This window comes from Homo sapiens, chromosome 3 (assembly GCF_000001405.40).
Source record: "Homo sapiens chromosome 3, GRCh38.p14 Primary Assembly".
NCBI classification, from domain to species: domain Eukaryota; kingdom Metazoa; phylum Chordata; class Mammalia; order Primates; family Hominidae; genus Homo; species Homo sapiens.
Window position 1 is genome coordinate 138,597,763 of NC_000003.12, and position 53,732 is coordinate 138,651,494.

A 53,732-nucleotide genomic window follows, 5' to 3' on the forward strand; every position below is an offset into this window, starting at 1 on the left:
AGGCCCAGGCCTGGTTTCGGGCCAGGCGCCGGGCTGCCTGTCTTTGGTTTTACTTCCTTGTTGTTTTTTCTTAAAACAGGTACTGAGTATAAAACAATATAAAATAATATGAGAGGGTCTTTCTCTTCTTTCAGAACTACATTGTTAAATTTGAGTCAAATTTATTCAGAGCATTCACCTTCAGTAGTCATTTTCCAATGTGAAGGACAATATGCAAACAGCTGAGGCAAATATATTAATGACAAATGCTCAATAATCCATACAGAATAACAATAGTTATGTTAATTGGGCACTTAAAATGTGCTAGGCTCCGAGCTAAGCACTTTCATTTTCTAACTTGTTGAATCTTCGCAACAACCTTAATATAAGTACTGTTATTATCTGTTTTACAAATGAGCAAGTTAGGAAATAGAAGCCAAAAAAATTTTGAAATGATTTGCCACGGTCACACACTAGTATATGGCAAAGCCAGGATCTGAACCTAGGCATTCAGGCTCCAAAGCCTATGTCATTAACCACTTGACCATACCACTTCTTGTGACAGACATCTGCTTTACCATCAGATTGGTATATGCATTTATTACAATTTGCAATTATTTACTGTGTATTAGTTATTGCTAATGTCTGTGTATTAGTTATCTATTGGTACATAAAAATTACCCTAAAACATAGCAGCTTAAAATAAACATTTATCATCACAATGTTTCTGTGGGTCAGGAATACAGTAGGGCTTAGCTGGATGGTCTGGACAAGATCTTTCATGGGGTTTCAGTCAACCTTTTGGTCTGGGCTACTGTCATCTCAAGGTTCAGGTGGGGCTAAAGGATTCACATTCAAACTCACTCATGCGGCTATTGGCAAGCCTCAGTTCATTCCTCCTCAAGTGGGCCTTTCCCCAGGCTGCCTTAGTGTCCTCATAACATGGCAGCTTCCCACAGAGTACACAGCCCAAAGACAGCATGTGAGCAACTAAAACAGAAACCGCAGTCTTTTTTATAACCTAATCTCAGAAGTTACATATCACTACTTCTGCCATATGCTATTGGTCACATAGACCAACCGTGGTAAAATGTGAGAGGACTACACAAGGAGATGAATACCATGAAGTGGGGATCCCTGGGGCCCATCTTGAAGAATGGCTACCACAATTTATTTGTACATATTTTTGTGACTACCTCCTCCACTAGAATGTAAGTGTCATGAGTGGGAGAAATGATCAGTGTTGTTCACTGTTGTATTCCCTGCCACAGCACCTGCCAGGTAACAGATGACCAATAAGTACTGAGTAAATATAATGATGAAAGTGATATGAATTCCAGAGGATGAGCTCCCTATAATCCTCTCTTAATGTCAAACAAATTCCCAGTTGCCATTAATGGTACCATTTAAAGCTATATATTTCTTTCAGAGACATGGTCTCACTGTGTTGCCCAGCCTGGTCTCAAACTCCCGGCCTCAAGTAGTCCTCCCATCTCAGCCTCCCAAAGCACTGGGATTACAGGCATGAGCCCCTGTGTCCAACCCATTTAAATAATTTTTAAAAGCAGGAGAATATCATGCCCAAGAACATTTATTCATGTATATAAAATTATAGACTGTGGACTTGGAAGGAACACACAGATTAAAAGATCTGTTTTAACAGCTAATGAAGGCTATAATTTATACTAGGAAGTCTAACACAGTCTACACACCAAACTCAAGGGAATGTTGGCCTTTTGGAAGGAGAAAAGAGTAATAGTATTGGGATTTTCTTCTATTAAAATTTTAATACTAAGTCAATATTTAATGATGGTCAATTCTGGGAGGCAGGAATATGTGTATTATTCTCTGTATTTTTCTATAGCTTTAAAATTTCTCAAACAAGATAAAAAATGTTAAAAGTCTTGACCAGACCCAGTGCAGTGGCTCACACCTGTAATCCCAGCACTTGGGAGGCCAAGGCAGGCAGATCACTTGAGGTCAGGAGTTCAAGACTAGCCTGGCCAACATGGTGAAACCTCATTTCTACTAAAAATACAAAAATTATGGCCGGGTGCGGTGGCTCATGCCTGTAATCCCAGCACTTTGGGAGGCTGAGGCGGGAAGATCACGAGGTCAGGAGATCGAGACCATCCTGGCTAACATGGTGAAACCCCGTCTCTACTAAAAATACAAAAAATTAGCCAGGCGAGGTGGTGGGCGCCTGTAGTCCCAGCTACTTGGGAGCCTGAGGCAGGAGAATGGCGTGAACCCAGGGGGCGGAGCCTGCAGTGAGCCGAGATCGCGCCATAGCACTCCAGCTTGGGCGACAGCGAGACTCCGTCTCAAAAAAAAAAAAAAAAAAGAAAATTAGCCTGGCGTGGTGGTGCATGCCTGTAATCCCAGCTACTCGGGAGACTGAGACAGGAGAATCACTTTAACCTGGGAGGCTGAGGTTGCAATGAGCCGAGATCACACCACTGCACTCCAGCCTGGGTGATAGAATGAGACTCTGTCTCAAAAAAAAAAAGGTCTTGACCAATTGGAACACGTGTCTGTACTGCCTTCCTTTGCCTCTTGCTCTAATTAAGGCTGTACTATAAATTCCAGTCTCCAGATAACTCAGACCAGTACCTATTTTCTCCTGAAATTGTCCAAGCTTTTCTGGTCTGAAGTTCTACACAATCACCTTACTTGGCTGCTTGTTCCCTTTCCGTATTTTTGTAGAGACAGCCACAGCCTCCTTGTGCTGAGAAAGAAGTGCCTAAGCAGCGGCAGCCTGGCCAGCACTGGGAGACTGTGGTTACTGGCACTGGTTCTGTCACACAACCCTCTAAGGCGGGCGCAGAAGCCAGAATCCTGGGCCCTGGGGCTTGTTTCTAAAGTGCTAATGCCTCTTCCTTGAACACATAGCCAACAGTCATGCTAGACCAATGCTGGAAGGGAACATGGAAAATGTTAAAATTTGTAGATATCAGATTAACTTTTCCTTTTTATTTTGGTCTCCATGCTATTTAAAAAGTAAGCTCAGAAAATCAACCAAGCTAAGGGAGGTGGTGCATGCCTACAGTCCCACTACTCGGGAGGCAGAGGCAGAAGGATTGCTTGAGCCCAGGAATTCAAGACTAGCCTGAGCAATATAGCCTGTGAAGAAGAGGAAGAAAAGAAGAAGAAAGGAAAAAGAAGGAGGAGAAGGAGGGAGGAGGGGGAGGAGGAGAAGGAGGGAGGAGGGGGAGGAGGAAAAGAAAAAGAAGGAAAGGGGAAGAAGAAAGGAAGCAGAAAGAAGAAAGAAAAAGAAGAAGAGAAGGAGGAGGTTGGGAGAAAGGGAGAGAGAGAGAAAGAAAGAAAATCAGTCAATCCATTAACAATTCCCTTTTCAAAAGAAGGACCAATGAAAACATGGACTATTGTGAATGAAAGTGCTTTTAGCTGCTCTCTTTTTTTATTTTTATTTTTTGATACGGAGTTTTGCTCTTGTTGCCCAGGCTAGAGTGCAATGGTGCAATCTCGGCTCACCACAACCTCCGCCTCCCCGGGTTCAAGCGATTCTCCTGCCTCAGCCTCCTGAGTAGCTGGGATTACAGGCATGTGCCACCACGCCCGGCTAATTTTGTATTTTTAGTAGAGATGGGGTTTCTCCATGTTGGCCAGGCTGTTCTCGAACTCCTGACCTCAGGTGATCCACCCACCTCGGCCTCCCAAAGTGCTGGGATTACAGGCGTGAGCCACCGCACCCAGCCTTAGCTGCTCTCTTAAAATAAATCAGTGATGTCTATGGGGATGTTGCTGATAGGCAGTTTATGAAGTCAGAACAGCATCTAGGTACTTCCTGGGAAACAAGGTAACAATGTGAGAGTGAGATCACCTTCAAAAGCAGGATCAGCCTGAACAGGTATATTTTATATTGATGTTCAATACCTTCAACAATGTTCTGTTCAGACTTTGTTTCTCTCCATTAACAGTCCTGCCTGTCAGGTAATAAGTTACTATTCCTACCTGATATGGTTTGGCTGTGTCTCCATTCAAATCTCAACTGAAGTATATCTCCCAGAATTTCCACACGTTGTGGGAGGGACCTAGTGGGAGGTAATTGAATCATGGAGACCAGTCTTTGCTGTGCTATTCTCATGATGGTGAATAAGTCTCACAAGATCTGATGGGTTTATCAGGGGTTTCTGCTTTTGCTTCTTCCTCATTTTCTCTTGCTGTTGCCATGTAAGAAGTACTTTTTGCCTCCCCCCATGATTCTGAGGCCTCCCCTGCCATGTGGAACTGTAAGTCCAGTTAAACCTCTTTTTGTTCCCAGTTTTGGGTATGTCTTTATCAGCGGCATGAAAATGAACTAATACAGTAAACTGGTACCAGTAGAGTGGGATGTTGCTGAAAAGATACCCGAAAATGTGGAAGCGACTTTGGAACTGGGTAACAGGCAGAGGTTGGAACACTTTGGATGTGGGAAAGTTTGGAACCTCCTAGAAATTTGTTGAATGGCTTCAACAAAAATGCTGATAGTGATATGAACAATAGGGTCCACGCTGAGGTGGTCTCAGATGGAGATGAGGAACTTGTTGGGAACTGGAGCAAAGGTGACTCTTGTTATGTTTTAGCAAAGAGACTGGTGGCATTTTGCCCCTGCCCTAGAAATTTGTGGAACTTTGAACTTGAAAGAGATGATTTAGGGTATCTGGTGGGAGAAATTTCTAAGCAGCAAAGCATTCAAAATGTCACTTGGGTGCTGTTAAAAGCATTCCACTTTAAAAGGGAAACAGAGCATAAAATTTCAGAAAATTTGCAGCCTGCTGATGCAGCAGAAAAGAAAAGCCCATTTGCTGAGAAGAAATTCAAGCCAGCTGCGGAAATTTGCGTAAGTAGCAAGGAGCCTAATGTTAATCCCCAAGACCATGGGGAAAATGTCTCCAGGCCATGTCAGAGACCTTCACAACAGTCCCTCCCATCACAGGCCCAGAGGCCCAGGAGGAAAAAGTGGTTTCATGGGCTGGGCCCAAGGTCCCCATGCTGTGTGCAGCCTAGGGACTTGGTACACTGTGTCCCAGCTGCTCCAGCCATGGCTGAAAGAGGCCAACATAGAGCTTGGGCTGTGGCTTCAGAGGGTGGAAGCCTCAAGCCTTAGCAGCTTCCACATGGTGTTGCACCTGTGGGTGCACAGAAGTCGAGAAGTGAGGTTTGGGAACCCCCGCCTAGATTTCAGAAGATGTATGGAAATGCCTGGATGTCCAGGCAAAAGTTTGCTGCAGGGACGGGGCCCTCATGGAGAACCTCTGCTAGGGCAGTGCAGAAGGGAAATGTGGGGTGGGAGCCCCCACACAGGGTCCCTACTGGGGCACTGCCTAGTGGAGCTGTGAGAAAAGGGCCACTGTCCTCCAGACCCCAGAATGGTAGATCCATTGACAGCTTGCACCATGAGCCTGGAAAGTCGCACTCAATGCCAGCCATGAAAGCAGCTGGGAGGTAGGCCGTACCTGCAAAGCCACAGGGGTGGAGCTACCCAAGACCATGGGAACCTACCTTTTGCATCAGCCTGACCTGGATGTGAGACCTGGAGTCAAAGGAGATCATTTTGGAGCTTTAAAATTTGATGGCCCAGGCCGAGTGCAGTGGCTCACACCAGTAATCCCAGCACTTTCGGAGGCCGAGGTGGGCGGATCACCTGGGGTCAGGAGTTCGAGACCAGCCTGGCCAACATGGCGAAACCCTGTCTCTACTAAAAATACAAAAATTAGCTGGGCGTGGTGGTGGGTGCCTGTAGTCCCAGCTACTCAGGAGGCTGGGGCGGGAGAATCGCTTGAACCCAGGAGGTGGAAATTACAGTGAGCCGAGATCATGCCATTGCACTCCAGCCTGGGTGACAGGGCAAGACTCCATCTCAAAAAAAAAAAAAAAAAAAGTCAAAAGCAAGCTAGTTACTTCCTAGATACAATGATGGCGGTACAGGTATTGGGTAAGTACAGCCATTCCAAATGGGAGAAATTGGCCAAAACAAAGGCGTTACAGGGCCCATACAAGTCTGAAATCTAGTAGGGCAGTCAATTTGTTTTTTTTTTTTTTTGAGATGGAGTCTCGCTCTGTTGCCCAGGCTGGAGTGCAGTGATGTGATCTCAGCTCACTACAACCTCCACCTCCCAGGTTCAAGTGATTTTCCTGCCTCAGCTTCCAGAGTAGCTGGGACTATGGGCGCCCACCACGCCTGGCTGATTTTTGTATTTTTAGTAGAGACAGGGTTTCGCCATGTTGGCCAGGCTGGTCTCGAACTCCTGACCTCAGGTGATCCACCCACCTTGGCCTCCCAAACTGCTGGGATTACAGGTGTGAGTCACCATGCTTGGCTGCTTGCTTTTGATTTTACAGGCTCATAGGCGGAAGGGACTGCCTTGTCTCAGATGAGACTTTGGACTAGACTTTTGGGTTAATGCTGAAATTAATTAAGACTTTGGGGAACTGTTGGGAAGGCATAATTGACTTTGAAATGTGAGGACATAAGATTTGGAGGTGCCAGGGGTGGAATGATATGGTTTATCTGTGTCCCCGTTCACCTCTCAACTGAATCGTGTCTCCCAGAATTTTGATGTGTTGTGGGAAGGACCTAAGGGGAGGTAATTGAATCATGGAGGCTGGTCTTTCCCATGCTATTCTCATGATAGTGAATAAGTCTCACAAGATCTGATGGGTTTATCAGGGGTTTCTGCTTTTGCTTCTTCCTCATTTTCTCTTGTTGCCACCATGTAAGTGCCCTTTCACCTCTCGCCATGATTCTGAGGCCTCCCCAGCCATATGGAACTGTAAGTGCAATTAAACCTCTTTTTGTTCCCAGTTTCGAGTATGTCTTTATCAGCAGCGTGAAAATGAACTAATATACTACCTCAGATGTCCTGGGCTTGTAGGATAGGTAGGTGGAAAATGCAGCCCAAACTGGTATGTTCCTCAATTCCAGGTACCCCAGAAACTATGCCCAGAGAGGAGACAGTGGCACAGAACAAGCCAATGGAGGAATCGTGGACTGCTTTCCCTATTCTGGGCAGAGTTGGGTGTACCTCATGGGCAGGCCAGACTCTGCTGTACTCTGAAACCCCTGGGCAGAGGGGTTCCCAAGGCCTCTAAGAGTAGGCCCGGATTTTTCTTCAAGCACAATCAATACTTTTCTAGTAACAGGCTCTGTTAACATAAACTTTTCCAATCCCACAGGCCTGGCTCCCCATCTTGGCCCTGCAACTTCTGAAGGGCTTTGGGTCTTTTTGTAAAAGGAGGTAAACAGAATCATTGGGCTGTTGTGAGAACTAGAGGTAATGGCATATAAGTCACATAACAAGCATTTAATAAATTACACCTTATTGGTCTTGTAAAAGATATCCAGATTCTTCAAGTTTTTAAGAAAATATCCTTCATTCAATAATGTCTTTGAGCTGCTCCCCAACCAGGGTTTCCTGGTTCTAGCCCAGCAACTCAGGATTGTTTCTCAGAAGAAATAAAGACTGAGAAATCAGCTAGCTGTTTCTCGTCTCTGGGAATTTCCACTCTGGAGCCTTTTACCTTTACCCCCAATTCATTATTTCAACAATCATTTATTGCAAACTCTCTGTTCAAAACACTGCTGCAGCAGCTGGGGTTGGTGGTTCATGTCTATAATCCCAGCAACTTGGGAGGCTGAAGCAGGAGGATTGCTTGAGACCAGAAGTTTGAGGCTGCAGTGAGTTATGATCATGCCACTGCACTCCAGCCTGGGTGACAGAATGAAACTCTGTCTTAAAAAAAAAGACAAAAAACAAACAAACAACACTGCTGTAGAAGAAAATATAAATATGAAGTCTTTGTCTTCAGGAAGCTTTCAGTAAAGGGTAGCAAACAAGAAAGCAGTGCTCACTAGGTAGAATCCTTGTATCATAATTCGCTTGGTAATCAGCCTTTATCACTTTGCAGACTGGTTAACCTCATCAGTAGGTTGTTCCCTACTGTCTCTTAACTACTTTCTCTCACATATTTGCTTAGCACCTAAAAACTGCATCTATCCTACAAACCCCAAAGATGAAACAGTCCTTCTTTACATTAACATAAAGATGCAGAAAGAAATTACACAATAGGACCTAGATGTCCCTATCTTAAGTCCATTTTGGCTGCTGTAACAAAATGCTGTAACAAAATACTTGAAAAGGCCAGGTGTGGTGGCTCACGCCTGTAATCCCAGCACTTTGAGAGGCCAAGGTGGGTGCATCGCCTGAGGTCAGGAGTTCGAGACCAGCCTGGCCAACATGGCAAAACCCCATCTCTATTAAAAATATAAAAATAAGCTGGGTGTGGTGGCGTGCGCCTGTAGTCCCAGCTACTCAGGAGGCTGAGGCAGAAGAATTGCTTGAACCTGGGAGGCGGAGGTTGCAGTGAGCCAAGATCATGCCAGTGCACTCCAGCTTGGGCGACAGAGTGAGACTCTGTCTCAAACAACAACAACAACGATAAAAATACTCAAAAAAGAAGAAGAAGAAAGGAAGAGGAAGAAGAAGAAGAAAGAAGCAAGAAGGAGGAAGGAGGAGGAGCAGGAGAAAGGCTAGGTTCAGTTGCTCATGCCTGTAATCCCAGCACTTTGGAAGGCCAAGGTTGGAGAATTGCTTGAGCCCAGGAATTTGAGACCAGCCTGGGCAACATAGTGGGACCCTGTGTCTATAAAAAAATTTTAAAATATTAGCCGGGTGTGGTGGCATGTAGCCATAGTCCCAGCTCCTTTAGAGGCTGAGGTAGCAGGATCGCTTGAGCCCAGGACATGGATCATGGCTGCAGTGAGCTGTGATCATGCCACTGCACTCCAGCCTGGAATAAAACCCTGTCTCAAAAAAAAAAAAAAAAAAAAACAACAAAAATACAACAACTTAGACTGGGTAATTTATAAACAGTAGAATTGTATTGCTCACAGTTCTGGAGGCTGGGATATCCAAGATCAAGGCTCCAGCAGAGTCACAGTCTGCTAAGGGCTTGTTCTCTGCTTCAAACATGGTGCCTTCTCAGAGCATCCACACATGGCAGAAGGATCAAACAGGCTCCCTCAAGCCTCTTTCACAAGGGCACCAATTTCCCCCACAAAGGATCCATCCTGTTAATATGAATGTGTTGGGTCTTAGGTTTCAACATATGAATTTTGGGGAGATACCAGCATCCAAACCATAGCAGCCCCCAAATATGCTGGGCCCTCAAAACCCTCCAAAATCCCTTCACTTATCTCTATTCTATGACTGGGCCTACTCTCCACAGGGACCATTCACTGCTCCTCACATGGCCCACTCAACAACTTTTCTCGCTCTCTGTAGGCAACACTGTCTCCTCCTTAAATTGAAAATCAAGGCCACCTAAGACACTACCCAGGCCTGCTCTTCATTCATTCATTCATTTAATAAATATTTACCAGAGCTAACATGGGCCTGCACGGTACAGATGTGAGACATACAAGAATGAGAGCCAAGCGGCCATGGTCTCTGCCTTCATGGATCTCAGTCTACTGTTAAGTTACACATTAAGCAAAAATTACACAAATTATTGCACACCCTGAAAGGGGCTAGGAAGAAGAATCCCTGGTGCTGCAATTTTTGTGTTTTTTTTGTTTTTGTTTTTGAGACGAAGTATCACTCTGTGGCTCAGGCTGCAGTACAGTGAGGCGATCTCAGTTCGCTGCAACTGCCACCTCCCAAGGTCAAGTGATTCTCCTGCCTCAGCCTCCTGAGTAGCTGGGATTACAGACGCATGCCACCACGCCCGGCTAATTTTTGTATTTTTAGTAGAGCTAGGGTTTCACCACGTTGGCCAGGCTGGTCTCAAACTTCTGACCTCAGGCAATCCGCACCTGGCCTCCCAGAGTGCTGGGATTACAGGTGTAAGCCACTGTGCCCGGCTGTTTTTTTTTTTTTTTTTTTTTGAGACAGAGTCTTGCTCTTCGCCCAGGCTGGAGTGCAGTGGCTCAATCTCAGCTCACTCCAACCTCCACCTCCCAGGTTGAAGCGATTCTCCTGCCTCAGCCTCCCAAGTAGTTGGGACTACAGGCATGCACCACCACGCCCCTCTAAGTTTTATATTTTCAGTAGTGACGGGGTTTTGCCATGCCTGCCTCAGCATCCCAAAGTGCTGGGATTACAGGCGTGAGCCACTGAGCCCGGCTGTTTCTTTTTGTGTGTGTTTTTTTTAATGAAACAGGGTCTCGCTCTGTTGCCCAGGCTGGAGTGTAGTGGTGCAATCACAGCTCTCTGCAGCCTCTACCTCCCTTCAGGGCCCAAGCAATTCTCCCACCTCAGCGTCCCAAGTAGCTAGGATTACAGGCCTGAGCCGCTAATTATTTTCTTTTCTTCTTTCTCATTCTCTCTCTCTCTTTTTTTTTTTTTTTACCATGTTGCCCAGGCTGGTCTTGAACTCCTGGACTCAAGAGATCCGCCACTCTGCCTCCCAAAATGCCGTGATTACAGGTATGAGCCACCACACCCAGCAATGCTGCAAGTCTTATGGGCCAGGATAGTGTAATCTAAGAAATGATATATGAAGAACTCTCACAATAGGGAAGAGGTGAGGAGTGTCCAGGCAGAGAGAAGAGCATTTGCAGAGGCCCTGGGCGAGAAGAAACCTGCATCCTTTAAGGACCTAAATGAAGCCAAGCAGGCAGAGGCTAGATCACACATGGGGGCTTCATGCCCACCTTAAGTAGTTTGGGTCTTTAAAAAAGGAATGAGACTCATAAAGAGGTTTTAAGGAGCGAATGCTATTGCTGCCATGAACAGATATTCCTTCCCCATAGCTGCAGAGCAGGCACAGGGCTGTTTTTGCCCGCCAGTATGTCCCCACCGTCTAGCCCAGAGCGGGGCCAGCGGCCGGCTCCTACCCACACTTGCTGGCAGGAAGACTGGACGCACTGCGGGACATGGTGATGTCCTGGGTTGGGGCTGAGGAAGGCCTATGCGCGGAGGGTGCGGCCTTCGGCTAAGGCAGAGGACCAGGGTTGGGTCCGTGGCGGCGGGAGGGGTGGCCTCCTGCGCTGGTCGCCCCAGGGGACCTGAGAGGCGCGACAAACAGTCGGCGCGTTTGGTACTCGCGCCTGCAGAGCTTTCAACCTCCGCGCCGGCTGCGCCTGTTTCTCGGCCAGGGGAGCAAGGCCACGCGGCCTACGCAGCCGAGTCGGAACCAACCGGTTGTTTGGTGAAACCTACCCCAGAGCCTCCCGCGGCCCACAGAGCACAGGTGAGGCAGCAGACCGGGTGGGGTCGGTGTCGCGCCTGCGCCCGCCCGGACGCCTCGGGCCCGCCCGCTCCGCACCCTGGAAACCCCTGCACTCAGCCCCCCGGCGTCCCCACGCTCTCGGCCCTGCTGCGCCGGCGGCGGCCATCTCTGGGCGGCGGCGGCGGGCGGTGTTTGCGCGGTCGGTGAGACCCGCGCGGGTGAGACGCTGGGTGAGTTCCGGACGCTTCCAGCCGGCCCGCCGGTGATCCCAGACCTCGGGGCGGGACGCGGCTCCCGCTCACCGCCGGCAAAGGTGGAGGTGCGGCGGGGCGCGGGGCGCGGGGCCAGCCCGGGGCGGTGCGGGGGCGTCCCTGCCTAGCGAGGCCCTGCCCCGCGACCTGCCGCACCCTCCTCCGGCCTGTTCGCGACCTCTAAAGATAATACTTCTCACTGTCGAAAACGTGGAACAGAAAGCAAGGAAGCAAGCAAAGCAGCCGTGCCGCTGCTCCCCAGAGACAAGCTGCGTTAACATGAGGGTGTATATTCTTCCAGATGGTTTTTCCTTGTAACATGAGCGGGGCTTGTTTTTGCAGAACCTGCATCATAAAGTGCTGAAACTCTCTCTCTCTCTCTCTCTCTCTCTCTCTCTCTCTCTCTCTCGACTCTCTCTCTCTCGACTCTCTCTCTCTCTCTCTCGACTCTCTCTCTCTCTCTCTCTCTCTCTCGACTGTACATTCCTGTGTGTCAGGTTGACTACCTCATCCATCCCTGACTCTTGGCATGGCTTTGGACTGTGATTTACTAAATGTAGTTTCTCCCTGATGGTGAGCGTACAAGTGGTTTTCAGTTTTTAGTTATTGCAAAAAGTAATTCATTGAGCATCGTTGTATCTGGGTTTTTGAGCGTGATCATTTCTGTAGAAAGAATCGCACAAGATTCGTTCTAAAACAAGATAGAATCCACGGTCTATACCACAAGGCTTCTGGTATAGATTGTGAAATGGCCCTCAGAAAAGTTATTCTCCTTTTTGTACCTCCAGTAAGTAGCATTTGGGAATACTTGGCTCGAGGAGCTTCCTGAGTGATTTTACTGGAGACCCCCCTCACTTCATAAGGGGCCGGCCCGGAGATGAAGATGTCAACACTTGAGTGTGACTTGCATTATTGGCTGGCCCTACCTGGGGGCCTTTGCTGAAAAGGGAACCATGAGCATCTTAGTAACTACTATCATCTAGTAATTTTTAAACTGACTTCGGTTTATCTTGAACGAACCATTTCAGTCCCCAGTAAGAATAAACCTAAGTTAAGGCAAAATTCAGGTGGATTAGATGAACAGTGGCAACGTGTTGGTGTTTAAGTCATGCTCTGAAACTTAGGTGTTGGGTTGCTAGGGAAGGGATTTTAAAAGATTGATGGGTACGTATGAGATACGCAAAAAGCTTTCTTTAAAGACATGTAAAAAGTTTCAAGTGCTTGGTATCATCTCCATCAGTGAAAGTAAGTGGAATATGGTTTTTCATCTTTTTAAATTTACATTTTAATAAAATATTTGCAAAAATAGAGGGTTTTTTGTATTTATCATTTTCCAGTTTGGTCATAGAATCTTGAAAATTAAGTACATGCATAAGAGTTTAAAAACAACAGTGGATTAATTTCTTGCTCCCAAGTTTCATTTTTTTATTTTTCAGACAGAATCTCCCTCTGTCACCCAGGCTGGAGTGCAGTGGCATGATCTCGGCTCACTGCAACCTCCACCTCCCGGGTTCAAGCGATTCTTGTGCCTCAGCCTCCGGAGTAGCTGGGATTTACAGACGTGCGCTACCATGCCCGGCAAATTTTTCTATTTTTGCAAAGACAGGATTTCACCGTTTTGTCCAGGCTGGTCTTGAACTATTGACCTCAAGTGATCCGACCGCCTTGACCTCCCAAAGTGCTGGGATTACGGGGTGTGAGCCATCGCGCCTGGCCACTTTCTCCAAAGTTTTAAACCAAAGCCTTCTTCGGCAGAGCTACGACCCTTCCTCTATGGCCCATTCTATCCTATGCTGCTTCCCTTTATAAGGACACTCCCACTGTTGTGCTATAATCATCTCTTGGTATCTCCGGACTCTGCCACTCTGAGGTTAGTGCCCTGCCCAGAGCCTGGTACATAAGTACCCAATAACTATTGGTATGCTGGATGAACTTAGAATATGACATGTGTTTATTAAATTGAATTTGTAACTTAGAGATCTATGTGACAGATATTTCTGAGTGAAGTGGAAATTGGGGACAAGGACAGATGTTATCATCTTTTGGTTACAGGTGCAGTTGCATCCCAAGAAACACTACAGCCAGGACACCTGCATTTTTTTTTCTTTTTTTGTTTTTTTTTTTAACAACGTTACTGAAATATAACTCACATACCATAAAATTCACCCATTTAAAGTATACAATTCTTTCTAATATAATTAACTTTTTGAAGTGGTAAAATATATACAACATAGATTTGCCATTTTAACAATTTTTTAGTGTACAATTCAGGGGCATTAAGTACATTCACAATAGTGTGCGATCATTGTCACTATCTATTTGCCAAACTTTTCAATACCTTAAACAGAAACACAGTAACCATTAAGCAATAACTCTGTGCTATGGTTTGGATATTTGTACTTACCAAATCTCATGTTGAAATTTGATCCCCAGTGTGGCAGTATTGGGAAGTGGGGCCTAATGGGAGGTGTTTGGGTCATGGGGGCTGATCCCCAGTGAATACATTAATGCCCTCCCTTGGAGGTGAATGGGTTTTTGCTCTATCAGTTCTCACTAGAGCTGTTTGATAAAAAGAGCTTGTACCTCCCCGCTGTCTCTCCTGCTTTCTCTCTGGTCACATGCTCTCTACACAGCCAGCTCTCCTTTGCCTTCTGCCATGAGTAGAAGCAACTTGAGGCCCTCACCAAATGCAGATGCCCAATCTTGAGCTTCTCCAGACATCAGAATCATGAGCTAAATAAACCTTTTTTCTTTATAAATTATGCAACCTCGGGTATTCCTTTGTAGCAGCATGAAAGAGACTGAGACTTCTCATTGTTCCCTTCCCCCATTCCCAGGGAACATCTAATCTGCTTTCTGCCTCTACGAATGTCCCTTTTCTGGGTATTTTATATAAGTGGAATCATATTTGTCATTTTTTGTCTGGCTATTTTTTTTTTTTTTTTTTTTTTGAGACGGAGTCTCGCTCTGTCACCCAGGCTGGAGTGCAGTGGTGCGATCTCAGCTCACTGCAAGCTCCGCCTCCCGGGTTCACGCCATTCTCCTGCCTCGGCCTCTTGAGTAGCTGGGACTACAGGCGCCCGCCACCACGCCTGGCTAATTTTTTTGTAGTTTTAGTAGAGACGGGGTTTCACCGTGTTAGCCAGGATGGTCTCGAACTCCTGACCTCGTGATCCGCCCGCCTCGGCCTCCCAAAGTGCTGGGATTACAGGCGTGAGTCACCGCGCCCGGCCTTGTCTGGCTATTTCACTTAGCATAAAGTTTTCATAGTTCATCCATGTTATAGCATATGTCAGAATATCACTCCTTATTTTGGCTGAATGAAAAGGAATATCCTTTGTATATATATGCATTTTATCACTTCTCAGCCTTTTGGCCGAGATCAAGTGTATGTACCGCGTTTTGTTTATTCTTATGTTGATGGACAACTTGGGTTGTTTTCATCTTTTGGCTATTGGAAAATGCTACAATGAACAATAGTATACAGGTGTCTGAGTGGCTGATTTCAAAACTTTTTGAGTGCATTCCTAGCAGCAGAATTGCTAGGTCATATAGTAATTCTCTGTTTAGGTTTTGAGGAACTGTCATATCATTTTGTATGACAACTTCACCATTTTACAGTCCCACTAGCAATGTACAAGGATTCCAGTTTTTCCACATCCTTGCCAACACTGATTATTTTCTGTTTATTTTTAGTATAGCCATCCTAGTAGATGTGAAGTTGTATTTCATTGTTGTTTTGATTTGCATTTCTGTCGTGATTAATGTTGTTTAGCATCTTTTCATGTGCTTATTGACCATTTGTATGTCTTCTTTAGAATAATGTCTGTGGAAGTCCTTTGCCTTTTTTTTTTTTTTTTCCTGGAAACAGGCTTTTGCTCTTGTTGCCCAGGCTGGAGTGCAATGGCATGATCTTGGTTTACTGCAGCCTCCGCCTCCTGGGTTCAAGCGATTCTCCTGCCTCAGCCTCCCGAGTAGCTAGCTGGGATTACAGGTGCCTGCCACCACACTCGGCTAATTTTTTGTATTTTTAGTAGAAATGGGGTTTCACCATGTTGGCCAGGCTGGTCTCGGACTCCTGACCTCAGGTGATCCACCCGCCTCAGCCTCCCAAATTGCTGGGATTACAGGTGTGAGCCACTGCGCCCGGCCCCTTTCCCATTTTTAAATTGGGTTGTCTTTTGTGTTTATGAGCAGTAGAGTTCTTTATATATTCAGAATATGAAACCTCTATCAGATATATGATTTCCAAATATTTTCTCTCATCCTTGTCCTTTCACTTTCTAGATAATGTCCTTTGATGCACAAAAATTTTAGTTTGTTTTTGTTTTTTTGAGACAGGGTCTATTCTGTTGCCAAGGGTGGAGTGCAGTGGTGCAATCACAGCTCACCTGCAGCCTTGACCTCTCAGGCTTAAGTGATCCTCCCACTTCAGCCTCCCATGTAGCTGGGACTACAGGCATGCACCACCATGCCTGGCTAGTTTTTAAATTTTTTTGTAGAGATGGGGTCTCCCTATGTTGCCCAGGCTGGTCTTGAACTCCTGGGCTCAAGCAATCCTCCCACCTTGGCCTCCCAAATTGCTGGGAATGCGGGTGTGAGCCACCACACCCAGTCAGTTTTAACTTTTGATGAAGTTCAATTTATCTATTTTTTTCTTTTGCTGCTATCCTTTTGGTGTCCTATCTAAGAATCCATTGCCAAATCCAAGATCATGAGGATTTACCTCTATGTTTTCTTCTAAGAGTTTTGTGGTTTTAGCTCTTACATTTAGATCATTGAGATAACTTTTGTATATGGTGTGAGATAGGTGAGGTTCAACTTAATTCTCTTGTGTATGAAAATCTAGTTTTCCCCATAACATCTGTTGAAGAGACTATTCTTTCCCCACCAGTTAGAGTTGGCACCCTTGTCAAAAATCATTTGGCCACAGATATGTGGATTTATTTCTGAACTCTCAAATTCTTTAAGGACAGAAACATTTTCTTCAGGCTGGGCATGGTGGCTTATGCCTGTAATCCCAGCACTTTGGGTGGCCGAGGTGGGAGGATCACTTGAGTTCAGGAGTTTGAGACCAGCTGGGGCAACATGGTGAAACCTCATCTTCACAAAAAATTACAAAATTAGCTGGGTGTTGTGGCACATGCCTATGGTCCCAGCTACTAAGGAGGCTGAGGTGGGAGGATTGTTTGAGCCCAGGAGGTCGAGGCTGCAGTGAATTGAGATCGCACCACTGCACTCCAGCCTGGATGACTAGAGTGAGACCCTATCTCAAAAAACAAAAAAAAAGAAGGATTTTCTTCAAATTTCTGACAGCGTCTAGTACAGTATCTCTTGATAGCAGGTTCAAATGTTGAATGGAAAAACTGAAGCCTGGACATTTATCATAAGAAAACTTTTGTTGTGAAGGTACATCTCCCCTTGAGAAAACAAATAGAGCATAGCTGCTGCAAATCATACAAAACCATAGAAAAATTTAAAAGACATGTACGACCAGGTGCGGTGACTCATGCCTGTAATCTCAGCACCTTGGGAGGCCAAGTCAGGTGGATTACTTGAGCCCACAAATTCAAGACCAGCCTAGGTAACATGGTGAAACCTCATATCTACCATAAATACAAAAATGAGCCGGGTGTGGTGGTGTGTACCTGTAGTCCCAGCTACTTTGGAGGCTAAGGTGGGAGGATCCTTTGGGCCCAGGAGGTTGAGGCTGCAGTGAGCATTGAATATACCATTGCACTCCAGCCTGGGCAGCAGAACAAGACCCTGTCTCAAAACAAAAACAAAAACATGTACAGATGCTTCTTGACTTGTGATGGGGTTATATCCCAATAAACCCATTGCAAGTTGAAAATATTATAAGTTGAAAATGGATTTAGTACACCTAACCTATCAAACATCATGTCTTAGCCTTGCCTACCTTAAGTGTCCTCAGAATACTTACCTTAGCCCACATTTGGGCAAAATCATCTAACACAAAGCCTATGTTACAATGAAGTCTTGGCTGTCTCCTGTAATTTTTTGTACTGTAGTGAAAGTGAATGGTTGTATGGGTACTCAAAGTATGGTTCCTACCAAACACGTATCTCTTTTGCACCATCTTAAAGTCGGAAAATCATTAAGTCAAACCATTATAAGCCGGGGACCATCTGTATTTGACTTTGGAGTGCTTTCAGAACATTTGGTGGGCATTTAACTATTTGTTGAGTTAATGGATTACATTTGCTCATTCTGATATTACTTTGTATAGACCATCCAGAGAATCACCAGTTACGAAGAAGTAAGTTGACTTTTGTGTGAGGATATTCTCAAAATGAAAAATCAGCTGATGGGCCAAAGTATCTTAAAGTCTGTTTTAAGTAAACATTGATCTCTGTGCTTTAGTGCCTTTTAGAATAATTATTCATGTTTACTTCCTTTCAGACCTCTAACCTAAATCTCTATTTTATTTCATGTTTCCCTAAAGACTCACTAGTGGGCATATTTTTACGTGCATTTGATGAGTTGACTAGTGGTTTTTAATGATTTTCCCTGATATGAATGGCCAAAAAACAGATGTCAGTCTGTTAACCTGTTGCATTTGTGGCTATTAAGAGTGTTTTCTATGTGTGCTCTCCTGCTTTTGAGCCAGAAGAGCAATTTCAATTAAATTTTAAAGTGGTGAAATTGGAATGGAATGTGTAAACTGACAGAGGTCATAAGACTAGTGAAACTGCTGGGATAGGTGATAGAGAAGCCCAAAAGCAGGAGGCAGAGTTGATTTTGGACATTTTTCTTAAACATTAGATGGGATTTGTTGATGGGAATTATTGTTTGTGGTAAGATCATTTGAAAAGTTTTCTTTGCTCTGTGTGCATTATTGGCACCCTCTACAGCTTTGTTAGAAAGTTGGATAGGTAATAAGAACCCAGGACTGGCAGTGGAGATGGCACTTGGAGGGATATGTGTTACTGATTTCCCCGTAATGAAGGAGAGAGGCTAGACCAGGTGATTTTATTGTTTTTTGTTTTCCAGTGCTGAAAATTGTATGACTCTCTCATATTTTGGTTAAGGCTGTTGTTATAAGATACTGGTCACTTTAATCCTTGCATAGAAAGCAGTTTTTAAAGTTAATCTCTGCCTTTTAAAATGGTACAAAATTTGAAGTATTTCAGCCTTTTATAAGCTGAATATACTTTTAATGTTCCAAAGAATAATTTCGTTTGTTTTGTTGTTGTTGTTTTTTGCTTTTGGAACAGGGTCTTGCTCTGTTGGCCAGGTTAGAGTGCAGTGGCATGGTCATGGCTCACTGCAGTCTCAAACCCCTAGAATCGAGCGATCCTCCCTCCTCCCATGTAGCTGGGACTATAGGCACGTGCCACCACACCCAGCTAATTTTTTTTGGTGTTACTCTGTTGACCAGGCTGGTCTCGAGTTCCTGGCTTCAAATGATTCTCCTGTCTCAGCCTCTCAAAGTGCGGGGATTACAGGGATGAGCCACCATGCACACTCCAAGGAGTAATTATAACAGTATTTTATAATTATTAACCATTTATAAAAAGATTTTTTTAGTGTTTTGCTTAAAATAATGGATAGCATGAACAAGAAAATTGAAATATTACTTTGTATTAAAACAACATTTTATTTAATCAGAGAAAAACTGGCAAAGAGAGTAACAAATTTTATATTGATTTGTTACTTGGTTTAAGAAGAAACATCAATTTTGATATATAGTTATATAAGTAGAATTAGAATGCTTCAAATTTGCCAGATAATTGCTTCAGTACTTACTCTTATCTTTGTTTATAATCCTCTCCTGTCATGTACACTTTTAATTATTGGAGAATTAAAAATTGCTATTTTTTAAGTAGTCCTTAAATAATTGTTGAATGCCTGAATGATTGTTCATAGTTTAGAGAAGAAAAAATGTTTTAATGTGATCATGATTTCTAATCTTTCTTATAATTGGTGGTATTGCCTTTTATACTTCTCCATGAAAAGGTATTATAATTAAGATGTTGTATCTTAGTGTGATTTAGTAGTATTTGGAATTCCTTATAATAGAAAACAGAGCAATTGTTTTAGGTTTGAATACCTACATTACTGAACTTTCTAGAGTCTCTGAAAATTGAAGAGCAAAACTTGAATAGCACCCCTAAATACATTCTGATTTACAAAGGATGCCTTATCAAAGTTTATATTATGCTGTTTGGCTTATTTTTTATATTATATGTATGTATAATATGTATATATTATATATAATATGTATATATAATAAATATAATATGTATATAAATATATATATAGTATTTATATGTACTCCAGACTGGGCAACAGAGTGAGACCCTGTCTCAAAACAGATATGTATATCTATATATATCTCTCTCTATCTACCTATCTACCTATCTGTCTATCTATATCTGTCACCCAGGCTGGAGTACATGTAATTATACTATCTTATACTATCTGTCTATCTATAATAGATCTATATATCATATCTATATATATAATATATATATATATGTTTTGAGACAGGGTCTCACTCTGTCACCCAGGCTGGAGTACATATAATTACATTGTGTATATACGTGTGTGTGTATATATATATGTATGTATATAGTATCTACTATATATAATATATAATATATATTATTATTTTGGACATAGATACTATTTATATATAGTATATATCTATATATTATCTATCTATATTATCTAATTAGATATCTAATTAGATCATATAGATATAGATACTATATATACTATATTATATATAGTATATTTAGTATATATAGTGTATATAGTAACTATATATTATATATAGTATATATATAGATACCTGTTTTGAGACAGGGTCTCACTCTGTCATCCAGGCTGGAGTGCGGTGGCATGATCACTGCAGCCACTCACTGCAGCTTCTAACTCCTAGGCTCAAGCGATCCTCCCACCTTAGCCTCCCCCAGTAGCTGGGACTACAGGTGCATGCCACCATGCCTGGCTGGCTTATTATATTGCTATGTATTCTTTTTGTTTTTATTGTTGTAGGATACCCTCTGGTTTCATAGGGGATAATCCTTAAGAGTAGAAAAGTTCACAAATTTGTGTGGTGCTAATTTTATAAAAGAGAGATTTATTTTAGGTACAAATATTTATCTAGTTTTTATTCTAAAATCCTTGGCTTTTCTGGCCCGTTGGATTGCTTTTATGAGTGCTAATTTCTTCTTTAATATCTTTTTGGCTGGGTATGTGGTGGCTCATGCCTGTAATCCCAGCACTTTGGGAGGCCGAGGCAGGTGGATCACTTGAGACCAGGAGTTCGAGACCAGCCTGACCAACATGGCAAAACCCCATCTCTACTAAAAATACAAAAAATTAGCCGGATGTGGTGGCATGCAGTTGTAGTCCCAGCTACTCAAGAGGCTGAGACATGAGAATTGCCTGAACCCAGGAGGCAGAAGTTGCAGTGAGCCAAGATCATGCCACTGCACTCCAGCTTGGGGGACAGAGTGAGGCTTTGTCTCAAAAACAAACAAAAAACTTTTTAATAATTTGTGACTTCTGGCTGTTTCCAGACAGAAAGGGTTAGCAGTCTCCCATTTTTAACCAGGAGAGAGCATTCTTGAGCATCTGTAGGAAACAGGCACTAATTAAGGAAAGGGCTAAACTAGGATAGATCTTGGAAGCAAAAAATAGTTGAATTTAGGATACTTTGGCAGGAGTGAAACTGTTAATCCCAAATCTTCAAATGTGAGGGTTTCCTATGCATGTGAATTTATGTGCACTTCTGATTTTAGTACAGCTTAATTAACACTGCAGCCCAGTTACTGTTTAGTTCATTGCATAGTACAGTACTGGGCTCTAGTTCTGGGTTGGATCCTGCCAGTTACATGAGCAAGGCACATAACTTTTGTGGATTCATCATTGGCACTAGTAAATTAAATGGGCTTAAGTAAGGGGATAAATTAAGTTCACTCTTTGAGAGCAGACCAGCATATCCCTGTCTGCTTCTTGCAAACTCATTAGTTCTTTGAAGTTATCTAAACAGATTTTGAAAGTTATGTTCCACCATAGTGTAGCCTTCTAAAATAAAGATTACATTTTAAATTAGTTGCCACTTTAACATTGATGCTCCCAGAAGATACATTGTGTTTATCCTGGAGTTTGATGTATTCCCTGACTCATAGCCTTGGGGCTTCTTACGCTTCAACTTGAAAAGCATAGGACCCAGAGGATCTCTTAGGTCTCTTGCAGCTCTGATATGCTATAACACTTGCAACAAAGGAGAGTTTGTTCTTTAGTTTTGATAAAGTATACCTTTAAGAAATTATAAATCCATAACAGGGAAAAATATGACTGACTGATTTGCATGATGTAACATCTTTCTCTGAGAATTAAAGATTGCAATTCTATTTTATGTAGAAGCTGTTTCATCTGAAACTCCATGTAATTTAATAAATGGATTGCAAAATTAGAAAAACCCTTTGTAGATGTCATCATTGTTGCTTTCAATCTTTCTTTGCTGCAATTCTGCTTTTTTCTTTCCTGGCTGCTAATTGGATTAAAGACTGTTTTTGCCAACCATGGCATCTGGAGATGACAGTCCTATCTTTGAAGATGATGAAAGGTAAATGTCTTATATTGCAGTAAACTAGCCTTTGACATTTTCAAGATTGTTATCATTCAAAAGAGTGATTTATCCAAGATACTCTGTTAAGAATACATTTTGTAAAATTGCAGAATACATGGTTCTGCTTTTGTGTGATTTAAAGCAGGAGTAGTAAATACCTGGCGTGGAGGTAGCCACTAGAAACATGGCATCCATTTCAGTAGAGCCTTGATGTGAGGTCTTCTCATTTCTGTCAGCACAGAGTTCTTGGCAACCACTTCAAAATGATATAAAATCCATTTACCATCTTCAGTTTAGAGCGTACAGAGGAGATTAGGGCGAACAAAGAGGAAGATGTAGTTAAGAGAACAGGCTTTGGAGCCAGAATCCTAGGTTTAAATCCTACCTCTGCCACTTAATGTCATTGTGACCTTAGGTAAACCCTTAGCCTCTCTAAGCCTCATCTGTAAAATAAGGATACTAATAGTAGCCATCTCATGGTGATTCTATGAGTTAATATATTTAAAGCTCTTAGAACAATGACTGATACATAGTTATCACTTAATAGCTGTTAGCTATGATTATTATTACTGTAATAAATGATACTTCTGTCAAAGCTAAAAAGATACACCAATATCAAAATATTAATTAGATATTATGTATTATGTCATTCACATAGGATATATTAACATCAAAAATATATGTTGAAGTATATGCCAGAAATCTCTGACAAACCAAAATCCTTTATTTATTTCTTATTTTTGAGACAGTCTCACTCTTTCACCCGGGCTGGAACGTGGTGGTGCAATCATGGCTCACTGCAGCCTCAACCTCCTGGGCTAAGATGGCTCTCTTACCTCAGCATCCCAAGTAGCTGGGACTCCAGGCATGCGCCATCACGTGTGACTAATATGTTTGTAGAGACAGGGTTTCACCATGTTGTCCAGGCTGGTCTGGAACTCCTGGGCTCAAGTAATCTGCCCACCTCAGTCTCCCAAAGTGCTAGGATTACAGGCATGAGCCCCTGCACCCAGCCCAAAGTCCTTTATTTTTTTAAAATAAGATTTCCTGTAATAATGCCAAGAATATTTTTCATAACATTTAAAAATTATTTTTATCTTTATTATAGGGCATTTCTTCCATGACTTTTTTCTGTCTTAGTATAATAAATTAGAACCTTTTTGTTAAAACAAATCCCTAGTGCGAGTTTAAGTATGGGAGGTTTGGAGAGTTCTTGTTTTAGAGTGATTAGACCTGAAAAAGAGAAATAAAATTAATTACCATGGTTTTTACATGGGAGCTGGTGGGAGAAGAATAAAGACTTTTTACTGACCTTTCCATGCACTATACTGTAGCCTAACCTAGAATACTGACCAGGATAAACTGATGCATTCTTAATCCTATTAATATTAAGGTGGCTTTTTTTTAGAAGTAATCGGACTATGTACCCATATATAGTAGTTGTATCTTAAAGGAAGAGTGAATAAGAGGGAGAAAATAGTTACATGTACTGTGAGTAGAATTTCTTAGGTACTGTCACTTTAATATTTTGACATTTTAGAGGTTTTAATCTAATATTTTCATCTTGGAAGGATTAATTGGTTATTTAATTAGTATTTTGGCCTACTATAATTGCTTTATTTTATTCCTTTAGCCCTCCTTACAGCCTAGAAAAAATGACAGATCTCGTAGCTGTTTGGGATGTTGCTTTAAGTGACGGAGTCCACAAGATCGAATTTGAACATGGGACTACATCAGGCAAACGAGTAGTATATGTAGATGGAAAGGTAGGAAGAAAATATGTTACTTTGTAAAATATGATATATAGAGAAACTTGATTTTGTTAAAGTAGCATCTTCATATGTGAATTCAGGGCTTTTTTTTCTTGTAGTCATGTTTTTGATCTGTATCATTTTGCTGTGTAAAGCAAACATAGTTATAGAATTCATGGAATATAGCGTGTAATATTTAAACTTAAAATGCTTTTATTTTCTAAAACCTTGGCATCATAAATTAATAAAATTACATCTTTTTTTTTTCTTTTTTTTGAGACGGAGTCTCGCTGTGTCACCCAGGCTGGAGTGCAGTGGCGCAGTCTCAGCTCACCACAACCTCCACCTTCTGTGTTTAAGCTATTCTCCTGCCTCAGCCTCTCAAGTAGCTGGGATTACAGGCACCTGCCATTACGCCCTGCTGATTTTTTGTATTTTTAGTAGAGACGGGGTTTCACTGTTGGCCAGGCTGGTCTCAAACTCCTGACCTCATGATCCGCCCGCCTCAGCCTCCCAAAGCGCTGGGATTACAGGCATGAGCCACCACTCCCGGCAATGAAATTATATCTAAATGGCATTGCCTTTGTTCACTTTACGTTATTTCTAAAATTAGATATCAATTTTTCTTCCATTTGTTTCATATTTTTCTGTTTTATTATGTAGGAAGAGATAAGAAAAGAGTGGATGTTCAAATTAGTGGGCAAAGAAACATTCTATGTTGGAGCTGCAAAGACAAAAGCGACCATAAATATAGACGCTATCAGTGGTTTTGCTTATGAATATACTCTGGAAATTAATGGGAAAAGTCTCAAGAAGTATATGGAGGACAGATCAAAAACCACCAATACTTGGGTATTACACATGGATGGTGAGAACTTTAGAATTGTTTTGGGTAAGTTAGTGCTGTTTCCGCAGAACTTTTTTTTTTTTTTTATAATGTCTGTTTAATTCCTGTAACTGTATTCAGACCTTCTATGGAGGTTTGAAAAGAAGAGGGAGTGTAAGTGCAGGTGTATTTCATTTGTTTAGAAACATTAAAAAAATTTTTTGTTTCCTATCTGCTTGGGATTGTCTAGCAGGTGTGTATATTGTCCAGCAGGTGTATTTCTAATGTGTCCTGAGTAAATGAAGCATTCATTTAATCCACCATTTTATATATAAGATATCTTAAGCCAGGTTTTATAGTGATGGATTTGAGGATTATAAATTTAGGTTTTAAAAAAATGTAATATTGCCAGGCGCAGTGACTCATGCTTGTAATCCCAGCACTTTGGTAGGCTGAGGCGGGTGGATCACCTGAGGTCAGGAGTTTGAGACCAGCCTGGCCAACATGGTGAAACCCCGTCCCTACTAAAAATACAAAAATTAGCAGGACATAGTGGCACATGCCTGTAATCCCAGCTACTCGGGAGGCTGAGGCAGGGGAAATCACTTGAATCCAGGAGGCGGAGATTGCAATGAGCCGAGATCGCACCACTGCATTCCAGTCTCAAAAAAAGCAAGACTCCATCTCAAAAAAAAAAAAAAAAGTAATATTGATGTAGATTTTGGTATTATTTGGTATTTCTCTTTATAAATATATCTTAAAGGCAGTTGGAAATTTAGGATTTATCAGTAAGAAAGCAATATTTTCCTAGATAACAATAGGCTTAGGACTGCATCAGATCAAAATTATCAAAGTCTAGGACTTTTTGAAGAGTTTTTTTTGTTTGTTTTTCTAGGCTTTTCTGTTTGGGTTTCTCTTTTCTTATGGGAAGCAGATATATATCTTTTCTTTGCCCATATTCCTATGTCTTTTAGCAGTTTTACTCGTGTTCTCTATTGCTTGGAATTCTTTTCATTCTTTTATGTTTTTGAGACAGAGTCTCACTTTGTCGCCCAGGCTGGAATGCAGTGGTGTGCATGAACATGGCTCACTGCAGCCTTGTCCTCCTGGGCTCAAGTGATCCTCCAGCCTCAGCCTCCCGAGTAGCTGGGACCACAGGTCCATGTCACCATGCCAGGCTAACTTTAAAAAAATTTTTTGTAGAGACAGGGTCTTGCCATGTTGGCCAGGCTAATCTAGAGCTCCTGGGCTCAAGTGATCCTCCTGCCTCAGCCTCCAAAAGTGCTGGGATTACAGGTGTGAGCAGCTGTGCCCACCCTTCTTTTCATTCTTAACAACAATATTCTTGGAAGTCTGTTGCCCTCCTGTTCTAAGTATCCAAGTCTGCTGCTTTGTGGCCACCCTAGGCTTTCTTTCATGGAACCCTTTTGTTCTTCCAGTTATTGAACCCCACAACTCCTGCTTTCATCTTTGTTTACTGGAATATATTCCTTAGGTAATCTCCTGATAAAGGGTGTCTAAGAAATAAACATTACTTTGATCCTCATGCTAAGTTGATAGTTTTGTTCAGTACAGAGTTTTAATTTCAAACTCACTTTCTCTCAGAATTTTTGAAACCCTTATTCCAGTAGCTTCTATTCTCCATTGTTTTAAATGAAAAGTTTTGTGCCAATCTGAATCTCATTTTTTTCTTTCCAGAAGGTTTTGGGAGCTCATCTTATCCCTTATATTTCCAAATTTCATAGTGATATGTTTAGGAATATAGTTACTCAACCTGCAATAAAGTTTTAGAACCACTGGATCTCATTAATAATGGAAATTTTAGTTTTTAAAAGGATTATGATTAGTGTCAACACACTTAAACATATGGGACTTTAACAGATGATGAAACCAGGCCTTTAAATTAATTTTAGGTACTTAATCAGCTGCTTTGCCAACTTGTAATACAATTGATATTAACTTTTCCTAGGTGAAATGGAAGAGACTGCCTGAGCTATGCCTAGCATACAGTTAGTTCTCTTTTAAATGTCCAGGGGCCTGCTTATCTACTTGTGAATTATCTCGGGTCTTTAAAAAATATATTTTTCTGCTTTTACTCCTTGTCTGCCTTTACTCTTCTTTATCCATTTGCAATCCCTCATGAGCCTGGAAATGAGACAGAGTTCAGCCCCAACTTGTCCCTTTTGCTGTTTGGAAGGGATAAGGGACCAGAGTTGTTTACTGAGGTAAAGGCAAAATTGCATATGTTATTGATATTGCTTGCACTTCTGCTTCCAAGATCCATCAAACTTTGGACTATGCTGACTACAGCCTACATTTTACAGATTAGTTATGAAGAATGCAGGCTCCAGGATCAGAGCTGTGTGATGGGCAAATTACTTAACCTCTGAACCTTGGTTTCCTCATCTGTAAAATGGGGATAATGTAACTCCCTCACAGAGTTGTGATATGAGTGAAGTTTAATTGATTTAGTACATGTAAAGTACTTAACAGTGTTTCTCACATTGTGAATTCTTTAAAAATATTATTTGTCAGCCAGGTGCAGTGGCTCACACCTGTAATCCCAGCACTTTGGGAGGCTGAAGTGGGAGGATCGCTTGAGCCCAGGAGTTCAAGACCAGCCTGGGCAACATAGGGAGACCTCATCTCTTCAAAATATTTAAAAATTAGCTAAGTGTAGTGGCACATGCCTGTAGTCCCAACTACTTGGGAGGCTGAGGCGAGAGGATCACTTGAGCCTAGGGGTTCAAGGTTGCAGTGAGCTAAATTGCACCACTGCATTCCAGCATGGATGACAGAGTGAGACCCTGCCTCAAAATTTTAATAATTTGGCTGGGCATGGTAGCTCACACCTGTAATCCCAGCACTGTGGGAGGCCAAGGCAGGTGGATCACTTGAGGTCAGGAGTTCGAGACCAGCCTGACCAACATGGTGAAACCCCATCTCTACTAAAAATACAAAAATTAGCTGGGCGTGGTGGTGGGCACCTGTAATCCCAGCTACTCGGGAGGCTGAGGCAGGAGAATTGCTTGAGCCTGGGAGGCGGAGGTTGCAGTGAGCTGAGATTGCGCCACTGCACTCCAGCCTGGGTGACCAAGCAAGACTCTGTCTCAAAAAAAAAAAAAATTGATAATAATTTAAAAATATTATTTGTGGTGATTATTACTACTCATGGGCAAAGAATGGGCTTATCTAGAGTCTCCTGGTAAAATTCACTCTTGTATGTTATGTGGCAAGTTTCAAATAACAATATTATATGACTTGCTAAATTTTATATTGAGAAATTAGAGCAAGGCCACAAAAAAGCTTTGAATAACAAAACATTATGATTTACTAAGGTCATATTATGTGCCAGATACTATACTAGGCACTTTATATAATTATTTCTAACCCTTATAACAGCCTATGGGAAAGGTGGTATCATCTTCATTTGCCCCTGAGGAAATGGAAGCTCAGAGTGGTGGTGACTTGCCAAAGGGTACTGCTAGTAAAGAGTGATGCTGAGAGCTGACCTCAAAGATCATGTGCATTTTTTTTCACCACCTAAAAAATGTGAGGCATATAAGGGCAATGAAAACAGGGTTGGTTAGCATTCTCAGCTCTTGTAGTCTCCACACCACTGAATACCATGGGAGGAAAATAAAGCTGGCAGGAGGAAAGTACATATGAAACTTCACGCTGGAAGGAAATTCTCTTTCTGTTCTGAAAAGTTTCTCTTTGATAGCATTTACAGAACATAACCTGCTCAGGACTCACCTGGGAAGTCCCTAGCTATTGTTCATGCGGCTGAGGGAATCCGCAGGCAAAGAGGAGATGCTCCAAGATGAACATGCAGCAGCAACTCCCATGAGTCACTAAATCCAGCACTGAGTCATAATAGATTTGAAATTTTATCAGCTAGATATGTCCTTTTATTAACATACCACTTTGAATAGGTTACATACTCAAGATTCAGAAATCAAAATGCTATTAAAAGACACATTAAAAAGTCTTGCTTCCATCCCTGTTCCCATCTGCCATGTTCCCCCATCAAGATAACCATTTTTAGTGTCACTCTAGTGTTTCTTTATTCAGATTCAAGCGAGTACACATATTCTCTCTTACCACATAAAAGCATCTTGCTTTATTCACTTATTATATTCCGAAGATCCTTTTATATCAGAACCTAAAGAACTTTTTCATATTTTTTATAGCTGCAGAGTAAATTTCAATAGTAAATGGTGTATTTAGCTCATTCCCAACTGATGAACACTTGAGCTGTTTCTAATCTTTTGCTGTTAGAAGCAATGCTGCATGAATAGCTTTGTTTGCATGCCTCTTGGAACAGGACACATATTATATTAGTACACATTTCTGGAAGTAGGAAAGTAGGACTTCTATTCTTCTGGGTCAAAGACTAATTGTATTTGTCATCTTAATAGATTTTGCCCATTTGCCTTCCATGGTACTTTTACCATTTTGTACCCCCGTTAGCTATTTTCCCCAGGTTCTCCAGCAGAACATGTAGCCAAACTTTTGGATTTTTTGGCATTCTGCTAGGTGAAGCAATGGTATTTCAGGGTTGTTTTTGTCTTTTTCATAAGTGAGGTTGAGCATCTTAGTTTTAAGTTTCTTTTGTATTTCCTTTCTCATGATGCCTGTTCATGCCCTTTGCCCCATTTTCTTTTGGTTGTTGGTCTTTTTCTCCTTGATTTCTCATAGTCTTCACATTAGTAAGTTTAGTCCTTTGTTCATGCTGTGAGTTTGACATATTTTTTTCAGAGTTTGTCATTTATTACATGACTTTGCTAATGTGTGTGCATTTTTCTTCAATTGTGCTGTGGCTTTTTTACTTTTTTTTTTTTTTCCCAAGACAGGATCTCACTCTGTCGCCCAGGCTGGAGTGCAGTGGTGCAATTTTGGCTCACTGCAACCTCTGCCTCCTGGGTTCAAGCAATTCTCCTGCCTCAGCCTCCTGAGTAGCTGGGATTACAGGCGCCCGCCACTACGTCCAGCTAATTTTTTGTATTTTTAGTAGAGACGGGGTTTCACCATGTTGGCCAGACTGGTCTTGAACTCCTGACCTTGTGATTTGCCTGCCTCAGCTTCCCAAAGTGCTGGGATTACAGGCATGAGCCACCGTGCCTGGCCTTTTTTTGTACTTTTATGTAGTCAAATTTAATACATTTTCTTTTAGGGCTTCTGGATTAGTAGTGTTCTTCAGAGGCATGCTAATACGCTATTGTAGAAACTCTGAGTACACGTACATGTTCAGTAAGCATAGCAAGTAAAATACCAGTTTCTACCATCATCGTGGTTTATCATAGCACTGTGTGCACTGATCATGTCTTGGGACAAGTTGAGTTTACCTGCACCTGTGACTATAGCAGCTTTCTATGAAGGCTGCCACTGAGGTGACCCCTGCCCATATCTCCTGGACCCCTCTGGCTTTCTCTTTTTCCATCTAGCGCACCTCAAAGGCTTTTCTCCCATCTCTAAGTGAGGCTCCCATCTCAAGGTATGGGGAGAGAAAGAACCCCCTTTAGACTGTGCTCCTGGAGCAGATGGCCAGGCAGTAAGACCCTGGACTGGTGCCTCAAACCTGACCCCCAGACTCCTTGTGCACATACAGGCCATACTTCCTTCTCTTCTTCACTGTAATACCCAAAGCTCAACTTCTGGCTTCTTGATTAGTGTAGTCTTCTCTCCTGCTACTCCTGAGGACACTAACATTTGCAAGGGGCTCTGGGGACTCCTCCACCCTGAGATGAGCTATGGCAAGTTAACTGATCCATTTAAGTGTGTCGGGGCAGCATTTTGTTCCATATTGTTCCTTAGTGTGCAGTCCACCAGCTATACCTATTTTTTACTTGTAATCCAATAATTTTTCTCTAAACTGAAACCATTATGAAAAGGAATAGACATTATTGTACTACCTAGTAAGAAGCTGGACTAGATTTCTAAAGCGGACATGCTGTCTATCCTATATAAATCCCGTGGCAGCTGCTTTCAGTGGTCTTTTGTGCCATCACCCAGTTGGGTGAGTGTGGGAGGCAGGGGAGTCATCTGGTCAATATTGAAGGGCATTTTGTATGGAAGGGTCCCTCCTCACATTCATCTGTATGCATCCTTCTTTTTTATTTATTTATTTATTTATTTATTTATTTATTTTTGAGATGGAGTCTTTCTCTGTTGCCCAGGCTAGAGTGCAGTGGTGCGGTCTCGGCTCACTGCAAGCTCCACCTCCCAGGTTCACGCCATTCTCCTGCCTCAGCCTCCCAAGTAGCTGGGACTACAGGCACCCACCACCATGCCCGGCTAATTATTGTATTTTTAGTAGAGATGGGGTTTCACCGTATTAGCCAGGATGGTCTCGATCTCCTGACCTTGTGATCCGCCTGCCTCAGTCTCCCAAAGTGCTGGGATTACAGGCGTGAGCCACCGCGCCCGGCCTGTATGCATCCTTCTTTAAAGATTGTCCTTTTGGATTCATTTTGTTTCATAAGGCTTCATCAATTTGTATTAAGACCATAACTTTCTCTTAAAAGGTTGTTTTGTTTCATTATAGTTTTATGAACAAAGAACAAACACAGCTTCTTCAAATTTTAGGAGAGTCTGCAAGCCATGAAAGCCATGAAAAAGTGTTGGGTTTTGGAATATTAATGGAGTTTTAGAGATCTGGTATATCAATCCTTTCCTAAAGTAATAAATAGGAAAAGTTAACTTTATCTTTAAATCACAGAATTATAACTTAAAGTTTTTATGTTACCTTTACAGAAAAAGATGCTATGGACGTATGGTGCAATGGTAAAAAATTGGAGACAGCGGTAAGTTGACTATTTGATGACTCTAAGTGCCATGTGTCTCAGTTACCATTGAATTGTTGCTGCATTTCCTAATTATAGAGATCTTATAATGAATCAAGGCCCTCTTGATAAAAACAAAAAAGGGATTAAGTACTCCTGACTTCAGATTCTGAAAACCTTTGCCAGATGGTGCCTGGTACCGTGAGTTTGGAAACAACTCATGTTCTTAGCTGGCACTAGCTTCATACTCTCCCTTTCCTGTCCTGGACCAGGCTCCAGCATAGCAAGTAAAATACCTAAAAAGAGCCCCTAGTTAAAAAATTATATCCCCAGAGGTTGGTGTCCTCTTGTGTTGATCCATTTGAAGTGGTGCGTTATCACTGCTTCTCAAACTTGCATGCACAGAAATTGCCTGGAATCTTGTTAAAATGCTAATTCTAACATTTCCCTAGGTGCTGCTAATGCTACTGGTCCACAGATCACACTTTAGGAATGCTTTACACCATACACTCAAAGCAGATGGTTCTTTTCTGAAAGCGAGATTTTTGTAAAATGAGTGATACAATATCAGATGACACGAAGGTAGACGAACAGGAAAGGGCACTCTCACGAACCCCGGAGGACAAGTGGAATTTTAGACCAGCAGTGCCAATGCGAGGAGAAAGAGGCTCCCCCAGTCACTGTGGCCAGGCACACTGAAATCCCCATCTAGATAGACTCCAGTGTGTTTGACTTTTGCTATCAGGTGCTTGGATTACTATGGCTGTGGATGGGATGAATGTAGGAGTGAATTTCAAGCAGGAGTGAAACAGTAGTAGTGTGCACAGGGGAGAGAGTGGGAAACAGAAAGTGTGGGACTAGGAGCCGAAATCACTGGGTGGTAATCCCCATGTCTTATGGGGTCTGTGGGCCAAGCAGGGAGTGCTATCCCTGGGACCCACCTTTCATGCTGGCTCCAGATGTGAACATCAGGGCTAGAGATAATCGGAAGCTCTCTTCTCTGGTCACATTTTGCATGTTGTAGTTGCTTTTATCTCATTTGTATAGTATAGGTTTAAGACAGTGAGAAAAGGTGATTTTGGTAGTTGGAGGAAAGGAGGTCTGGGATTAATTCATTCAGAAGACCACCTAGAACCTACTTGGTCTGATAGCTGTTTCTGAGGAGGTGACAAAACCAGAAATCAAAAATTACAAAGATGAAGCCACACGTGGTAGCACAGGTCTGTAGTGGCTTCCTACTTGGGAGGCTGACGTGAGAGGGACCCTTGAGCCTAGGAGTTTTAGGCCAGCCTGAGCAACATAGTGAGACCCATCTCTAAAAAAATTAATCAATCAATTGAAATTTAAAAGTTACGAAGATGAATGCTTTTCTGTTTCTGAGTCCTGAAGAATTTAATTTGGGCTCACTCTAAATTGAGTGCTTGAGCTGTTCTCTGGGTTAAATCTACTGATAGAGACTTCTTTTATGCAGAGAGGCTTGGAGAGTGCTTCAGTATTTTATGGCCCCCTTTGGAAAAACTCCAGTTACCACTAACATGGATCAGATACCTACTGTGTGCCCAATGCCATACCTGGTGGTTCTTCCTGTTCTTTTTTTCCTACCCTGGAATTCTCTAGATAGGGAATCAGCACTTTTGAATTGCATTTCCTCCCATATTCAAGAAATTCTCCAGTGCACATGTAAAGAGAATGCTGTTTTATGGTATTAAGAATATGGTTGTACTGGGCGAGGTGACTCATGCATGTAATCCCAGCACTTTGGGAGGCTGAGGCGGGCAGATTGCTTGAACCTAGGAGTTAGAGACTAGTCTGGGTGACATGGCGAAACCCCTCTCTACTAAAAATACAAAAATTAATAGAGCATGGTGGCACATGCCTATAGTCCCAGCTACTCAGGAGGCTGAGGTGGAAGAATTACCTGAGCCCAGGGAGATTGAGGCTGCAGTGAGCCAAGGTTGCACCACGGCACTCCAGCCTCGGTAACAGAATGTGAGACCCTGTCTCAAAAAAAAAAAAAAAAATGCAGTTGTAACTTTGGGAGGCCAAGATGGGAGGATCATTTGAGGCCAGGAGCTCATGACCATCCTGGGCAACATGATGAGGCCCTATCTCTATAAATTTTTTTTTTTAAGTTAGCTGTGTATGGTGGTGTGTACCTGGTCCCCGCTGCTCAGGAGGCTGAGGCAGGAGGACTGCTTGAGCCCAGGAGTTCAAGGCTGCAATGAACTACAGTTGTACCCCTGTACTCCAGCCTGGGTGGCAAGAGCAAGACCCTGTCACACACATACACAAGGAATGTTGTTGTGGTTGTAAAAAGGTGAAAATAATATTCATCCACATGTCTTTGTTTTGTAGTAATTAACAGGAAACTACATGTGTTTGGAAATAGCTCTTTATAACACAGTTGCCTTCTCATTGTAACTACAACCTAGTTTGCAGGGCAGTTTGGGCAGCCCCATATCTAGGCAGCCTTCCCCAGTACTGTACGTACCCACAACAAACTCATCTTGTTGCCTGTGAGTTACAGCTTATTTTCTCCTTTTTATCTCAAAGCATCGTGCCAAAATTATATATTTGTCCAATTGCCAAGAAGCTACGTATATAGATTGTATTACCTAACCCTTGCCCTTTCTTCCGAAGTCTTTTTTCAAGGCTCAATATTAAAAATGGGGACAAGAACACACTGCACCCAAGGACATGCTTGTGGTATTCAGCATACCTCCCATAAGGAGCCACGGGCCACATCCTTCCCAGAGCTAGGAAAAGGCTTCTCTCCCTGAGGCATCCTGTGCCTTCTTTGGCTTGGTTTGTTAACTGGGGGGCCTTGTTCTATCTACTTTGGCTGCCAGGAAGCTAATAGCCAGGGGGTTTAAGTCTGATTTTTGGTTTCTTTGCTTTCTGGCATAAATCTTTTTTTTATCCTCTAAGCCTCTTCTTTCTTCCTTCCTTCTCTGCGCTACCTGGCGCTAATCTTTTTACTCTAGATCACTGCTACTCAATCAAAGCATAATATGAGGCACAGATAGGACCTTCATGTGTAATTTTAATTTATCTAGTATCCATATTTGAAAAAATTTTAGGTGAAGTTAAATATTATATTTGATTTAAATCAATATACCAAAAATAGTATTTAACATGTAATCAGTATAAAAAGTTATTTTATACATTTTTTTGTTTCATACTAGGTCTTCTAAATCCAGTGTCTATTTTATATTTAAACAGCATATCTATTTTCAGACTAGTCAATTTGAAGTGCCCAATAGCCACATGTGGCCAGTGGCTACTGTATTGAACAGAACAGGTATAGATTTAGTGGTGTTTGGTTTTGTTATATGTATATTTTACTGTAAGCCACCTTATACCCAGAGGAATCAGATTTTCAGAGTGGCTAAGAACACTCCATCCCTGGCTGGATGCAGTGGCTCACACCTGTAATCCCAGCACTGTGGGAGGCTAAGGTGGGTAGATCACTTGAGGTATATTATAAATAACTAATAAATGTCATATTTATCATTTTTATTTTTGAAAACATAGACACATAGTCATGAGGTTTATATTCCTCCCCCAAGAATTTAAGATTCTTAAGGATTGTAGGGGTTATGAAAAGGAAACTTTCAATTCATAACAGAAATGTAAAAGCATCTAAGTACAAGCTTTAGACTTTGTTTTTCAAAGCTTATTGTTTAACTAATACATTATTTTATTGCACTACTAGTACTTTTAGATGGTGTGAATGCTCTAGACAGAGATAAAAGTTTCTGCACCACTAATTCCTTCTTCTTTTGTTGCTCCAGGGTGAGTTTGTAGATGATGGGACTGAAACTCACTTCAGTATCGGGAACCATGACTGTTACATAAAGGCTGTCAGTAGTGGGAAGCGGAAAGAAGGGATTATTCATACTCTCATTGTGGATAATAGAGAAATCCCAGAGATTGCAAGTTAATGAATTTTCATCTTAAGAAGTAAAGATCAGGACTTTTTAATTACTGTGGTAATTAAATGTGTTCAGTATGTACTTATCAGTACATTTAGTCTGCAATGTTTTAATTTTTTAAAAAGTTACATGAAACTAACATTCCAAGGGTCAGGAAAAAAACCAATTATGTATAGTCATAAAAATTACAATTTATGATGCAAATAATGTAAAATGTTTTAAAGACAAATGGCAAATAAGATATGGACCAAAGTCACTAATGTTTTACAACAGTAACCTTTACTATAATAAATACTTTTAAAAAAATCTGCTTGATTTGTGTTTATATGTATGGGTAAGTATGTGTTTTTAACCTGTGCAGATAGGTTTTCTCTCTAGTTTAAAGCAGTTGGTACATAATGATACAATTAGTTTAACTGAAGAAAATGAGAAACTTTTTTTTATTTGGAAACATTAAGGAAACTTCAGATAGTGTCACAAGAATTTAATTTAAAATGTGGGTTTCTGAAAATGTAGTTGTTTTGTTTAATTAACATGGTGAAGACATAAACCAAAAGGAAAAGAAGCAAAAACTCCTTTACACCAGATTGTATCAAGTGCTTCCTCAGGCAGTATTTAAAAAGTCTGAGTTGCGTATCTGTGCCTGGATGTGGTGCCAGTGTTTGTTTGTTAGTGCTTCTGTGACTGAATCGGCCTGTGCAGGCATACTCACAAAGACCAGCCAAGTCAGTACATTAAGTGCCTGAGGGTTGGTCACTTCAATACTCTGAAAGTCTTTCAAGGCAGGATATAGTTTAATAGTAGACCACATTGGGGCATTTCACATCTGTTATCACTGCTGATCTTCTGTGTGAAGGGGCATTCTCCATTTTTTTGACTTGCTCTGTCCAATATGGTTGCCATTAGTCACATGGCTATTTAAGTTAATTAAAATTAAGTACAATCAAAAATTCAGTTTCTTAGTCACGCTAGCTACACTTCAAGTGCTCAACAGTCACATGTGGCTAGTGGCTATCATACCAGACAGTATATAGAACATTTCCGTCACCACACCAAGTTCTGTTGGACAGCACTGGTCTAGATAGATAGATAGATAGATTGTCTCAGGCTGAGTGAGTTGCTCAGTAGTGGCATAGGATTTTAAATCCAGGTTTTTCTGATACTAAGACTTAGGCCCTTTACTACGATCTCCCTGTCATTAACATATTTTGAAGAGATTTTGGGCAGAACAGAGGCAGAACCAGGTTCTAACAGCAGGAAAGAGAAATTGAGGGGCAGGAGAGCAGTGAGGGAAGACATTTTGGAGAGGCCAGGACCCGGCAGGCAACATGCAGGGTTGCAGGGCGGCAGCGTGGGTGTATTGAAAAGCCTTGACTCCTTCTTTCTTCTAACACCTTTTATTTTGAAGTCTTTACCACTGGCAGCTCAGCGTACTACCTTTACAAAAACGTTTACAAGGCTGGGCTGGTGGCTCATGCCTCTAATCCCAACATTTTGGAAGGCTGAGACAGTAGGATTGCTTTAGCCCAAGAGTTCAAGACCAGCCTGAGCAACATAGTGAGACCCTGTCTCTACAAAATAAAACAAAAATTTAAGTTTATAAAAGATTTTTACCAAAAAACCTCCCTGGTCTTCCCATTCCACCCCCTAGTTTTGCTTCAATGCCAATGGAAGACCAGGAAACAGTCTAACAGGGACTCTGAGGCTTGTTAAACTCACATTTGGGTTTGCTTTCATGGATTTGGGAGTTGTGGTTTGTTTTCATTTTTCTTGAGTAAAAGTCTTCTTTTAATGGCCATATTTTATCTGCTAGAAAAATATTTTGTGTCATGTCCAAAAGCAAAGCAATTATTTTTAGGCATTGGGCTTTGAACTGTAGTTATTAGAGGTCAAAATCCGTGATTTGCAGGGGTTGTCGTGTACCTAAGCAAACACTTGCGAGTACAGTTTGATTCCGTCTTTATGGAGACCAACCCCAGGAATATAGTCTTGCCTTTGACATGGTAAATCCACGTTTGTTTCGTTTTGTTAATTCAAAGTAGCACAATAATGTGGAAAGAGTATAGCCTAGATCTGAAGTTTGGCACAGCAAGTTAAGTTCTTGAGCCTCAGTTTCCTCACCTTAAAACTTGAGGCTATTACTTGTCTTAGTTATTTAATTAGATATTTCAGATGTACAAAAAAATAGAAAATATAACACAGCTGTATTATTAAACTAGGTGTACCTATTACCCAGTTTAATAACTAAAGCATTACCAATGCAACTGAATACCCATATACCCTCCCTGTTCCCTTCCCCTCCCTTGTGCAACTAATCACTAATGTGTATTTGATGTTTATCATTCCCATGTGCAAGTTTGTATTATTTTACTTTTGATATATATTTTTTGATATATATCAAAAAAGTACAGTATTATTTTAAAATTTAAATGTTATCACATTCTGTGTATCCTTCCTACATCATGGTTTTCCCTCACTCAACAATGTTTTTTGATCTAGGTTGGTATGTGTATCTCCAGTTCCTTTAACTTTTGCATTCAACCATACAAATTTAGCTGCGCATACCCCTAGTTTTCAGATGATCATCAACACATCAGTGGCTCTAATGAACATCTTTGTGTATGTCCCTTGAGTTTATGTTCAAGAGTTTCTCTTGGGTCTTGGTATTTTAAGTGTGCCCCTGTACCAACAGCAATGACATCACCTGGGAGCTTGTTAGAAATTAAGAATCACGGGTTCTTCCCCAGGCCTATTGAAGGAGAATCTGTGTTTTAACAAGACCCCCGTGGTGATTTGTACATCAAAGATTTAGAAGCACTGTTCCAGGTCTATTGAGGAGCAGAATTGCTAAATCAAAGGGTAGGTGCATCTTCAGTACTATTAGATATTTGCCAGACTGCCCTCCAGGGCAGTTGTGCTGTTGTATACTTTGGCCAGCAGTAGAGTTTTCTTTTCCTAATATTTTCACCACACTTGATATGTGGTCAGGCTTTTAAAGTTTTGCCAATCTGAGGGTTTAAACAATATTGCATTTTAATCTTATTTTTTCTCATTTTGTTTTCTCACTTTATTTTTTGAGTATCTTACATGTTTATTGTCGATTCAGGTTTCCTTTTCTGAGAATTGTCTTTTTATTTCCTTTGCTTATTTTTCTGTTGAGTTGTTTGACAATTTCTAATAGATTTGTAGTAGTTCTACATATATCACAGAACTAATCCTTTGTTGCCTTTCCCTTACAGCAATATAAAATGTGCAATATATCAAGTCTCCCAGGCATCCCTTCAATTTAACACATAGTACCTACTTCCTCTAGTGAGTTATGAGGGTAGGAACCACATACCACTGTCTCCCCCAGGACCTAGCATACCCTTCATAGATGGTAGGCAGTGAGATTCATATTACTGCAGCTCAAAGGAGAGGGCTGGGCTGGAGATATACATGTGGACATCATGAGCACATGCGGGAGATTTAAAGCTATGGAAATGGGTAAGATCAACTAGAGAGCTTGTAAAGAAAGTAGAAAGGGAACCTAAAATTAAACTCCAAAAAGCTACAACATTTCTGACTGGCTAAGGCCAACAGAATCCTTAATTAAGTCAGAAAATTTGGAAGTTATAAAACAAAAGACAAACATATTTGACTAGGAAGTTTGTATGGCAAAATACACCATTAAAAAAGCCAGTATACAAACAATAGATTTGGGGAAAATATTTGCAATGTAGATGAAAAGAGCCAACATACATGTAAAGGGCTCTTACAAATTGATAAGCCAGGCTAATCACAAAATGGACAAATAATAGAAATAGAAGAGGAAATCCAAAGAGCCAACCAATTTTTAAAATAAGTTAATTAGTAGTTAGGGAAATTATTTTAACAATGCAACCAGCAAAAAAAAAAAAAAAAAAAAGAAGAAGCAATGATATATTTTTGTCTAAGATGTGGTAGAAAGAGTACCCACCTCACACTTTGATGGTGAAAATAGGTATTAAAAGTTCTTAGGAAACCAATCTGACAGTATTAAACATTCCATTTTATAAAGTAGGAATTTTATAAAATTCCATTTTATAAAAACAGGCAAAACCTAATATATATATAGTCTTTGAAGTTCACAAGATGCGCACTTTACAGGGGAGTTAGTAACTAGAAGGTGGCGTGAAAGGAACTTCTGAGACTGGTAATTTTCTATTTTTGATCTGGGTGCTGGTCACAAAGACAATTCAGTTTGTGAAAAATAAGCTATATTCCTATATGATTTTTATCTTTATGTTATGTTCTAAAAGCATGTTAAACTTCAATAAAGATTTTAAAATGTACTTACAATAAAGATTTTAAAACGTACTTACAATAAAGCTTTTAAAAATATGCCCCACACATCTTCTTCTCTTGGGAATCTATTCCATGAGAATAAAGGTGTTAGTGTTGGTATATAAGGATATATACAAGGACATTTATTGCAGTATTGTTCATAGTGGGGAAGAAAAGAAACTGGAAATTGTAAATGCCCGTCTACAGATAAATGATTGAATAAATTATTATACATCATGAGTTACAACTCAGCCATTCAGAAGAATGAATTGGAGAGGTTTCCAGGAAGTATTTTTGAGTCAAGAAATAATATAGTACAATTTTATAAAACAATGGCAGAGCATCCTATCTAATGTATGTATGTATGTCTTTACAGATTTTTTTTCTGTATATGATTACACAAGCATGGAGAGAAATAGAGGTTGCAAACAAGTATAATGACATGAGTCGCCTAGTAGGAATGGGAGTGGGATTGATTGAGAGAGGTGGGGAGTAACCAAAATTCAAGAAAAAAAAGGTTTCACTTAAAAAATAAGCAGTTATGATCACATTTATGCATTTATATAAAATTGTTTATAAGAAGCAAAGAAAAAATTAAAATTGGATAAAGGAGAAAGACTTAGTGAAACATTGAAAAGGAAGTGAGCTTTTGACTGGGAGGTGGAGACTGCAGTGAGCCGAGATCATGCCATTGCACTCCAGCCTGGGCAACAAGAGTGAAACTCTGTCTCAAAAAAAAGAGAAAGAAAAAAGAAAAGTGTTTTGAGATGGTAGAAAACCCTAAGATTAGAAGGCAAGGCAAGAAAGCATAAAACAGGAATAGTTAACTATGTCAAATTGCTGCTGAGAGGAGAAAAGCATGAGAACTGAAATGTATCTATTAGATTTGGCATCATGGAGGATGTGGGTGAGAAAATGAACAAAATCAGGCTCAATGAAATGAGACAGAAGCCATATTAAAATGGATGAATAGTTAGTGGGGGTAAGAGAAAAGATGGAAAAGGTAATGCTGACAACTCTCTTGCAAAAAAAAAAAAAAAAAAAAAAAGGCCAAAATAAGCTGGACGTGGTGGCTCACACCTGTAATCCCAGCACTTTGGGAGGCTGAGGAGGGCAGATCACCTGAGAGCAGGAGTTCGAGACCAGCCTGGTCAACATGGCGAAACCCCGTCTCTATCAAAAATACAAAAATTAGCTGGGCATGGTGGCGGGCACCTGTAATCCAGCTACTTGGGAGGCTGAGGCAAGAGAATCGCTTGAACCCAGGAAGCAGAGGTTGCAATGAGCTGAGATGGCGCCATTGCACTCCAGCCTGGGCGACAAGAGCAAAACTCCATTAAAAAAAAAAAAGGCAAAATATAAAAAGTCTTGAAGTTATCATAAAGCTAAAAAGACAATCTAAGCCAAGATGTAGCAGAAGATGGAAAACCAGAGAGATGAGCCAAGCATTTGGAACCACTTAACCCTGGAAATGTTTATTTATTCCAGAACAGGAGGTCAAGAGTCTAAGCAGTACTTATAACAGCCTTGAAGGGATGGGGAGACAAAAATTAGGGTAAGGGAATGCCAAGGTTGGGATACTCTAGCAAAACTTCCACATTTTGGGCAGGAACCCCCAAAGAACAGTACTTAAGGAATAAGAATAAATAGTTTATCTGTCCTTGAAATTAGAGTTATCACGGATGTAATTATCCAACATAAATAAACATGCAAGCAAATGAGACAGGACAACACAAATAGGGTCAGCAGAAATAACAAAAACAGACACATAGGTTGTAAATTAAGAGTTAATTAGATGTACAGCTTAATGTAACTATGTTTGTTTTTTGTTTTGTTTTGTCTTTTGTGACGGAGTCTCGCTCTGTTGCTGGATGTGTTGCTGGATTCAGTTTTTTTTGTATTTTTTAGTAGAGACGGGGTTTCACCATGTTAGCCAGGATGGTCTCGATCTCCTGACCTCGTGATCCGCCCGCCTCGGCCTCCCAAAGTGCTGGGATTACAGGCGTGAGCCACCGCGCCCGGTCTGTAACTATGTTTAAAATGTTCAAGATGATTCAAAAAAGAAAAAAAAAAGTCTGAGAATATCAGCATGGAATAGGAAAATTTTAAAAAGGGCATAGCAGAACTGAAAAGAACTAAAGAGAAACTATAGAGTCAAAAAGTACAATAGTGAAACTAAGAACTCAAAATCAGAGAAACAGTAAACTGGAATATAGGTGAGACAAATATATATAAGAAAAATACAACAGATTATAGAGAAGACAGTAGTAAATATAGACTATATAGTTAAAAGCATGTGTAATTATAGTTCCAAAGAAGAAAGAATGATGCAGAAAAAGGTTTAAAGAGATAATGCCTTGGAATTTCCCAAATGATGAAAAGCATCAAGCTACAGATTTGAGCCCTGCAAACACCAACCAGGAAGGAGACACAGAAAACCATCTCTAGGCCTATCATAGTAAAACTGCTAAAAACCAAAGACAACAAGAAAATCATTAAAAGTGGCTAGTGGGAGGCCAGACGCGGTGGCTCACGCCTGTAATCCCAGCACTTTGGGAGGCCGAGGCGGGTGGATCTCGTCAGGAGATTGAGACCATCCTGGCTAACACGGTGCAACCCCGTCTCTACTAAAAATACAAAAAATTAGCCAGTCATGGTGGCGGGCGCCTGTAGTCCCAGCTACTCGGGAGGCTGAGGCAGGAGATGGCGTGAACCCGGGAGGCAGAGCTTGCAGTGAGCCAAGATCGTGCCACTGCACTCCAGCCTGGGTGACAGAGTGAGATTCTGCCTCAAAAAAAAAAAAAAAAAAAAAAAGTGGCTAGTGGAAAAAACACACACCAAAACATAAGGCTAACTTTTCCATAGAAATGACAGAAGCAAGAAGACAATGGAAAAATACCTTCAAAGTGCTGAAAAACAACTAACTAAATATCTATACCCAGCAAAACTACTGTTTATTACCAGGCAAAATAAAGTTGAGGTAATTCATCCAGAGCAGACCAACCAAAGGAAATATTAAAGTATATTCTTTGGTCTAAGAAGAAAAAATTATTTCAGTTGAAAGTTTAAAAATGCAAGAGAAAGGATTTGAAAAGCAACAATGGTAAAAACGGACATAGATCTAAATAAATTGTGACTGTATAAACAATCTCTTGTGGGGTTAATATTGGGAGGCCAAGGCAGGAGGATGACTTGAGCCCAGGAGTTCAGTCTAGGAAAAGACTATTTGACTTTGCCGTATGTTTCCTTGTAGTAGTTTTATAGTTTCAGGTGTTTTTGTTGTTGTTTGTTTGTTTGCAGAGACAAGGTCTCATTATGTTGCCTAGGCTAGTCTAGAACTCGTTGGCTGAAGCGATGCTCCTGCCTGATTACAGGTGTGAGTCACCACACTTGGCTAGTTTCAGGTCTTATGTTTAACTCTTTAATCCAACTCTTTATTGTTGTACACAGTGAGAATTAGGGGGCCTACATTCATTCTTCTGCATATGGATATCCGGTTTTCCCAGTAGCATTTATTGAAGAGGGATCCTTTTTCCCATGTGTGTTCATGGCACCTTTGACAAAAATCAGTTGGCTGTCAACATGTGGAATTACTTCTAGGTTCTCTATTACGTTTCATGGGTCTATATGTCTGTTTTTATACCAGTACCATGCTGGTTTTTTTTTTTTTTTTTTGAGATGGAATCTTGCTCTGTCACCCAGCCTGGAGTGCACTGGCGTGATCTTGGCCCACGCAACCTCCACCTTCCGGGTTCAAGTGATTCTCCTTCCTCAGCTTCCCGAGTAGCTGGGACTACAGGCGATGCCACCACGCCTGGCTAGTTTTTTGTATTTTTATTAGAGACGGGGTTTCACCGTGTTAGCCAGGATGGTCTTGATCTCCTGACCTCGTGATCTGCCCACCTTGGTCTCCCAAAGTGCTGGGATTACAGGCATAAGCCACCGCGCCTGGCTGCTGTTTTAATTACTATAGGTTTGTAGCATACTTTGAAGTCAAGCAGCGTGATACCACCAGCTTTTTTTTTTTTTTTTTAAAGGCAGGGTTTCATTCTGTCACCCAGGCTGGAGTGCAGTAGTATGATCACAGCTCAGTGCAGCCTTGACCTCCTGGGTTCAAATGATCCTCCTACCTCACCCTCCTGAGTAGCTGGGACTACAGATGCATGCCACCACACTAATTTTAATTTTTGTGTGTGTGTGGAGATGAGGGTCTTACTATGTTGGCCAGGCTGGTCTTGAACTCCTCAGCTCAGGCGATCCTCCTGCCTCAGCCATTCAAAGTGTTAGGATTACAGGCATGAGATACCATGCCTGCCCAGTTTTCTTTGCTCAGTACTGTTTTAGCTACTTGGGATCTTTTGTGGTTCCATATGAATTATAGGATTGTTTTTTCTATTTCTGTGAAGAGTATCATCGGCGTTTTGATAGGGATCGCATGAATCTACAGATGGTTTTGGGTAGTATGGTCATTTTAACAATGTTGATTCTTCCAGTCCGTGAGCATGAGATGTCTTTCCATTTGTTTGTGTCCTCTACAATTTCTTTTTATCAGTGTTTCATAGTTTTCCTTGTAGAGGTATTTTATCTCCATATATATATTATATATGTGTGTGTGTGTGTGTATTCCTATATATACATATTCCTATACATATATATATACATATTCCTATATATATACATATTCCTATACATATATATATATATACACCTAGGTATTTTGGTAGGGGGGATAGTGATTGTAAATGGGATTGCTTTCTTGATTTCTTTTTCAGCTAGTTCATTGTTGGTGGATAAAAACACCACTGACGTTTTAATGTTGATTTTGTATCCTATAACTTTACTGAATTCATTTATCAGTTCTAAGAGCTTTATGCTGGAGTCTTCAGGTTTTTAAAATATAAGGTCAATTCATATGCAAAGAGGGACAATTTAACTTCCTCTTTTCCAATTTGGAGGCCTTTTTAAAATTTCTGTTACCTGATTGTTCTGGCTAGGACTTCCAGTACTATATGTTGATTAGTAGAGGTGAAAGTGGGCAACTTTGGTTCCAGTTCTTAGAAGAAAGGCTTTAAGCTTTTCCCTCTTCAGTATGATGTTAGCTGTGTTTCTCATATATGGCTTTTATTACACTGAGTATGTTCCTTCTATGCTAAATTTGTTTTTATCATGAAGTGATGTTTAATTTTAGCAAATGCGATTGCTGCATCTATTGAGAAGATTAATATGATTTGGCTCTATGTCCCCACCCAAATCTCATCTCGAATTATAATCCCCACATGTTGAGGGAGGGACCTGTAATCCCCACGTGTTGAGGGAGGGAGGTGATTGGATCATGGGGGCAGATTCCTCCATGTTGTTCTGATAGTGAGTTCTCTGAGATTTGATGGTTTTGTAAGCGTCTGGCATTTCCCCTGCTTGCACTTCTCTCTCCTGTTGCCATGTGAAGAGCTTCTTGCTTTCTGTTTGCCTTCTGCCATGAATGTAAGTTTCCATAGGCCTCCCCAGCCATGTGGAATGTTGAGTTAATTAAACCTCTTTCCTTTACAAATTACCCAGTCTCAGGTTTATTTATAGCAGTGTGAAAATGGACTAATATGAAGATCATATGGTTTTTGTCCTTCATTCTGTTGGAAATGATGTATCATGTTTATTGATTTGTGTATGTCAAACCATCCTTGCATCCCTGAGATAAATCCCATTGGATCATCGTATTATTTTTTTGATGTGTTGCTGGATTCAGTTTGCTAGCATTTTGTTAAGGATTTTTGCATTTATTTTCATCAAAGATATTGGCCTGTAGTTTTATTTTTCATTTGATTATGTCTAGTTTTGTATCAGGGTAATGCTGGCATCACAGAATGAGTTAAGAAGAATTCCTTCCTCTTCAATTTTTTGGAATAGTTTGATAAAAGTTGGTGTTATTTCTTTTTTTGTGTGATTTAATTTTTATTTCATAATCATAAACTTAACTCTGGAATCCAGCTAGGCATGGAAGGGAACAAGGAAAACATGGAACCCAAAGGGAAATGCAGTGAGAGCACAAAGATTATAGGATACTGTGAGCAAATGGGGTGGAGGGGTGCTCTCTTGAGCTACAGAAGGAATGGTCTGGTGGTTAAGATAAAACACAAGTTGGCTGGGCACGGTGGCTCATGCCTGTAATCCCAGCAATTTGGGAGGCCAAGGTGGGTGGATCATGAGGTCAGGAGATCAAGACCATCCTGGCCAACATGGAAAAAACCTTGTCGCTACTAAAAATACAAAAATTAGCTGGGTGTGGTGGTGTGTGTCTGTAATCCCAGCTACTTGGGAGGCTGAGGCAGGAGAATTTCTTGAACCAGGGAGTTGGAGGTTGCAGTGAGCCGAGATTGCATCACTGTACTCCAGCCTGGTGACAGGGTGAGACTCCATCTCAAACAAAGCAAAACAAAACAAAACAAAACAAAACAAAACAAAACAAAACACCACCAAAAAGATAAAACACAAGTCAAACTTATTAGAGGGTCCACAATCAGCAGTGGTGATCTTCTTGCAGGTCTTGCCATTCCAGGACCCAAAGTCCCCCATGGCCTCCACAAATATTCATGCCTTCTTTTTTTTTTTGTTTTGAGACAGAGTCTTGCTCTGTCGCCCAGGCTGGAGTGCAGTCACGTGATCTCAACTCACTGCAAGGTCCGCCTTCCAAGTTCATGCTATTCTCCTGCCTCAGCCTCCTGAGTAGCTGGGACTACAGGTGCCTGCCACCACATCTGGCTAATTTTTTTTTTTTTCTATTTTTAGTAGAGACAGGGCTTCACCTTGTTAGTCAGGATGGTCTCAATTTCCTGACCTTGTGATCCACCCACCTTAGCCTCCCAAAGTGCTGGGATTACAGGTGTAAGCCACCACGCCTGGCCATTAATGCCTTCTTTCACCTTGCCAAAGACCATATGCTTGCCATCCAACCACTCAGTCTTGGCAGTGCAGATGAAAAACTGGGAACTGTTTGTGTTGGATCCAGCCTTTGCCATGGACAAGATGCCAGGACCTGTATGCATTAGGATGAAGTTCTCATCATCAAATTTCTCCCTGTAGATGGACTTGCTACCAGTGCCATTATGGCGTGTGAAGTCACCACCCTGACACATAAACCCTGGAATAATTATCTGAAAGCAGGAACCCTTATAACCAAATCCTTTCTCTCCAATGCTCAGAGCATGAAAGTTTTCTGCTGTCTTTGGAAACTTGTCTGCAAAAGGCTCAAAGGAGACACACCTCAAGGGCTCACCATCGACGGCGATGTCGAAGAACATGGTGGGGTTGATCATGGGTGATAATACGGGGCTCCCAGTGGTGACAACTGCAAAGCCGGTGTTATTTCTTCTTTAAAAGTTTGTTAGAATTTAGCAGTAAATCTGGTTCTGGGCTTTTCTCTATTGGGAGAGTTTTTTATTACTGCTTCAATCTTATTACTTGTTATTGGTATCTTTGTTTTCTATTTCTTCCTGGTTCAATGTTGGTAGGTTGCATGTGTCCAGGAATGTATATATTTCCAGTAGGTTTTCCATTTTTGTTATTGTATAGTTGCTCATAATTGTCTCTAATGATCTTTTGTATTTCTGTTGCATCCGTTGTAATTTTTTTTTTAGATGAAGTTTTGCTTCTGTTGCCCAAGCTGAAGTGCAATGGCGTGATCTCAGCTCACCACAACCTCTGCCTCCCAGGTTCAAGCAATTCTCCTACCTCAGTCTCCCGAGTAGCTGGGATTACAGGCATGAGCCACCATACCTGGCTAATTTTGTATTTTTAGTAGAGACAGGGTTTCTCCATGTTGGTCAGGCTGGTATTGAACTCCCGACCTCAGGTAATTTGCCTGCCTCGGCCTCCCAAAGTGCTGGGATTACAGGTGTCAGCCACCGTGACCAGCCATGTCTCTTTTTTTACTTCTATTTGTTTGGATCCTTTTTCTTGGTTAGACTAGCTAGTGGTTTATTGATTGAGTTTATATTTTCAAAGAACCAATTTTTCATTTTGTTGATTCTTTGTATTGTTTTTTTCAGTTTCTATTTCATTTTGCTTTGCTTTGCTCTTTATTCTTTCTTTCCTTTTACTAATTTTAGGTTTAGTCTGTTCTTGCTTTTCTAGTTTTTTGAGGTGGATTTTTTAGGTTGTTTATTCAACATCTTTCTACTTTTCAGGTATAGACGTTAATTGCTATAAACTTCCCTCTTAGCATTGCTTTTTCTGTGTCACAAAGGTTTTGGTATGTTTTTCCATTTTCATTTGTTTCAAGAATTTTTACTTTCTTTCTTAATTTTTACATTGACCCATTGGTTATTCAGGTGTATGTTGTTTAATTTCCACATATTTGTTCCCAAAGTTCCTGTTGTTGATTCCTAATTTTCACTGTGGTCTTAGAAGATACTTGATATGATTTCAATTTTTAAAACTTTCTTGAGGCTTGTTTTATGGCCTAACATATGGTCCATCCTGGAGAATGTTCCATGTGTTCATGAGAAGAATTTATTTTCTGCTGCTGTTGCCTGAAATGTTCTCTAAATGTTAGATCCATTTGGTCTAAAGTGCAGTTTAAATCCAATGTTTCTTGAATTTCTGTCTAGATAATCTCTTCCATGCTGAATGTGGGAGTGGTGAAATCCCCAACTATTGTTGTATTAGCCTGTCTTTTTAGCTGTAATAATATTTGTTTTATATATTTTGGTTTCTGATGTTGGGTGCATAGATATTTACAATTGTTATATCCTCTTGCCTAATTGATTCCTTTATTATAATTTTCTTGTCTCATTTTTTTTGACTTAAACTCTCCTTTGATATAAGTGTAGCTACTCCTGCATGCTTTTGTTTTGTTTGCATGAGGTATTTTTTTCCATCCCTTCATTTTCAGTCTATGTGTCTTTATAGGTGAGATGAGTTTCATGTAGACAGCATATATCTGGGTCTTATTTTTGTTAGCCATTCAGCCAGTCTATATCTTTTAGTTGGGGGAGCTTAAACTTTGACATTCCAGCTTGTTATTAATAGGTGAGGACTTCCTGTCATTTTGTTGTTTTCTGATTGTTCTGAATATCCTTTCTTCCTTTATTCTTCTTTTACTTTCTTTTATGATCTGGTGGTTTTTTTTTTTTTTTTTTTTTTTTTTAGAGTAACAACACTCCTATTCCTGTTTTGTGTATCTGCTCTACACTACTTTTGTTAAGTTTTCATGATGGTAGATGTTGTCCTTTTGTTTCCTGGTGTAGGGCTCCCTTAAATATTTCTTGTGGGGCTAGTCTAGTGGTAATGAATTATCTCCATTTTTGTTTTTCTGAGAAAGACTACTTTCCCTTCATTTTTCCAGGATACCTTTGCTGGACACAGGATTCTTGGTTGACAGTTTCTTTTTTTTTTTTTCTCTCAGTACTTTGACTATTTTATTCCTTTCTCTCCTGACCTACAAAGATTCTGCTGAGAAATTCATTGTTAGTCTCATGGAGATTCCCTTATATGTGGTTTGATGCTTTTTTTTTTAAATTATACTTTAAGTTCTAGGGTACATGTGCACAACATGCAGGTTTGTTACATACATATACATGTGCCATGTTGGTGTGCTGCACCCATTAACTCGTCGTTTACATTAGGTATATCTCCTAATGCTATCCCTCCCCCCTCCCCTCACCCCATGACAGACCCCAGTGTGTGGTGTTCCCCTTCCTGTGTCCAAGTGTTCTCACTGTTCAATTCCCACCTATGAGTAAGAACATGCAGTGTTTGGTTTTCTGTCCTTGCGATAGTTTGCTGAGAACGATGGTTTCCAGCTTCATCCATGTCCCTACAAAGGACATGAACTCATCATTTTTTATGGCTCCATAGTATTCCATGGTGTATATGTGCCACATTTTCTTAATCCACTCTATCATTGATGGACATTTGGGTTGGTTCCAAGTCTTGCTATTGTGAATAGTGCCGTAAAAAACATATGTGTGCATGTGCCTTTATAGCAGCATGATTTATAATCCTTTGGATATATACCCAGTAATGGGATGGCTGGATCAAATGGTATTTCTAGTTCTAGAACCTTGAGGAATCGCCACACTGTCTTCCACAATGGTTGAACTAGTTTACAGTCCCACCAACAGTGTAAAAGTGTTCCTATTTCTCCACATCCTCTCCAGCACCTGTTGTTTCCTGACTTTTTAATGATCGCCACTGTAACTGATGTCAGATAGTATCTCATTGCAGTTTTGATTTGCATTTCTCTGATGGCCAGTGATGGTGAGCATTTTTTCATGTGTCTGTTGGCTGCATAAATGTCTTCTTTTGAGAAGTGTCTGTTCATATCCTTTGCCCACTTGTTGATGGGATTGTTTTTTTCTTGTAAATTTGTTTGAGTTCATTGTAGATTCTGGATATTAGCCCTGTGTCAGATGAATAGATTGCAAAAATTTTCTCCCGTTCTGTAGGTTGCCTGTTCACTCTCATGGTACTTTCTTTTGCTGTGCAGAAGCTCTTTAGTTTAATTAGATCCCATTTGTCAATTTTAGCTTTTGTTGCCATTGCTTTTGGTGTTTTAGACATGAAGTCCTTGCCCATGCCTATGTCCTGAATGGTATTGCCTAGGTTTTCTTCTAGGGTTTTTATGGTTTTAGGTCTAACATTTAAGTCTTTAATCCATCTAGAATTAATTTTTGTATAAGGTGTAAGGAAGGGATCCAGTTTCAGCTTTCTACATATGGCTAGCCAGTTTTCCCAGCACCATTTATTAAATAGGGAATCCTTTCCCCATTTCTTGTTTTTGTCAGGTTTGTCAAAGATCAGATGGTTGTAGATGTGTGGTATTATTTCTGAGGGCTCTGTTCTGTTCCATTGGTCTATATCTCTGTTTTGGTACCAGTACCATGCTGTTTTGGTTACTGTAGCCTTGTAGTATAGTTTGTAGTCAGATAGCATGGTGCCTCCAGCTTTGTTCTTTTGGCTTAGGATTGACTTGGCAATGAGGGCTCTTTTTTAGTTCCATATGAACTTTAAAGTAGTTTTTTCCAATTCTGTGAAGAAAATCATTGGTAGCTTGATGGGGATGGCACTGAATCTATAAATTACCTTGGGCGGTATGGCCATTTTCACAATGATTCTTCCTATCCATGAGCATGGAATGTTCTTCCATTTGTTTGTGTCCTCTTTTATTTCGTTGAGCAGTGGTTTGTAGTTCTCCTTGAAGAGGTCCTTCACATCCCTTTTAAGTGGGATTCCTAGGTATTTTATCTCTTTGAAGCAATTGTGAATGGGAGTTCACTCATGATTTGGCTCTCTGTCTGTTATTGGTGTATAAGAATGCTTGTGATTTTTGCACATTGATTTTGTATCCTGAGACTTTGCTGAAGTTGCTTATCGGCTTAAGGAGATTTTGGGCTTCTTTTGCTGTTTTTAGAATTCTCTGTTTTTGACTTTTGACAGTTTGACTATCATTTGTCTCTGGGAAGACCTCTTTAGATTGAATCTATTTGGGACTCCTTGAGTTTCCAGCTTCCAAATGTCTATGTCTCTAGCAAGACCTGGGAAGTTTTCAGCTATTATTTCATTAAATAGGCTGTCTATACCTTTGCCCATTTCTTCTCCTGGAACTCCCCAAATTTGAATTTTTGTTCTTTTGTGTCCCATATGTCACATGGCTTGCTTTATTGTTTTTTATGTCTTATTTCAAAAAACATGTCTTCAGTTCAGAAATTCTTTCTTCTGCTTTATCTTGTCTTATTATGTTGTCTTCAATAAGATGAGGTTATGTACGTTGTAGTCGGACTTCACTGGGGATAGGGAAACCAGGTGAGCCAGTCAGTCCTCTAGCACCAGTGGCAGCAGCAGAAGGGTAGGTGGGCCAGTCCTCAGTCGCCTGGGTGGTGTACTTCATGTGGCAGGCTCAAGTGCTGGCAGTGGTTGTGGCAGGTCAGGCAGGCAGGTCCTCAGGGCCCTGGGTAGCACTTGTGGTATTGGCTGTGGCAGTAATGTCAACAGGCTGGCCCTCAGGCCCCTGGGTGGTATGCATGAGTGCCAGCGGAGGTGCCAATGGGCTAGTCAGCCCAGTCTCCAGGCTCCTAGGTGGCATGCATGGGTGGGTGTTGGCAATGGCAGTGATGGGTGGGTTGGGCCTGTCCTTAGGTCCCCAGAGGTGCATGCAGGCGCTGGCAGCATGAGTGGACTTGGCAGGTCTGTCCTCACACCCTTGGATAGTGTGTGAGGGAGGATTGTTCCTTAGGCCTCTTCACAGCATGTACAGGTATGAGGTGGCCCTGCTGCTGGAAGGGCAGGATTGCAGTTGGTGGCAGCAGTCTCAGGAAGTCAGCTGCCAAGCTGCAGGGAATGTACACTTTGGCCCTCTTTGTCCTTGGGGCAGCCTCCCTGATGTGCTTCACCACCTATTCTCTAGGGTGTAGGTTACCTTGTGGGCTAGAGTGCTGAGGAACTGGCCATAGCACTGGGTCCAGCTGGCATTGCAATGCTGCAGCCCTCTAGGTGGTGGTGGGAGGATGTCAGTGGGGCTCCAGGAATGTGGAGATGCAGGGGCTGTTGAGTCCCAGGGAGGATGTAGTCTGGTGGGGACTGAGCTCTCAAAATGGCACCATGCTGCAGTTGCTTGGGTGTTGGCGGTCAGTGGGATCCAGTGTGAATTCCCTTTCTTGAACAATGCAGTTTTGTGAACTCCAAGCAGCAACCTATACTAGGCTCAGGGCCTGTTAGGGCCAAGGGGCTCTCTGGTGGCTAGGACTGCAGGCATCCCTGGTGGGAATGTGGACTATTGGGAATCTCCCCCTTACCTTTTCCTAGTAATGGCAAGTTCCTTCCAGCTCTGAGCCAATTCCAGCTGGGCTGGGTGCTTCTTTGTTTCTCTCTCCTTCTTTACCTCAGAGGTGCCCTGTCACTTTCCTGGTGAATTCTAGTGTTCTCTCTGTCTACTTGATGTGTGGTTATCTATTTGCTGCTTTGGTCCCACTTAGTGGAGGAGGTGAGTGCCAGGCACCTCATCAGCCATGTTGGTTACATCTTGCCTAAAAGAACTTGACACAGATCTTAAAAGGAACTTATGGGCTAATACCACTGATTGAAAAAAAAAAAAGATGCAAACCCCTCAAATATTAGCAAATCAAATCCAGGAATACACATTTAAAAACACTTCACAATCAGCCGGGCACATTGGCTCATGCCTGTAATCCCACCACTTTGGGAGGCCAAGGCTGGCAGATCATTTGAGATCAGCAGTTCAAGACCAGCTGGGCCAACATACTGAAACCATGTCTCTACTAAAAATACAAAAATACAAAAATAAATAAATAAATAAATAAATAAAAAATAAGCCAGGCTTGGTGGCAGTTACCTGTAATCCCAGCTATTTGGGAGGCTGAGGCAGGAGAATCACTTGAACCCAGGAGATGGAAGTTGCAGTGAGCTGAGATTACGCCACTGCACTCTAGCCTAGGGGACAAAGCAAGACTCCTTCTTGAAGAAACAAACAACAACAAAAAATTACAATCAATTTGGCTCATTGCTGGAATGCAAACTTCATTTAATATTGAAACATGACTCACCAAATGAGAAAAACCTTATGATCATTGGAATAAAATGCAGAAAAATCATCTGATAAATTTCCACATCCATTAATAATTTTTTAAAAAGTCCCTTAGCAAATTAGAAAGCTAAGGTAGCTTCTTTAGTCTGATAAAAGAGATCCACCCAGGTATTAAGCCCAGTACTCAATAGCTATCTTTTCTGCTTCTGGGCTTAATACCTGGGTGATGAAATAATCTGTACAACAAAACTGTGACACAAGTTTACCTATGTTACAAGCCTTCGCATGTACCCCCAAACCTAAAAGTAAAAAAAAAAAATTTAAAAAGAGAAAAATAGGAACACAAAAATGCAGTATTAAAACATAACTGCATAAAATTAACTGTAGTACATGACATACTACTTTAATAATTTCGTAGCCACCTCTCATTGCTATTGTGAGTTCAAGTGTTGCCAATATCTGCTTAAAGTGCTGTGTGATGCTAATCATCTCCGTGTGGGTAGTTCGTGTCTCTACTAAATTATGTATCATGGTGAAAAAAAAAAATCCACAAAAAAAAAAATCAACAGTATTTTTAGGTGATAC

At 41.2% G+C, this 53,732-nt stretch overlaps 1 protein-coding gene and 1 pseudogene across 6 annotated transcripts, besides 2 other annotated features; one reads left to right on the plus strand and one right to left on the minus strand.

The window, feature by feature from the left end:
• FAIM (Fas apoptotic inhibitory molecule) lies at positions 11,009-35,614 on the plus strand. Of its 6 annotated transcripts, XM_011512950.4 has the most exons (7): positions 11,009-11,175; positions 12,842-13,275; positions 21,949-22,008; positions 23,645-23,777; positions 24,426-24,654; positions 31,345-31,394; positions 35,168-35,614. In XM_011512950.4, exons 2-7 carry the CDS (start codon positions 13,196-13,198, stop codon positions 35,315-35,317), a joined length of 702 nt encoding a protein of 233 aa, XP_011511252.1. In that variant the 5' UTR covers positions 11,009-11,175; positions 12,842-13,195; the 3' UTR covers positions 35,318-35,614. The 6 variants fall into 6 exon arrangements, with proteins under 6 accessions (XP_011511252.1, NP_001028202.1, NP_001028203.1 ...); NM_001033030.2 differs by lacking the exon at positions 21,949-22,008; NM_001033031.2 differs by lacking the exon at positions 12,842-13,275.
• Positions 11,097-11,556: a silencer, noted in NCBI's record as "silent region_14765". NCBI's record gives its function as "represses an Ori minimal core promoter by ATAC-STARR-seq in GM12878 lymphoblastoid cells {active_cell/tissue: GM12878}" and the evidence as "EXISTENCE:reporter gene assay evidence [ECO:0000049][PMID:35858748]".
• Positions 11,657-11,746: an enhancer, noted in NCBI's record as "active region_20604". NCBI's record gives its function as "activates an Ori minimal core promoter by ATAC-STARR-seq in GM12878 lymphoblastoid cells {active_cell/tissue: GM12878}" and the evidence as "EXISTENCE:reporter gene assay evidence [ECO:0000049][PMID:35858748]".
• PPIAP72 (peptidylprolyl isomerase A pseudogene 72) lies at positions 45,547-46,959 on the minus strand (annotated as a pseudogene).

What these genes read in the sequence shown, in the direction of transcription:
- FAIM (XM_011512950.4), top strand. Translation starts at nt 13,196, where the DNA reads ATGCTGCTTCCCTTTATAAGGACACTCCCACTGTTGTGCTATAATCAT. An exon ending in ATCTTTGAAGATGATGAAAG is followed by an intron (nt 22,009 to 23,644) that starts GTAAATGTCTTA and finishes TTATTCCTTTAG; the next exon opens with CCCTCCTTACAGCCTAGAAA. An exon ending in GTAAAAAATTGGAGACAGCG is followed by an intron (nt 31,395 to 35,167) that starts GTAAGTTGACTA and finishes TTGTTGCTCCAG; the next exon opens with GGTGAGTTTGTAGATGATGG.